Source organism: Rhipicephalus microplus, unplaced genomic scaffold (genome assembly GCF_043290135.1).
Source record: "Rhipicephalus microplus isolate Deutch F79 unplaced genomic scaffold, USDA_Rmic scaffold_13, whole genome shotgun sequence".
Lineage (NCBI taxonomy): Eukaryota > Metazoa > Arthropoda > Arachnida > Ixodida > Ixodidae > Rhipicephalus > Rhipicephalus microplus.
The window spans coordinates 24995373-25067461 of record NW_027464586.1 but is presented as its reverse complement, the minus strand read 5'-3'; the positions used below and the strand labels follow the sequence as shown (position 1 = coordinate 25067461).

Here is a 72089-nt window from a genome sequence, read left to right as displayed (position 1 = left end):
AAGTTTACAAGTCACCAGTACTAGCTTGTGGTCTGATATACCCTCTTCAATGGCTACGTCGTACGACGGAATATCTCTGTTAAGAAATACAAGATCTAATATCGAACCATGATTACCAATTACGCGCGTGTTTTCAAGCACCACTTGTTGCAAGTCGCAAGAAAGCATAATGTCATACAGAGGGCTATCAATTACATTGGCAGTCAGCTTTTGCGACCACTTAATGGAGGGCAAGTTGAAATCCCCAGCCATTGAAATACGAGGACACTTTAACGACGACATGTGATCGCGTAGCAGGGATAAGAATTCGGGAGGAGAAGACGGGGGCCGATAGAGAGCACATAGAGCAAACACGTGGCCCCAGCAGTTTACTTTTAGAAAAAGGCTTTCGTGGTCATCTATTTGCGCAAGTGCGCTGGCGGCAAAACTGATTTTCAATATTATCGCCACGCCTCCACCCCTACTTGTGCGATCACGTCGAAAGATCTGATACGACGGAGGAATTACATCCACATCACTGATATCACTATGTAACCATGTTTCAGACACCATCGTTATATGCGGATCATATCTGAAAATAAGTTGTTCAAGCTGTTCAGTCTTATTCGCTAAACTTCGAGCATTGAAACTAAGCAGTCTAAGTTCCTTTGAACGAGTGTGCGTGTCGGGTCATTGATTATCGCGTGGCCTACGAGCTTCTCGGAAAAGGACACGCTGGTTTCTAGTCTCGTCCCATACGTAAAGGCTACCATCAATGCCTAGCTTCTCGTTAGCAAGGAAAACACGTTTTCCTCGAGATTTTTCATCCTGGGCGGTTTCCCAGAGAAGGCGCCTTTTACGCAGGGTGTATTGACTGTAGTCGTTCTGCAAATAAATTTTAGTGCCTTTGAGCATTTTAGCTTTCCGCATGACTGCTTCTTTTTCTAGGAAGTCCTGGAAGTGAACGATTACAGGCCTTTTGCCAGATTTTTGCTCAAGACGGTGAATTCTGGCAACAGAACGGACGGTTTCCCTTAGCTTCTGTGAGAAGAGCTCGTCGACCACTTCACGTCGCAGCGATTTTTCATTTTCGCCTTCCTGTTCACTAATTCCATGAATAATGATGTTGCAACGCCGACGGCGATCCTCAAGATCCGCCAGCTTAGTGTTTTGTTGTTGAATTACTTCTTTTAAGCTTTGAACTTCAGTCTGAAGTGATTCCATTTCTGAAGTTTTTTCACGAATTTCTATTAACCGTTCATTAACTTCTACTCATTTTGCATTTAGGGATGACACGGTTTTTTCTGTTGTTAAAAGACGTTCTCGAATGTCGACTAGTTCAGACAAGATTGTGGCCTGGCCAGTTTGAAGTGACGCGAAAATTTCATCGACAGACGAACCGGGGTTAAGTTCAATGTCACCACAAACAAGCAGTTCACAGACACGAATACAGTCGTACGCTATTAACAAGCATGTCCGTGGGCACGGCACAGCTAACAAAATCAGGTCATCACTTTTAAATGATGAGTAACTAACCTGTGTTGCAAACAGGAAACGGTTCATGAGTGACATGATGCCTCCGGTCTCGCCAAATGCTCTTCGTGCGTTCGTGGTACCTATACCAAATTTGGTGTTCCGTTATGTCTGTGAGTGGGGAAACTATATGGCTGGTATAGTATAAAAAGACTTTATTTAGGTCCATTAAGGTGTGCGCTGGCACGTAGCGGGCCCCTCCCACGTTGAGACAGATAGGCTTAACCTGTCCGCCATGTCGTGAGTCTGTTAGACACTTCAAAGCTGCGTCCCTAAATTTGTACATGTAGCGCAGCATCGCACTGTGACGATGTAACGTTTTCAATCTGTAACGCCGGGCAACACCAGAGCATATGATTTAAGCTGGCAAAGTCTGACAAGTGTTTCAGATCTGAATTACAGGGTAGCTTTTGTGCAAGAGTGGGGGACTGGGATAAGTCCCGACCTGCAGGAGTCTGAGCCTCAATGCCTGAGGCCGGTTAAGTTTACTGTACCGTGTCGGATACTTTTGCCTACACAGATAAAAGTTTTTGCAAAGTTTATGGTACGTCATCAGGGGACAATCATTGTCCTGAACTTCACCCCCCCGCCGTTCAGTTGCTACGCAGTTGATTATTCCTCTTGCAGCTTTGTAGGCCTTCTTGTTGAGGTTGAACGGAGCACCGGTCGTACGTGAGCTCGGAACCAAAGGAGACGTCTCTTCTGGTCATTCTGCCATTCTGCTCCCGTGGGGGGGCGGGGTGTTGGTGTACCTCCTTCTTTCGCACGATCTGAAAGGCTCACTCCAAAATTGTTTCCTACTGAATGCCCGGACTGCTGATCTCAAGTCAAAGCATATTGTTGTTTTCTCGTCGTCTAGCAGGGCCAAGGCTATTGTCACAGAACGAGCGCTAAAAAAAGAGCGCGCCGCCAAATCCTTGCGACAACGGGCGGCAGAAACGCCGCGAGGTAAAAAGAAAAAAAAAAGAAAGCAAACATCCAGGGCTCCCGGGTGCGCGCTCTCCCCGCAGAAGCACGGCTTCGCAGACGATCCTCCTCACCCCACATCCGCGGCCCAGCAAGGCCGCGATTTTTCTAGAACGAAGGAGGCGGGGTCAGACCGAGTGAATCATCCTCCGGAGAGGGCAGTCGAACCGTCTCGCACCTCTCCCCAGCTTTCGCTGCGTATCGCGCCGACGAAATGACGAGAAGCGTCTGGAATGTCGCGCGCAAGGTATTTAATCGAGCGGCCGAGACGAGAAAGCAGGAGGAGACGGAAGTTAGCGCCAGAGCGCGTAGGGATTCCGCCGTGTAGTCGGCGAAGTTTTTGGTCCGTAGGGACGAGGCCGGAGGTGAAGAGGATTTCCACCTGAGGGGTGACGACTCGAGCTACCGGCAAGAGTGTGTGTTTACCGCTATCGAGCGAATACGCGGGGCAACAGCTGCGTGTGTGAAGCCGACGTGTTCCGGCGAAGAAGTTGAAGTTTGAAGAGTGGCCAATTGAAGACGGGAGGTTTCCTGGAAGAGAAACTTCGAGGGCTGCGGAACGACAACAACGCTGGACTTTGAGTGAGTGATTCTCGGAAGAGTATCATCTCGACTTTGGTTGCAAGAACTTTGGACTGAATAGGTCTTCTATCTCTTTAGTCTTTAAGTGTCTTGGTTGTTCAATGCATGCGACTGCATTATAGCTCGTATTGTTGTCTGTGTCCGTTGTTTCAAGGGTGGCTGATTGTATTGTGTAGTACGTTGATTGATTGGTTTGATTGGTGACATATTGTAGGCAACTATTGTGGAGTGTGCATTTTTGTGTATTATTTTCGATCTGCCATTATTGAGAATATAGTTTGTTTGTTTTTCAACTCTCGGCTCTGACTTGTTCTTTGGGCCACAGCCGGCGTCCGCTGGCGCGCCAAAAGGGACCACTTCTAAATTGTCCACGCTTTCGTGGTGCGGTTCGGGGGGCCGATACTTCGGCTCTTGGAATTAGCCCGGCGATCGCCTCCCTAATTAACGGGACCGGTGTGACAATTAATCTGGCGTCCGCGACAGGACCTTTTGGTGCACAGTGTGTCCAAAGTAGTGAGAAAGAGCCTCGAGTTGTTGATAGTGCAATCAGAACGATTTTGTGTGTTGTTCAGTGTTCTCGTTAACGAGTGCAGGGGAGTGTTCCGATAGACTGATTTAGGCAGATACTTTTTGCACGCGGCAAGGTTTTATTTGCGAGTTGCGAGACACCATGGATCTCGAAAAGTTAGTATCTCTTGGTGAGAAGATGGGTCTTTCTGGCGCCGAACTACGGAAGTGGGTAAGCCAGAAGGAGAAAGAGGCGGTGGAGAGAGATAGGTTGGCAGCTGAGAGGGCCAAGGAAGAAAAAGCAGCTGAGTTGGAACGAGAGAGGTTGGCAGCTGAGAGAGCGAAGGAAGAAAGAAAGCTATAATTGAAGTTGGAGCTGGAGAAAGAAAGACTGGCAGCTGAGAGGGCGAAAGAAGAAAGAGAGGAAAGGGAACGGCAGCGTCAGCACGAGATGGAACTCGAGCGGCTCCGTTTGCAACAGCGAAGCGAAACTCCCGTCCAAGCTAGAGTTGAAAGCAGCGAACGGGAAGATCACGGCTTCCGCTTGAACCCAAGCAAGCTGCTCGTAGCGTTTGATGAAAGGAAGGACGACCTAGACGCGTACCTCCACAGATTTGAGACGATTGCGAGGAGCCAGAATTGGCCGGAACAGCAATGGGCAACTGCTTTGAGTACCTGCTTGAGTGGTGAAGCGCTCAGTGTGTACAATAGGCTGACGCCGACCGATGCAGCCAACTATGCAAAGGTGAAAGCGGCTTTGCTGAAGCGATTTAGATTTACCGTGGAAGGATTCCGGGACAGATTTAGGACAGGAAAGCCAGCTGATGGGGAGACGGCTACGCAGTATGCCGCCCGACTTTGTCATTATTTCGACAGATGGATTGAACTTTCAGGGACAGCACAGGAGTACGATGAGCTTAGAGAGCTCCTAATTAGAGAACAATTTCTTACTAGTTGCCACCCAAGCCTGTCGCTGTATTTGAAAGAGAGGAAGGCTGAGTCTCTTGAAGGAATGCTTGAATTGGCTGATCAATTCTTGGAAGCGCAAGGTGGCACTAATTTGGCCAAAGTCAAGAAGGAGTGTCCCGACGATTCGAAGAAATTGGCTCCTGAAGAAAAGAAGCGTGCACCAGAGAGCATGCAGCGATGTTTTCTGTGTAACCGAGTGGGTCATCTAGCGAAAAATTGTCGAACAATCTTTACGAGCCCTACGGTAGTGAAATGTTTTAAGTGTGGTCAGACTGGGCACAAAGCAGATGCTTGTCGAAACGGAGCGAGTCAAACTCACCAGGTATCCTGTGTGCAAGTGGCACCGAAATCTGATAATAATGCCGTCACCGACGGATTCGTAGAGTTGAAGAATGGGGAGAAAATTCCTATTGTGGGTGCTGTAATGTCAAAACAGCCAACCTGTGTTACGAAGGGAATGCCAACGCTGCCTGGAAAGGTTGCGGGGAAGAAGATTACGGTGTTAAGAGATACCGGCAGTTCCACTGTTATCGTGCGGAGAAATTTGGTACGGGAAAGTGAGTTGACAGGCAGAACGAAACCGGTTTGCCTAATTGACCGTACGGTTCGGATGCTTCCCGAAGCAGAAATTGAGGTTGAAACCCCGTACTTCAGCGGGAAGGTTACTGCTTTATGCATGACGACCCCCCTGTATGACCTGGTCATCGGAAACATCGACGGGGCGCGAGGGCCAAGTGATCCAGAATGTTTGGGAGAAGACCCAAAGATAGAGCCCTCGCCAACACAGCGGCCGCGAGATACAGTGGAGGAACAGCCCGTGACGGAGCTCTCTAGAGCCCAAGGTGAAGCTGCGGCGCAAGAGACAGCGAAGGAGAAGACGATCGTGTCGAATAAGTTCACAGGCCGAGCAACTGGACGTACGTCGGCACGACCTCAACCGACTGACAGTGTAAAGGAGACGGAGTTGGCCAGCCGGGCAAAATGTAGAGGCATGATCAAGCGGGTAAATAAACAGACAGGACCCGTCGAATGTAATGACGCGTTAACGGTGTCGGAAGAGACAACGATGGCTGAGACGACGCCTCAGATATCGTCGTTGGAAAGGGCTCACCGAAAAGGAACGTGGAAACACAAGAAGAGATCGAGCGAGCACCGCAAGAAAGGACGCAAGCGCAGCTCGAAACACACAGGATAGGTGCTGAGGTGGAATCAGATTGTGTTTGGCAGGGCTGAGTGACATATGTTGTGTTAATGTTCTTGTTATCCTGTGTCTCAAGTGTATGTCGAGCGAGTCAGTGTTCTATGCGATGATGTGATGTATAGTGTTGTGTAATTGTTGTATAGACGGAACTTTGTACGTTTGTATTGTTTAGAATGTGTGATGAAGTGTTGTAGGCATGTACCTGTGGCTATATTTCATGTGTTGTGGAATTGAACTACAATGTACGATTGTATTGAGTGATATATTGTGAATGTGAAGTGTCATGAGCGACGGATTGTGTTACAGTCTGTGAGAATGTGTGGTGACTGTTCGCGCTCGTTTGTGTGGTTTTGAATATTATGAGATAATATTCTTAAAGTGGGGGGCAGTGTCACAGAACGAGCGCTAAAAAAAGAGCGCCCCGCCAAATCCTTGCGACAACGGGCGGCAGAAACGCCGCGAGGTAAAAAGAAAAAAAAAGAAAGCAAACATCCAGGGCTCCCGGGCGCGCGCTCTCCCCGCAGAAGCACGGCTTCGCAGACGATCCTCCTCACGCCACATCGGCGGCCCAGCAAGGCCGCGATTTTTCTAGAACGAAGGAGGCGGGGTCAGACCGAGTGAATCATCCTCCGGAGAGGGCAGTCGAACCGTCTCGCACCTCTCCCCAGCTTTCGCTGCGTATCGCGCCGACGAAATGACGAGAAGCGTCTGGAATGTCGCGCGCAAGGTATTTAATCGAGCGGCCGAGACGAGAAAGCAGGAGGAGACGGAAGTTAGCGCCAGAGCGCGTAGGGGTTCCGCCGTGTAGTCGGCGAAGTTTTTGGTCCGTAGGGACGAGGCCGGAGGTGAAGAGGATTTCCACCTGAGGGGTGACGACTCGAGCTACCGGCAAGAGTGTGTGTTTACCGCTATCGAGCGAATACGCGGGGCAACAGCTGCGTGTGTGAAGCCGACGTGTTCCGGCGAAGAAGTTGAAGTTTGAAGAGTGGCCAATTGAAGACGGGAGGTTTCCTGGAAGAGAAACTTCGAGGGCTGCGGAACGACAACAACGCTGGACTTTGAGTGAGTGATTCTCGGAAGAGTATCATCTCGACTTTGGTTGCAAGAACTTTGGACTGAATAGGTCTGCTATCTCTTTAGTCTTTAAGTGTCTTGGTTGTTCAATGCATGCGACTGCATTATAGCTCGTATTGTTGTCCGTGTCCGTTGTTTCAAGGGTGGCTGATTGTATTGTGTAGTACGTTGATTGATTGGTTTGATTGGTGACATATTGTAGGCTACTATTGTGGAGTGTGCATTTTTGTGTATTATTTTCGATCTGCCATTATTGAGAATATAATTTGTTTGTTTTTCAACTCTCGGCTCTGACTTGTTCTTTGGGCCACAGCCGGCGTCCGCTGGCGCGCCAAAAAAGACCACTTCTAAATTGTCCACGCTTTCGTGGTGCGGTTCGGGGGGCCGATACTTCGGCTCTTGGAATTAGCCCGGCGATCGCCTCCCTAATTAACGGGACCGGTGTGACAGCTATTGCGACCTGCTCGGCAACCTCGGCCGTTGTGGTCTTCACCGACGAGGAGTTCGTAACAAGCCCATCTTGATCTACAGTGACTGCAACGAATGCTTTTCCGTTTCAGTACTGCGCAGCTGCAATAAAGCGGCAGCTCTGGGCATGTGCATAGGCACTCTCCAGGAGGGCTTTAGCCCAATCCCGTCGGGCGCCTACATTGTATACAGGGTGAGCATGCCCAGGTATGATATTATGCAGGTAATACACTCTCTCTGTTCTCGAGGAACGCTGCAGTAGCTGGTATCGATTTCTGTCAGGTAAATTCAAAGCACCTTCACAATATTTTTCCCTGCCCTGGAGGTAGAAAGTCTCGCGAATGGCGCTCTCTCTTGAGACTCAGCTATCTCTCCCAGCGTAATGTGTACGACGAGCTGAAGCATCTTCTCCGAGCTCGTATACATGGGGAGCATGAGGGCTCCCTTTACACATTTCTTATCAGTGTGTTTATATTTGTCTTGCTCCGATCTCTTGCAGTTGTGCTTGCAGCTTTGTAGGTGACGTGACACATAACGAAAGCATGCGCCAACCTGGTGAGGTTGTCTTCGCATAGCCCTTGCTGCTGGCGTGTTCCCTTAGAGCATGGTTTGTTTCACTTGTAAGCTTCTGTACAGTCTGGTTATTGGAACCATTTGACCCAATCATCACACCCAAAACGCGTACAGTGTCCACCGTGGGAATGATACCACCCTCACTTCTCCTTAGAGTGATGTCGGTGTCCTCTACAGGCCTCTAACCTTTGGCTTTGGGGCCGCAGTGCTTGGTGTTCAGTAGCACTTGTGATTTTCATACTGAGCATTGGAGTACAGTAGGTCTGAGGTAGCTTTCTGTGACCTCAATGGCATCTTGAAGCGCAGCTTTCAAATTCCATTGAGGTTCCGTGCACCATAAGTTGACGTCGTCTGCATATAACCTCCTAGAGTTTTCTGACAGACCCATCATGACGAAGTTAGAGAGGGTCAGAGATATGACCAACCCCTGTTGCGTACCTTTAAAACCTAGTTTGCGCAGTCTAACACGAGGTCTCCTACTTTAAGGGTGGCTTCTCTGTCCACCAAAAAGGATCTCTTGTAGTCATAAAATTTAAGACCAAAGCTTGAGACCGTTCGCAAAATATATTAGTGTAAGATTTTGTCAAAAGCCTTCTCTAGGTCAAGGCCAAGAATGGCCCTCCTGTCTCTCGCGTTGCGATCAATGATCGGATTCTTCATTAGCTTCATGGCATGTTGAGTAAAAGATCCAGTTCTGAAGAGTACCAAGTTGTGGAAAGAGACAAGACGTCATTGTTTTCCAAGTATCGGGACAGCCCGTTCATTTTGCATGCTCGGCTACCTTGCCCACAAAAGAAATGAGCGAGATGGGCCTAAGGATGTCGAGCGTGGATGGCTTTCCAAGCTTGAGAAAAAAAATGATGGTGGCCTTCTTCGATAGTGCTGGAACATTTTCGTTGCTCTATGACTTGTTGAAGTCAGTGAGGTGCTCTACTGATTTGTTATCCAAGTTCCTTAGGGCCTTGTCAGTGATCTTGTCTGGACTGGTTGACAATTTGCAATTTAAGTTATGTAGGGCATGTCTGACTTCTTAAACTCTAAACTCCGCGTCAAACCCTGTCTTCTCGACGCCCTCGTAATCCTTCATGAACGATCACCCATCTGACTGTAATTCACCTGTAGGTACTTGTTCACAAACTTCCGTATAACTTCACCACCCGTTGAATCGTGTCTGGCTGCGTGCAAAACACGTCAGTAAAACTCAACCTTCTCCGCACTCCCTCTGTTTCCTTGAGCAGAGCTCTTCCAGCTGCGTAGCGGCTGTTGCTTCAGAAGGGAGTTGAAGGTTGGTTGCTTCTCGGTGTCCGTCTTAACCTGTCGACTGCTGCTGCTTGTTCGGGGATGGAGGCCAGCACATTTCGAACGTTACAACAACTCGACTTTATACACAGAAACCTATGTACATATTTGCAAGACTTCACCGTTGAAACCGTCGCATGTTGCCTCGGCAGGGCCGATAGTGCTTCTATCCACTCCCTCTGTACCCTTGACCAAAGCTCTCCCAGCTGCGTAGCGGCTCTTGCTACAGAAGGGAGTGGAAGGTTGGTTGCTTTTCGGTGTCCGTCTTGTCTTGTCGCGGCTGCTGCAGCTTGTTCGGGGATGGAGGCCTGCACACTTCGACCGTTACAAAAACTCGACTTATACAGAAACATATGTACATATTTACAAGACTTCATCGTCAGGACCATGGCATGTTGCTTCGGCAGAGCCGATAGTACAGAGCACTCTTTGCGGCGACCAGAACCACCACGAGGACTCGGGAGCCAGGTTTTAATTTCTTGGTTGCCCCTCGCGATTCTCCTCACGCCCAACATAAGCGATTCAGTCCGTTTATTGGACTCACTAACATTTGTTTCTGTCCTCTCCTCTCGCTCTCCTATTCAAGCACTCGACTGCTCTGTCCGAGAGCGAGAGAGAGAGACGAAAGGACTGGCCTGTACACTGTGCGAACTGTGCGAACGCACACAATGGTGGCGCCGTTCGGCTGCGGGTCTCCTGCATTACCGCGAGATGACTATGCTGTCCAGCACGACAGCCTTCCCGCGAACTCTAATCCTGACGGATGGGTGGATATGCACTATCCTCACGTCACCCGCTGGATATCCGCTGGCCTAAGACCATTTAGCTGGTTGCTAGAAGCGGTGACTGACCGCGGTATGCTTGCCAGAACGGGCGTGCTTACGCCGAGAATATCGTGTCCCGAGCGTTGGCTTTTCGGGAAGTGTGCCCTTTTGCGACCGAGAAGACTGGCTTCCCTGGCCTGCGATGCCAGACCTTACACGCTCTTTTTCCAAGAGTCGTGCAAGCGCTGAAATGCAGCTATGCGAATTACAATATAAAGGTATGTCGCCGCAGGTCCCCAACCCTGCGGCCACACTTCGCAGTTCCTTGAACGCCGGAGGCGTTTCTGCAACGCATGATATATTTTCTCAGCTTAACACTTGGGGCCCCACCAAACGGACGCCACCACATAGCAAAAAAAACCGACATGAGATCACTGTATACACAAGTACTATCGTACAACTCCTGCATGCTTCCAGTTATACACATACACAAAAAAACACTCCACTGAGGCACACATACCCTTCCGCACGTGGTGCAGTTCAAGTAAAAATACAAAGAACACCATAATTCCTGCATGGTTAAACACTCAAGAAGAAATACGCTTCACTGAGACACACATTTCAACGCATGGTGCTGTCCAAGTGTCTCCAGGTTCTCGCACGTCACTCTTAACTAAATGAGTGCCCACCACGTGCCAAATTCTTTAGTGTCTCAACGGCGCCTGAGGCCCCGCTGCCATTTCCCGAGCGACTATAAGGTGCCTTCGACCGTGTGCCTGCATTGGCAACAATAGTGGGTGGCAGCTACATATCATGGTCATCAGCGTACTGCGCAGAAGGGCAGAAATCGAACGCTCCCAAACTCCAGCTGACTGACAAGGAACCGCGGCATTGAGTTGGAGTAAACCAGTGCCGTGCAAACGCGATAGACGCCTGAGCATCGCTGTTCACCCGCCGCGATCGGTAGACCTCAGAGGTGGCCATGAACAAGTTCGCTACGAACTAACACGGCTTTTCGCGATCTACTCTCATCAATGTCGCTGCCTCACACAGTGTGGCTCCGTGCCGCCGAGACGCAACATCCGCCCACGCAATTTCGTCCGCAACCCACTCTCCCGCTAGCTGAGAAAACGGCAAAGCTACCTTCGCGTAATTTAGCTCGTAGCTCAGGCAGTGTCCACACAAAGCCTGAAATTCTATCAGCTTCACCCCCACGGTTGGCACACTCAACATCTTGACTACCGCAAGCTCCACAGCGACCGGCGCCCGACAAGGGGAACCTACAGCCCGCCCTAAGCAGCTCTCCGAATGAAACTTGCCGCAACACTGTTCCTACTCTAGAAGTCTTTCCACTTTCCCTTTTACGCTTCTATGTGGGTGCGAGTTCTTTCGGGTTAATCTCTCTTCTTCAGGAACGTCTAGTTGCTGCACCGAAGTCGCATCAGGTTGGCCGCCGAACAGCACTGTATGCTTACTGAAATTCTCGCGGACTCGGTCACGGTCTTCTTTTCCGGCATCGGCCGACCGATCGGAATCCGGGCAAGTGCCCGCTGCACACGCTGCTGCTGGCCGCTGTTCATACTCAGCATCACTTAATTCCTGGCATTGCTCGAATGATACGTCAGCCGATCCAATTTTTGGACAACAAAGGGACAATTCTTTCGCGTCCCCCAGCTCGGCCGGCCTCTGTTCCACGCACAAACACTCGCGTTCTCGCTCAACAATGCCTTCCGCTTCCGACCCCTTCTTGGCTATATGCGGCTTTACCTCGGCATGCTCCTTTTTGCGAAATTCCTCGGGCGCACTTGCATCTTTCTTGCCCACCGCTTCTGCACCATCGGGCGACACGCGGCTGCCCCGAAGGCTGTCGTCGTCCCCGCTCCTCACGACAAAATGGGTGATCATGCCCTCCATAGCCGCGACTTCCACTTGGCTTTCAGGGCTCTCGGCTTCTAACTGCTGCTCTTTGCACGTGCTCACTAGGTCACTTTTCGGCGTCAGCCGTGTGCCACCTGTTTCCTCCGTGTCTTTCGACATGCCATCGGAAGCGCATTCATTTATAAGTGATTTCCACGCCTTTTCAGACAGCAGGCAATCAGCTCGTGCTGTCAGCCGGTCCGTTAACGCTCAATGCACTGGCACTGGTTCCCTATCGTCAGAAAAAGCTCCACGCTCGCGTGACATAGTCAGCGGAATAACTGCGAGCTTGACCTGTACTTTTTCTCCGAACGCCGAAGTCAGGTTGATCGTTCCATGCGGTTGCACCAACTCTGGCACGACCGTGCTCTCACGGACTACTGCAATTTCCGCACCTCTGTCCAACACTTCTCCTATATGTTTGTCTTTACAGTCAAGCGATACTAGAATAAAATCACTGTGTGTGGTGGGGGCATTTCAATCGCAACACGCGCTGCTAAGCTGTCTCTTTTACTGTTCGGAAGCACTTCAGTCGCCTGTTTCTGACGCTGCCGGCATTTCCATTTCTGGTGCCCTGCGCTACCGCAACTGTAGCATGCCTTAACCTACGTTTTCCTTCTGCGCTTAGGCTTTCTGCGGCACCGCTACTCTTCGCTGTCTGATTCCGATCTCTAGCTTTGCTCTCGCCCTGCGATTCCGCTGGCTTTTGACTCGCCTGTCTCGCAGCGCTGTTCGCACCCTGCGCTTCCTCAAACGTTCGCAGCACCGCGGATACCTCTGGCGCGCTCATCCACTTTCTCCCTTCTTGGAGTGTGACATACTGCATGGCCTCCTCCGACAAATTTCTCTTTAATTGGTCGGCAACCAAAAGCCTTACCAAGCCCTCGAATGTCCACATCCCCCTCGCATCAATGTAAAAGTGGAGGTAGCTCTCTAAACGTGTCGAAAAGAGTCTCCACCCTTCGTTCACACGCTTTCCTGACCCTGAAAAGTTTCTAGATATTCCCATGACAAAAGTTTCAGCTCGTCTAGCAACTTTTGCTTGATTACTTGGTAATCTTTGTGTTCTGTTGGGCTTAGTCGCATGAAACAAATGGGACTCTCTCCACTACCAACGGGAAAACCAAATGTCCCCAAAGCTCCCCTGGTACCTCGTACACTTCTAGGGCACACTCCACGGACTCAAACCACACTGGTGCTTCAGCCTCTGTTGGAAATTTGGGTAATACCCCTGTGAGAGTTTTCGAGTAGCGTCTCAGTTCGCTACACAGATCCCGCTTGCCGAACTCAGGTCCACTCCACCGAGAGCTTCCACCCGTCATCTGTTACAGCCTCTCCATCTCCAACCGCAATTCCTGCAGTCTACGCTCCGGCGTGAGATTTCCGAAACGGTCATCTTTCTGGCTCTCCCGCGCACTACCCTCTCCCGGGTTTCCCACGTCACGCTCGTCTCCTGACTCACGACTCATGGTCAGCGCTCGCCTGTCCGGGTTTAAGTGGACAAACCTCGTGTCCATGGGACGCCTTAAAACTCAAAAAAGGCAGCGGCACCTCTGAGATGTAAAAACACCAGAGGACTCACCACTTTTGAAGTTGCTGCTCGCTGGTTTCCTGTCGTTCCCGCCGTCAGACGCTCGACATTGCTCGATGTCGCCGGGGTTGTCACCGGAATGATGAATTAGGATGACCGTAGCTGGACCGCTGGCTTCCTCAGCTCGGTGGCTTCGCTCTTCGTTGGAACAGCCGGTGTCTTGGCTTTTGGTCTTGCGTGTTCTCCGCAACACGACGATTTCCTTGTTGCGCAGAGCGCTCCTTGTCGGCGTCCTCTCGATCCTGACGACTGCGCCAGTAAAACTGAACCTTCCACCCACTCCCTCTGTTGCTTTGAGCAGAGCTCTCCTAGCTGCGTAGCGGCTGTTGCTACAGAAGGAAGTGGAAGGTTGGTTGCTTCTCGGTGTCCGTCTTATCCTGTCGACTGTGCCAGTAAAACTCGACCTTCTACCCACTCCCTCTGTTCCCTTGAGCAGAGCTCTCCCAGCTGCGTAGCGGCTGTTGCAACAGAAGGGAGTGGCAGGTTGGTTGCTTCTCGGTGTCCTTCTTGTCTCGTCGTGGCTGCTGCTGCTTGTTCGGGGATGAAGGGCAGCACATTTTGAACGTTACAACCACTCGACTTTATATACAGAAACTGATGCACGTATTTACAAGAACAAGACTCACTGTCGGAACCGTGGCATGTTGCCTCGGCAGAGCCGATAGTCCAGAGCACTCTTTGCTGCGACCAGAACAACTGTGAGGACTTGGGAGCTCCGTTTTAATTCTTGGTGGCACCTCCCAATTCTCCTCATGCCCAAACAAAGCAATTCAGTGCGTTTATTAGACTCACTAACATTTGTTGCCGTCCTCTCCTCTCGCTCTCCTTTTCAAGCACTCGACCGCTCGGTCGGAGAGAGAGAGAGAGACGAAAGGACCGGCCCGCACACTGTGCGAACTGCACACTGTGCGAAAATAAAAAATAAACAAATATATTCATGTTCCTATATCACACTCAAGTCATGATTATCATGTTTGCACCAATAATTACCTCCATCGTTCGTTTTCGTTACGTATTATGAAATTTGGCATATGTGAAGCTAGCGAAACGGCCGCGAGCGTATTATGAGCATGCCATGTCACGTATTAGATGACACGCAATTCATGATTATCATGTTTACACCAGTGATATACCTTCGTCATCGATGCACGTCTTGTGATACCGCGTGTGTGAAGCTAGCAAAACGACCACGGGTGCATCATGAGCACAGCGCGCAGTCATGACTCATGTCTTACATAGTGAGTGCCCGCACGCAGGGTAGCGTAGCTCACTTAGCTGATCACTAGCGCCACTTGGGATGCCATTATGGCAGCTTAACAGCAGGCCCTAGCGAGAGCCGGGACTTTTGAAGCTCACTGCTGCCTTCGGCGTGGATGGCGTGTTTTTTAGTATGTTCAAATAAAGACGTTCTTCCTAATTTACCATGCTTCAGCATGCCTAGCACACCCAGCCCTCACAACTGGCGCAGACAACCCCGAACCATGCCTGAAACGTTGCCCCTTGCTGCCTCGTGCAATGAATCGCCGGACTGGCCGCACAGCACCCGTCCTTGGTGTAGCGTACGCCACCCGATACGCCTCTCGCCCGCTTCGTCCGAACCATTCCGCGGTTTTGCCGTTTGTTTTGGCCAACAGTCGTGCTGACGCCCAACCACCCGCCCGATAAAAAAAACTGCCTGCAGAACCGAAAAAGTTTGACATGCCCATCTTTTCACCTCTCGTGACACTTCTGCTACTTAGTTGTGAACGCCATGCCGTTCGTGTTTTGGAGCGAGGCTATGCCTGAGGACCTCACCGGCTTTAAAGCACACTTCCTCCGCGAAGGGTTGACTCGCCGAAACATGAACGTCCCTCAGGCAAAGGAAGAAGTTATCAATCGCCTTTATTATCAACAAAGCGATTGATAACGAATCGCCGTTATCAACAAATCGCCGTTGATAAGCACGCGAAGCGCCTGATTCTGCCAGCGGGGGAACTACGCCGAGTTTAACACAATCCACTTCTGGACTTATTCCTCTTCTCGTGGAACAACAGAGCATAGGCGCCTGATGGAAGGTCAGAAAGAATCGGGGTGCTATGAAACAAAAGGCCTGACCAAAAGGCGGAAACGGTAAAGCAGAGGTGTTTTTCCGCACGCCAGACAATGAAGCAAGCCATGGTTAGCTTGGTTCAGGTGCACCAGAAGAGAAAGAGGTGAACAGTAATTTGTTTATTTATTTATTTATTTATTTATTTATTTATTGCCCGCAGTGCGCATACAGGCATTGTAGTGGGGGGGGCAGGAAAAGAACATGAAAATATGCAGATTTGCATAAGTTTGTGTAAAAAAAGACAAGAAGAAAAGAAGTAGATTTGCAACACCCAAAACATACACAGCTGCACCAAGCACAGCAGCTTCAGAACATTTATTTGTATTAAAGAAAAAAATCTAGAAACCCTTGAAATTCATTGATAATTAACATCCCATGAAAATTAAAACAAGGTGCAGCATTTGGCTTACCCAAGGGTAAATAACCCCAAAACCAAACAACATTGTTTACAACTAATACACCGTACAGATCATGATGACTGGCAGGCGCACACGCGTAGACTATAGGGCTCATCAGTCGCAAAATTCAATCAATTTTCATGCAAAAAGAACGCGTCTGTTGAATAAATTTCAACAATTGTGGGAGGGAGTCCATTTCACTGACATATAGTTATAGAAACAAAAAAGAGTTGCTGAAGGGCGATGTATTGCACCTATATTCACTTATCTTGTGTTCATGATCATTGCGGGCTGAATTGTAGTGAAGCCGGCCTATGTATACGTCACGGAGAATTCAAGCATGAGAATAAAATATGCTGTGTAATAGCTTCCGTTGAAATGATGCCCTTCGGTGCTGCGGAGACTTCCTTTTTAACTCCAGCTTAGCTTCCGTCGCACTGAAGTGTCTGTCGTACATAGGTGCAACACATATATCGCCGCCATGGACTGAACTTTTTCTAATTTTTCTTTATTTGATGATGTTGCCGGGTCCCACACACAACATGCGTACTTCAGTACTGATTTCACGTATGGATTGTATAGTACCTCCTGTGTTTACTGTGGAAAAGCACGTGTGTTTTTTTAAGAATCCTAAGATCCGACAAGCTTTATTTAGAGTGTAATCCACATGCCGATTCCGTTATAGAGAGGAGCAAAAGAAAGCACGTACGTATTTTTATTCGCGCACCATTTAAACCGGAGAGCTGTTCATTGTGTATTTAAATTCACTTCTTTTTTTTTCAGGAAAACACGTCATGCATACAGTTTTCTTATGATTCATATCCATTTCACATCGCTGGCACCGCGCGTTTATTGTACATAAGGTGTTTTGGGCTACGGAACAGTCCGTTTGAGAGGTAATCTGGCGGTATAAAATGCAGTTATCTGCAGATAGCCTAATATGGAACTGTACAATTTCTTTAAAGTCATTTATATAAAATAAAAAGTATTGGTCCCAGAACTGATACCTGAGGTACCCCTTACGTAACACTAGTTATATCATACTGTTCGCCCTTTACAACTACATGTTAGCCTCTCATGTTCAGCAATGCATGCAATAACTTGGGAATTTAAAATAAACCGGTTAGTTTTTGCAGCAATAATAACTGCGAAACAGTGTCGAACGCTTTTTGAAAGTCGAAGAAAATGCCGTCAGCTGAAAATTCGTCATACAGTGCTGCTGCTAAAACATGGGTATGCAGTACCAATTGTGTGCCGCATGATAGCCTCTGCCTAAATCCATGCTGGTTAGAGTTGAATAAAGAATTAGTATTCATGTGCTTTGGAATCGTAGTATATAAAATGTGTTCAAGATTTTTATTGCACACAGGAGTGAGATAGGGTGGTAAATATTCACAGCAATGCGCTGGCCAAATTTATGTATAGCAACAAGAGACGGCATTTTACAATCAGTTAGATGATAACTCTGTTTAACAATTTTTTAAAGAAACTTTCAAGTACGTAGACCACATGGTAAGACGGCGTCAACATGAAATAGAGGCAAGAAATCAGGACCCACTGCTTTTGTACAATCTAGATCTCTAAGTAGTAATTCAATGTCACGAGCTTCAAGTACTAGATCAGGCATGGATGTGGATTCGTGTGTCAACAATTTCAAGTAGTTGGTCTGGGGGTCAGTGGAGGCTTAGTTAACCGATGTGAAATATAAATTGAACTACTCAGCCTTTTTTGTCGCATCGCTCATGGTATTATCACTGCTGGTCAAAAAGGGAATGGAAATGTTTTTTTTTTGTTTCTTTCGATATACCTCCTAAGTTCTTTGGGGTATCACGTTAGTTAAAGTTCAATTGTTTTAAAGCAGGCTACGTTTATTTCGACTGTAGCATTACTTACTTCACGCATTGCCAGTTTTAGTTTGCAACAGTTCTCTTCCGAGAAATTTCTTTTAAATTCAATTCAATTCAATTCAATTCAATTTTATTTTTCCCAAGGATGAGGGCAGGCTCGGGAGAAAAGTGACGTTTTGTCACTTGAGGAGAACCCGAGCCTCCCTAATACATGGCAAGCAACGTGGACATGGGTGAATAAACATAGGCCATGAACATATAGGCAACGAACATAAGCCATGAGATGTTTAGCGCAGTACAAGTCGGAAGATGCACGTACAGCAATGCTTTATACAGAGACTAATATGCGTAAGTTGTTCGGCACAAATTCCGAAGTACAATGCAAAATTGACGGAATACAGAATACTATATATATGACAACAATGCTATGCATAGAAATTGCGTGTACACACATTCACATAAATATACACACACATATGGAGATGCATATACAGACACATATATATACACATATATACACACATATACATATATATATATATATATATATATATACGCACATATATATACACACATATACACACACACACATATACATATATAGAGAGTTCCATGAATGCCTGGACCACCATTTTCTCAATTTTCACGATAAAAGCACTTGCCTAATGTCACGTGCACTGCATTTCTCAAGGATTATTTTCGCCTCCAGTAATTTATTTAATAACAAAGGAACACTAAAACATAACATTTGTCGCCCAAAATTTGTTCTACAGAATGGAAGGTTCCAACGTTGTTGGTGACGAGTAGGGTATGGATTAGCATGCGTTTCCAGTTCAAAAATATCTAGGAAGGCACGATTGTTATGAAAAAGAGATTGCTTATATCTTATTGCTAGGGAATACTCGTAAAGTTTGTGAATTGGGACAATATTATAGCGCTGAAACAGTTCATCTGTGTGTGCATAGTAGTCAACATTTGCTATAAACCTGATCGCTTTCTTTTGTAGTCTGTATATTTTATTTATGTTGGTTGCTGTCGTACTTGCCCATACCAAAAGACAATAATTTACATGCGACAAAAACAAGCTGTTATAAAGTATTAGTTTAACAGAAACTGGGAGAAAATAACGCATTCGTGCAAGTATGCCCACACATTTTGATAGGTTGGTAATTAGATTATTAATCTGAGGATCCCACGACATTGTGCAATTAAAAAGTACTCCTAATGTTTTAACGGTTTCTACGATTTCAACAGCCGCGCTACCTATACGTAATCTATTGTCTAAGGAAATCAGTCTCCGCGAATGAAAAACTACAGCTTTTGTCTTTGTTGCATTAATAAGTAATGAATTTCGTTCACTCCATGTGTTTAAGCTTTCCAGCGTAGTGTTTATAAGTGTGGTCATGGCAGTCATGTCATTACCTGTAAAGAAAATGCTGGTGTCATCCGCGTATATTATGTATTTAGCTTTGTCACTGACCTTGACAATGTCATTTATGTATAGGTTAAAAAGCAGCGGTCCTAGAATGCTACCTTGCGGAACCCCTGTGGTTATTGCCTGGAGAGAAGAAAATGAATCCTTAATTTTTACACATTGTGAGCGGTACTTGAAGTAAGATTTCAAGAGGGAAAGTGGAATGCCGCGAACACCATATACTTCTAATTTTTCAAATAAAGTATGATGACAGAGACGGTCGAAAGCCTTAGAAAAATCTATGAAAACACCAATGCAAAGTTCTTTACTCTCAAACGATTTAAGGATTATTTCTTTCTGAGCTAGTAAAGCAGTCTCCGTCGACCTGCCCTTCATAAAACCATGTTGAGATTGGGATATTATGTTAAACTTCATACGAAAATTCATAAGTCTTTTAAAAATAATTTTCTCCAAGCCTTTCGAGATTATGGGTAATATAGAAATTGGCCGATAGTTCGTAAGATCATTCTTGTCTCCTTTCTTATATAACACGCTGACAACGGACGTTTGCATTTGTTTTGGGAAACAGCCTGTTGATAGGGACAAGTTATAAATGTGAGAGAGCACGGGAGCTATGATATTGATTGCATGTTTGATCGGGGAAATCTGAATTCCATCTATGTCACGAGCGCTGCTCTGTTTTAGCGTGGAAAAAATTGAAACTATTTCTTGTTCATCAGTTGGTCGAAGAAAGATATTCTTTGTCTTTCTTGTCATTGCGTCAGTTATAGCTGTCTGCGCTGTTTGCGTCGGCTGTGCAACGTTTGTGAGAAAATGATTAAATCTTTCTGCGAGTTCTAAATCTGTAACCGCTCGACAATCTATATTTATTTCAGTAACCCCAGGAGAGATCGGTGTCCTGTGAAGCAAAGCGTTAAGTTTCCTCCACAGTTCTGCACTCCCTTTGCAGTTGTCTGCATGAAATTGTTGATTTAAGTAATTTCTTTTTTCTTTCTTGATAAAGGCGTTCACCTTATTGCGGTATTCTTTAAATGTGGTTAAGTCTGACGCATCCTTAGTTTTTAAAAACCTTCTGAATAACTTTGATTTCTTTTCGATCATTCTTAAACACTCACGATTGATCCATGGTTTGCGACTTCTACGGCATTTCTGTATAACTTTTTCTTTAAAGTGTCTAAAATAAACTTTTTTAAATATAATCAAGAATGTTTCATAGGCTAAATCTGCAGTTTCTGAGTGGTATACCGCACTCCAGTCTGTTTGGGAAAGGCTTGTGCTGAATGCTGTTAAAGTGTGAGGTGTGATATTTTGAACTGTTCTAGTGGGCAGTGTTTGGGACTTCTTCATTGCACTCTCCATAACAAAGTAGAGTGCAAAGTGGTCGCTGATGTCACAACATATTACACCATTCTCTACGCTATCTTTGTTCACGTTAGTGATAAATAGATCGATTAACGTTTCTGAGGTAGGTGTGATACGTGTGGGAGTTTCCGTTACTATATCGTAGCCACTCGACTCGACCGTAGACACAAATGTAATGGCGGCAGCAGACGACTCCAGTATGTTAATATTAAGGTCACCACCAAGAATAAGTTTTAAATTGTTGTCATTTACATAATTTAATAGTTCTTCAAGGCTAGTAATAAATCTATTCACGGATGAATCGGGTGGTCTGTACATGACAGCATATACGTAATTACGTGTAATCAAAGTTAAGCACTCAATGTCAGCACTGACATAAGAAAATTGTGGTATTATTTGAGCGTCTATACAATGAACGATGAATTCTCTACCTACGCTTGATCAAAACGTCAAGTGCTCTACAAAACCATGATTTGCTTTTATCACGTCTTCTGGTCAGCACCCATGACGGAAAAAATCAATTCCTCACCTCTAGAATCTTGTCTTAAAACGAATTCAACAGCTCTTATACTGATTACTCATCGGCAAGTGTTACTAAAAGAATGAAATATGCTTCAAATGAAGTGTTCATTTCTTGGTCATTACCCTTCGCATAATTGTACATGCGGACGAAGACGAAGATGTTTCAACACAGACATGGTTTCTTTCGCTCCGTTAGAAATTGCTCAACACTAATTAAACTCTCGACCGTATCCAGATAGCTTCTCAGGAGCGTATGGAAACCTGAGGACTTCGGTGAGGACATTCCTTTGCCCTGTTTTGCTGACCCTGTGCGACAATTCGACTTTGAATCTGCAAGGCTGTAGTTTAGGCCTAGTGTGGCCCAGCGCCCACACTCGCCTGAAGAAGAAGACGTGCTGGTGGCAGAGGGGGGCGTTTTATCTAAGCCATCTACTGGACTATCGCGCATGACCACTCCCGTGCCAACTATGCAGCAGCAAAGTGCAGCTGACAGTTCAATGATTCAAGGTGCAGTGACCAAGGACTATGCACTTCGTGATCAGAGTACGAACCAAGGGGAGGCCGTGATGGTGGAAAGTGGAGACCCCATGTACGTGCAGTCTTCGGGTGGTCCCATGATTCCAGCAAAGCGAGGTCTTCCAGTAATTGTGCATCAACAAGACGCTATCACATCAGAGCAACCACCTAAAAAGGTTAGGGTCACCCCTGATAATGGCTCCACGCTCTCCGTTTCTCAGTCTTACCCATTACTCGTCCCTTCCAAATCCTATCGAGTTCACAAACGCCCCTCCCATGCTACGACATAACTTCGGTGCTCACCAGACATGTTCAAAGGGTCATTTACCAGGCCCTTCAAACAAAGGGATACAAAGGGCTCGCAGCATACAGATCGACGAATACGATTACTGTGCACTTGGCATCTCTCAACGATGTGCAGAAACTATGTTCTTTAACATCCATACCGCTGTCAGAAGATCGAGAGCTGCCTGTGCAGTGTTACTTTGCACCGGGTCCTAACATAAAAAAGTGTGTTTATGGCATTTATCGTGAAAACTCTCCCGAGATAATATGTCGCGAATTGTAATCACCGACACACAAGGTTCTTGCAGCCAGATTCATGGGCAAAAGTCGTACTTGCTCAGTGACGGTGCAGAGCCCCCAATGCATTCCTGACAAGTTTTACTATTATGGGTGCTTGTTTCGCTCTTAACCCTACCTTCCTCGGGCAATTTTTTCTTACTGTTGCTTTCGAGAGGGCAGATGCAGGCATTTCGCTCGCAGCGTACTAGTGACCCAGAAAGGCTCACATCTGAGGCTCAACCACGATATCGATGTGGCCTATGTAAACGCCATGAGCACAACATGACAAGCATAAACTGTCTGACTAAACAGAGGGCCACAGCCAGAATATGAAAGGCTAAACCAAAACACAATATAGTAAGATCTAACAATCGCTTCGAACTTCTTACTGAAGAGCCGGAGGCACTCACAGCAGAAGAAACCCAGGGCTCTGAGACAGCTGCACTCTTCAGTGGTTGAACAAGGCAGACAGACCCACACAATGAAACCAATGTTAGCTGAACCACTGCTTGAATTGAATTATGGCCACGATGATATTTACGCTCAGCGAGAAGCATTAGCCAAAGAAATTGAGAGACTACGCAAACATAAGAAGTCGGTCAATCTGAAGCGCCAGAAAACAGGACCTACAAGCAATGAATCACTGAGTGTGCATTTCCCAGTTATGCCTGCTGCCCACAAGACACTACGGGTCAACCAACCAGTTTGGACAGCAGTTTTGGATCAGCTTGCTCAACTGACGGCATTCATACAGGATTGCTTGCATCATGGCTAACTCTCTGCAGCAGCTACCATGTGACGGAATTCTTCAATGGAATTGTCGGGGATTAAGCTCTAAGTTAAAATGAATTAAAACCAAGCTTGAGTACAAAAGCTACATGTATGGACAATACTTACTCAAGAGCATAATAAGCTGTGCTGTTTGTATAAATTTAATGGCTTTCATAACCCATCCATTACAGATAGGCCTGCGACGACAATGGCAACTACTCCGGGAAAAACCGCAGTGTATGTGAAATCGCGTATTCTTCATACAATGATTACTATGGCACTATAGTGCAGTGAAAATCAAGAAGTTGTCGCTGTTCTGACACGGCCATTGAAGACTCCTGTCATACTAGTATCTTTTAATGCCGGACCACAGGGTACACGTCTTAACTTGGAATGGATAGCACATCTGCGTTCTACGTATCCGGATAATCCTATCCTCGTAAGTGGGGATTTCAATGCACCACACACAGATTGGGATACAAGCACAATGCCCAAAGGGGATGCCAGGTTAAAAACACCATGACTGATGCCACATTTACTCTGTTGAATCATCACGCCGTGTCTATTTACTCTGTATGTGCAACATCGGAAACGCACGCTCCAGATCTCTCTTGGTGGTTTGGTCCTGGGACGCCGCAACGACGAGTGGAGCCGGATACCTGGGGTAGTGATCATATGCCAATATTTATTGGTTTACAAATAAGATGCATAAGGAAAGTTCGATGACGCGTAGCGATCACGCATTGGAATCAATTTCGGGAATCGTCAATTGATAAAGTTCCCACATTGTCCACAGGAATTCTTCCTGCTTTGCAAGAGCTGCTCCGCGGTAACACAGTCGTGACCACCGTTGGGGAAGAACAACATCGACCGGACCTCGCTCTATTGAGACACTGGGCAAAGTGACGTCAGGCGGAGCTGTATGTGTCGAGGAATCCAGATGCACCAGGTAGCCATGCACTTGCCAACCACATAGCAGCAAAGACGCGTTTGCACGAAAAGCAGCTTTTTCGACAGCGGTGGTATGAGTGGTGTGAAAAACTTGGATTTGGCTTGGAAAACAGAGCCCTTTGGCATACGTTCAGGTCGATAAAACACAGTTACAAGCAACCTGACTATGCCGCGAGCATTAGCTGATCGATGGAAAGTACGCCCCAAGAATTTGCAGAGCAGGCAAGAGCATTTTTTCCAAAGTATGAAAGCGCATCTTGTATTACCTGCCCTGAAATCGATGAGCTTGAGCCAAGTGCCAAATTCGACATATCCAGTCCTTTCGGCATGAATGAACTAATAGCGGCGATTGAAACTTCTCACAAAGAAACAACACCTGGTTTAGATGGTATTTCATACGAGATTTTCAGGAACATGAAAGGTGAAGCTCTGGATGCACTTCTGTAGGCTAATGTAGGCTAAGTGTAGTTGCCTAGAAAAGTCAGACAGAGTTCCACAAAAACGCTTCATCTGATTCACCGCATCGCATCGAAAGCAGCTGGAGCTCGTACACATGTAGCTATACAGGTCATCGGCACAGTTCTGCAGCAAATAATTTTATACCAGGCGCAATTTCAACGGTTAGCTTTAGCCCAGTTAGCACAGTTGGAGACTATTAACCGTGATGCTATGCGCAAATAACAGCGTTACCTCGCATCACCCCCATACCAACTTTACAGGAGCACGCCGAGCTTAACACAATTGTAGAGCTGGTTACGCAAAGAAAGCTTGTGAAATCAAAAGGTAACTTGTACTGGTTGTTACTGCGTTGCATGCTCACTTTCAATGTGACTCTCGCATTAACGACCAGCCTGAGTCTATGCCTCCCTGGGAATTCACCATCATCACATTTATTAAAACAACAAAGTTACGGCACTCCGATGCATCATCTACAATTGGCGAACGCTCCATCATCGAGGCCCCATGCGCTAATACCTGCAAACTTTATACAGATGCTTCTTTCCTACAAGACGGAGAAAAGACATCATTGTTGAATACTACGCATACTTTTGTCAGAGGTCACCAGCGTTATCTTTCTACGGAAGCCACTCCTCTTGAGATGGAGCTTCAAGCCATCCACGATCCAATCCAGGATGCTACCTCTAAGCTGCCCACAATGAAGCAAATTGACGTATACACTGATTCCTTAGGAGCTATTAAGGAGCTCAAGAAATCACACAAGGCGATGGAGATATGTGAGACCATTAATAACTTGAACCATAATACAGCTATTTGCGTAAAAGTACATTGGATTCAAGGCCATGCGGTGAACCCACACAACGTTGCTGCTGACCAGCAGGCACACTGCCCTCCAGACTTAGACCTTCAGCCATTCCCCTTCCACCTCAGCCCCTAAGCTTACTCCATGCCCGTAAAAATGTTCTCCGGAAGGATACACGTGCTCTCATTCCACCATGTGTCTGCTTTCTCCCCCTCACCTTACTAGGGCGGGGAACTTGTGCTTAGGAGGCTTCCGGCAGGAGTGGCCCTTACACCGGCCGTTATATCGTCATGAAACTGGTCACATTTATGACTTGGTGATGCGTGTCCGTATTGTCCCATCTCCTGCAATGCAGGCAGACACATACCACCTTTTATGGACATGTAAAGGGCTGCAGCCAGAATGCTCTGGTCACCTCGCTCAAGCCGGCCTTCGCTACAGCGACACAGCCAGTTACAACCGCTGGATACATGAAAAGAGATTCCACAAGACACTACTTCATTTCATACACAACACCGGCCTAACAGCAAACATTTAACACAAAAATATTATGCCTTGAAGGAAAGTATTTGTCGCAATAAAAAAATTGTACATGCACCGACTCTTTTTACTGTAAGCACTCGTATGTTTCATATTTATCTTACTTAGCACAACCTCGCGGTCACTTATCCCTGGTAATATTTCAGCGTTTCCTACAATTTCTGGCATATTTGTGAAAAATTGATCAAGGATATGACCTCCTCGAATCGATTTTAAGACAAGAGGTTCATGAAAGCAGCAATTGCACATTTAAAACTCAGAGAACTTCGAGAAGCTATTGGTTGCTCATTCCAGCCGAGATCAGACAGGTTAAAATATCCGCCTACAATGACGTAGTCGGCGGCGATTTTTGTGGCTGTAGCAGTTAATTCACTAAGTTCGTTAGTTGAACCAGTTGGCGATTGATAAAAAGAGCAGACTGATAATGATTTGGCATAAGAGATCTTAAGTTGACACCACACAGCTTCACTCATATTGCCTGTATTGATTATGCCTATAGAGAAAATGCGCTGATCTACCAAAATAAATACACCATCTCTATGATTGTTCCAGTCTTTCTTGTAACAAGTAAAGGTATCTGGAAATACCTCGGTGTTTTCCATGTCTTCATTAAGCCATGATTCAGTACCAATAACTACACTTTGTTTGATCATGCGCACTAAGTCATCGAATAGGTCAACTTTGTTTTTAATGCTCCTACATTTTACTAACAAAAATGAAAGCGAAGAGCATAAGAAATTAGTAGGTCACTTTCAATGCACAACCTTGCCTGAGGTATCATCGTAAGCGTCCATGATGCTGTCTATGTGAAGGGTGTCGTGTTTCAGTTGTACTCTTGCATCCCCGCTTCCATTTTTTTCTAGCAAACTGCCACAAAATTCGCCTTTTTTCTGCACTGGCTGAGAAAAGTCTTCTGACATACCGATACCTGCATCTTTCGAATTCCTGGCCTTTCTTAAAATCAGGTGCTTTTCATTAATTGATCCAAACCTTGTGATCACGGGTCGCGTTCTTTCCTCTTAAAATTTCCCGAGCCGATGTGGTATTTTTATTGTTTTATGGTTAACTTGTAATTTTGTCGAGCATACTTCTTTCAGAAGCGATTCAGACTGTGACCAACATTCGTGGACACTTGTATCAGGTATGCCGTAGAATACCAACTTATGCGGTTTACTATGATTTTGAAGATCATCAATCTTATTTTGAAACAACTGTATCGCCCCGTGCTGAGAATCACCGTGCACAGTACACTCAATGAGAGCGGCTTCTAATTTTTACAGCACTGACATTTTCCCTTCCATTGACGACACTCATTCACTCAAGTCAATTATAACAGCCTTATGTTTTGCTTGGTTCACGTCAATGATTTTAGGCTTTTGAACAATCCCGTTTTGCTCATTGAAAATTTTCTGTAGCGTCGCATCAACGACAGGGCCAGAATTAATTTCGATATCCCCACAGAGGTAATAACAAAAAATGAAAGCAAAAACGATGCAGCCACAAAATCCGACGCTTTGAGCGGCTTCTAGGATCGGAGTGAACAAGCACACAGTTATTTATACAACATATGGGGTGAAACCGGCAGAATAACAAGAGCAAATTGTTCACAAAGCAAACACTTATATATATATATATATATATATATATATATATATATATATATATATATATATAAAGATAAAACTCACCCAAGTTCGCTAAGAAATATTTCGCATTTTAATTTTGGTGCATCCCAAGTATCTTAGGCATTGACGTTATGCGAAACACGCACAGGTGACGGTTTTTTAGTTTGTTTATTAGAGGACACGCTACGAAATGATGCTAAATAAATGTACAAATATTGCACGCACAGACATATCTTGAATTATTGTAGATGTGGACCTAAACAGTTCTTTGCATGAGCACATCGATGCTAACGAGAACATGAGTATTAGAAAGAAGAGAAGAGATAAGCTGATATAAAGCGCTAGGGCTTGCGTGAATGGTAAGTCTGGACACTGCTACATAAACTCAGCGAATGACCTCTTACTACAATTGACGATAACACGACGTGACGGCTCTATAATAGGAACTAATGTTTTCAAAATTTCATACCCAGCACTGCAACCGCAATTAACCTTTCACAAACATAAATTGTATCATGTCTATTTATTGCTATGATATCTATTTGATAAGTAGTTCCGAAACCTGCTGTGGCTGTGTGGTTGAAAGCTTGATTTCCACGCAGAACTTTGGGTTTTAATTTCTGCTGAAACCCTGACATTTATTCTTTGCATTCGTCACGTAGACCTTCAGCCCTTCCCCTTCCACCTCACCCCTAAGCTTACTCCATACCCGTAAAAATGTTCTCCGGAAGAATACACATGCTCTCATTCCACCGTGTGTCTGCTTTCTCCCCCTCACCTTACTAGGGCGGGGAACTTGTGCTTAGGAGGCTTCGGGCAGGAGTGGCCCTTACACCGGCCGTGGACACTTGTATGCGAGTTTCAGAATGCGCGTTTCAGACACTCAGTATTTTCCAAATCAAATCATTGGACAGCGAACAGTAATCGAGACAAGTGCTTGGACCTTTATATCACCGCAGTACAGAAAGATATAGTACACGAATACCACAGACAGAAAGGAAACCGAGAAAACTTGACAAAATCTGAAAAAATAAGTATGAAAAATTTGGCATCTAGGAGAGACAGAACAATAAAACCCGCTGACAAAGGAGGAGCCATTGTAGTCCTTGATACAACCAACTACTTACAAGAAGCATACCGCCAACTAGACGACTCAAGATTTTACGAACGCCTCCCAGGTGATCCGACAGACGAATACAAACGTATCGTATCAACAGAACTAAAGAAACTGTTGGATGCAGAAAAGATAACCAACACCGACCACAAACTGATGCGAGCAGCATACCCTCGTCCAGGTCGCTTCTACATCCTCCCAAAAATTCATAAACCCGGTAACCAGGTCGACCAATCGTATCAGGCATCGGTACAATAACTAAACCCATATCAGGGTACGTGGACAAACTAATAAGCCACATTCCATGCACCCTCGCGTCGTACATAAAAGACACCACACATTTTCTTCGAGACATTGCAGGTATCTGTGTGCCGAAAAACTCGTACTTGGTTACTCTTGATGTCTCTTCATTATATACAAATATTCCTCACGATGACGGCATAGCTGCATTACAAAGCATGTACACAAACCATAGACAATTTAACCCCCCAGATTTCTCTGCCATTGCAACTTTGACGAGGATGGTCCTCGAATTAAATTCATTCGATTTTAAGCAAGAGTATTTTCGACAAATCAGCGGGACCGCTATGGGCACCAAAATGGCACCTAATTATGCCAACATATTTATGGGAAAGCTAGAATCTGAATTTCTTGCACAAAGTTCATTGAAACCAATGTTCTACAGAAGATACATAGACGACATCATTCTTATTTGGACCCACAGCGAAGACGAACTTCTCAGCTTTATCGACACTTACAATGCTGCACCTCCGAACATACACTTCACACACACATACTCGCAAGTTACCGTAAGTTTTCTTGACGTTACCATAATGATAGAAGAAGAGAAGCTCTCTACAACCCTATATCGCAAACCAACGAATCGACAACAATACCTCCATTACCAAAGCGATCACCCACGCTACTGTAAAAACAGTATTCCATACAGCCAGGCTCACCGGTTTAAGCGAGTCTGCTCTAGAGACGCTGACTTTGACACGAGCTCACAGAGGCTAAAACTTATGCTCGAGAAACAAAAATACCCCCCACATGTAATTAATGGCGCTGTTCAAAAAGCGAGAAAACTAAAACGTGAAGACTTACTTATGAAACGACCACCACGAGAAGACCCACAACGAACAAACCTCTGCTTGACTTACAGCACAAACTTCCCCAATGTAAACAAAATCCTTAAACGACATTACAACAATCTGGAACAAAGTGAACGTCTGAAACGCGCATTCTCATCCGCTCCAGGCGTCGTTTACAGACGACCACGTAACCTCAAAGACACCCTTGTCCACTCCCAAATTAATACATCACCCCCCAATTATTCATGCCGCCCTTGTTTAAAGCCACGATGTCTTGTATGTAAGGCGATGCGAGAAACAGACAAAGCAACCAGCACGCAATCCAAGTTTTTGATTAACATACGAGGAAACCTAACATGCGATTCCTCTAATGTGGTATACCTACTCGAATGCAACGTGTGTGGTATGCAGTACATCGAACAAACAGAAACACCATTTGGGATTCGCTTCAATAATCACAGAGTCCATGCGAAATCAGCCCCAAGTCTACCTCTATCGAAACATCTCAATCTTCCCGACCATGCATTCGACAAACTATCAGTAACGCTCTTAGAGACGGGATTTAAATCAAATCGAGAACGTGAACAACGAGATTCATACCTTATCCACCGATTTAACACACTCGATAGAGGAATAAATGAGAATACTGGTACACTTGCAGCAATTAGAGCATTAGAAAACAACAACGGCAACAATGAAAATAGTAGCTGAGTTCACGGCACTGCAGCTGCGAAGTTCACTGGACAACCCAAAACAATTCCAAGTGTAACTACTCTTCCTAAGTGCAGCTGTCGTCTGTTTTCTGTTTCATTTTACTACCCAATCAATTGTGACATACTTGACATGCCCAACAGCAACCCTGTGCACAGCCGGGAGGCCCCCACTACACGTGTAATACAGGAGTGAGCAAAGAATTCGCATTGCACCCGCTTGCACAGCCTACCGCAATACGGAGCACCCCTCTTTTTACGACGAAATGTTGACAGGGCGCGGAGTAGTTAAAGGCTTAGAACTTCCTAAAATGCCCGCTTACCAGCCTCTGCCACAATATGCGGCACCCCTCCTTCTACGACGAATTGTTTACGGGCCCCCGAGTAGTTAAAGGCTTAGGGCTTCCTGAAAAGCTCTTTTTTTGCCCCACACTGAACCGCCAGTGCCAGGGGGGGCCGTCTGATTGGGATGGGAGGAATGCGTTAGTGAACGGAAACATTCACAGCCCGCTGACATCAGAAAGGTGAAGGGGAGAGGGGGGAGAGAGATGAGGGGAGAAGTGGAGGGAAGAGTGGAAGGAGGCACCCGAGGGGCGTCCACCGTATATTATTTTTCTCTTCTTTTCTTCTTTCTTCTTTTTCTTTCCTTTTTCTTTTTTTTTCTTTTTTTCCTTTTTTCTTTAATGTCTTCCTTCTTTTTTTCCTCTTTCCTTGCCCTCCGATTTGAGATTGTATAAAGCTGAGCACCAACAAACTGTATCCTTAATCATGATGAAGGCCAGACTCTAGGCCGAAACGCCGAAATAAACCACGTTGTGCCCGCTCACGGAGGATCTACTGGACTATATATATATATATATATATATATATATATATATAGTGTGTGTTTGTGACGCTATGATGAATGGGCGAGGTGGCCTGGCTCATACCCCTTGTTTATTCCATCTGCACTTCTTCGTTCTCTACTTCTCCTAACCATCCCTGCCTTCTTATGCCACAGGACTCCTCCTCCCTCCGAAAGATTGCACCGGTTACGAGCTACAACAAATTGCAGAGATTAAACAAAATAATGGCCAAATTCACAGTTTCACGTCCCGACAGAGTTTCACAATCTCACTAAATTTTCAAGGCCGAGGAGCTGTCTGGTGATTTTTATGACGACTCTGGTGGACGAGCTTGACTGTTGCGTCCTGGATGGCATAACCACACCCAGGAAATCTGACCTGGTGATGACATCGGTTGATTTTCTGTGAGGAACGGACAAGGTTGGGAGTGCCTGTAGCATTTGAAGTTCAGATGTCGTTGGGGTTGTATTTTTCGTCGTGAATGGTGCCATCCCAGTGCCTCTTGCTTTCGTGCTTTTCGACAGACTGTGACGAAGTGCCTGAGTGCTTGCGGTGTGCAAGCAGTGCTTCCGCGTCTTTCTCGGCGTTTTCTGTGGTGGTGCAGTTGGTGTAATGGCTGAGGCAGGGAGTGTTTCTGGTGACGTTTCTTTGTGCGCAAGTGTCTGACGTCTTGAATTGGTCTTTGGTTTCGAGATCTTATTTTCCGATGTTCTTCTCTTGGTAAGTGAACTTCCGTTGAATTTTGTTTTCGTCGATGCCATCGTTGCAGTCTCTTTTGTTGTAGCATGAGTTAATGAACTTCGCTTTGCTTGCTTTCCTGAGGCTGCTCAAGAGACGGCTGTAGTGGCACCCCTTCCGGAATGGGGCATTCATTTCTTTCGGTGTTTGACGTGTCCTGTCGACAGCTGATGCTTGCTGAATTGGTGTCTTGCTTGTCGGGCATAGTTGGTAATGCGTCATCATTGCTAGAAGGCTCTTCAGAGGCTTCGGTGACGTGGTTCATTACGCACGCTTCCGAAAGACAACTGTGTACGAGGTTTGATGTATCATGTACTTCTGAATTTGTTCGATTCATGAATTGGTGAGCTCTGCATGTGGGCACCAAAGGTGTTAAGGCATTACTAGCTTTGTACTGCAGATTTTGGCAAGTCTTCAGTAGCGTAGAAATGAAAGGAAGCTCTTCAGGGGTTTGTTTTTCGCTGTTCACTGCGAGTGGTTATTGCGCCTGGTAGCGTGCGATGTTCGATGCGTCGATGCGTCTGAGCGTTCGGTTTTGTTTGGACTGTCCAGGGTGTGTGCACCGGACGGGGATGCATGAAATCGTACGGAAGAATAATGGCTTGACAGGGTATTTTTCCAATGCGTCAACTCGCCAATCGTGAACATGTTGTCCTTATGAAATAAACGGTCAGCGTCAGGAACGACTGAAGAGCCGCGTGATGGAAATCCGGGTGGTGGACCACGTATTCGAGACAAAAAATGAAGTGCGTGAGGTGGGTAAGCAATGTCTCGTGTCGTGTGCTGGAGCGACGACTTTGAAAATACCGGCTTTCGTGAAGAAAAACCTGGTGGAAAGCTACGTTCCTTGAGAAATAAGCGTGAACTGTGACTTCCGCGTGTGGTTTTATGCAGATGGCCGGTAATGAGGAAGTCCTTGTCGTAGTCATTCAAGCAGGCAATCATTTCTTCTTTGATCTTTTGCCATGATTCGTTGTTTTCGCATATGTGTATCAGGTAAAACATAAATGCCTCACCAGAGATGTAGTCAGTGAAGTTGGTGATCATTTCCCGTTCCGACCATGATGCAGTGGCGGCATGGAGCTCGAACAGGTTGAACCAGTCCTGTGCGGCTCCGTCGTCCACTTATCCGGTGTACTTGGGGATGTCAAGGTCGTCTGATGCTGCTGTCATGATGCTTGGTGGTCTTGGTGGTCCGCGTTCTTCTGTGGTCCACGTTCGGTCACTGCGTCTCGCTGAGGTCTTCCATGATGATGGCCGGGCGATGAAGTGGTTGCGAGGTCTTCATACTGTCGACTCGTGTGACGCTATGATGAATGGCGACGTGGCCTGGCTCATACCCCTTGTTTATTCCATCTGCACTTCTTCCTTCTCTACTCCTAACCATCCCTGCCTTCTTACGTCACATATATATATATATATATATATATATATATATATATATATATATATATATATATATATATATATATATATATATTGAAGGGAAGTCACAACAGTTCCTGGTATTTTCTCTAATGAATGAACTTGCAGATAGCACATTTGAAAAGGAAATTGCCTTTACTAACGTTTTGGCCCTGGCACGGCCTTCGCCAGTCTGACGAAGGCCCTGCCATGGCCTAAACGTAAGTAAAGGCAATTTCCTTTTCAAATGTGTTATGTGCAAGTTCATTCAATATATATATATATATATATATATATATATATATATATATATATATATTGCGGGCATTTAGTATACCCACCCTTTTCACGTGTGCATTATCATCATTTTCATGTGTGGCTCATGCATGCTCATCGTTGTCGCGTAGCATCATCATCTTGGTTCATTCATCGTAGCTGTTGGTTACTGGTTCATCGGGCCTAATAAATGTAATCCAAACCAAGACTTCATACGTGGTGGAGCGTGCTGTTAGATCGCCCGCCGTCGTCTCGACCACTCTACCCCCTGTAGCTACGTTTAGGTCGCCGCTTGGGCCAGGTGTCCGGAAATATGTCATATCAAGATGAGGTCAGTGCTCTTCAGTAAGAACTTCCAAGCGATTGTTATTTCTTACACTTATTGTGTTTTGGTGTAGCCTTTCGTAATTTCGCTGTGGCCCTCTGTTTAGTCGGACAATTAATGCTTGTCATGTCACGCTCATCGCATTTACATAGGCCACATCAATATCGTGGTTGACCCTCAGGCGTGAGCCTCTCTGGGTCAATAGTATGCTATGGGCAAAATGCCTGCATGTGTTCCCGTTGAACGCAACGGTAACAGAAAATTGCCCTAGGAAGGTAGGGTTAGAGGAGCAACAAACACCCATAGTAGTAAAATTTGTCCGGAATACACTGGGGGCCCTGCACCGTTACTGAGAAAATATGAGTTTTGCCCATGAATCTTCCCGCAAGAACCTTGTGTGTCAGGGAGCACAATTCGTGATATATCACCTCAGGACATACTTCACGGTCAATGCCATAGACAACACACTTTTGCATGTTAGGGCCCGGTGCAAAGTACCACTGCACAAGCAGCTCTAGATCATCTGACAATGGTATAGATGTCGAAGAGCATGGTTTCTGCATATCTTGAGAGATGCCAAGTGCACGGTAATTGTGTTTCTCAATCTGTATGCTGCGAACACTTTGTATCCCTTTGTTTCAAGGGCATGGCCGATGACCCTTTGAACATATTTGGTGGGCACTGAAGTTATGTCGTAGCATAAAAGGGGCGTATGTGAACTCAATAGGATTGGGAAGGGGCGGGCGTTGGGTAAGACTGAGAAGCGGCGCGCGTGGAAGGATTAAGAGGGACGGCCCTTACCTTTTTAGGTGGTTCCTCCGATGCGATGGCATCTTGTTGATGCACAGTGACAGGAGGACATCGCTTTGCTAGAATCACGGGACCGCCATAAGACTACACGTCTATGGGGTCCCCACTGTCCACCAAAATGGCCTCTTGTTGGTTCGTACTCACGAAGTGCACAGTTCTTGATCATTGCACATTAATTCATTGAACTGTCAGCTGCACGTTGCTGCTGCATAGTTGGCACGGAAGTACTCATGCGCAATAGTCCAGTAGATGGCTTAGATGAAACGACCACATCTGCCACCAGCACGTCTTCTTCTTCAGGCGAGTGTGGCCGCTGGGCCACGCTAGACCTAAACGACAGCCTTGCAGATTCAAAGTCGACTATAGTCGCGCAGAATCAGCAAGGCAGGGAAAAGGAATGTCCTCAGCAAAGTCCTCAGGTCCCCATACGCTTCTGAGAAGCTTCCTCTCGATATACGGCCAATATTTTTGTTGGTGTCCAGTGATTTTTAACGGAGTGAAAGAAACCACGTCTGCATTGAAACGTCTTCGTCTTCGTCCGCATGTACAATTACGCGAAGGCTAATGACCAAAAAATCAAAACTGCATTTGAAGCATATTTCATTGTTTTCAAAACACATGCGAGGAATATTCAGTGGAGGACCTGTGAAATTTGTTTAAAAACGAGGTTCTAGATCTGAGAAACCGATTTGTTCCGTCATAGTTACATTTTGTGTGCACGTGACAAACTGGATTTTGTGCACTTTAGAAAAAAACTTCTTTTGCATCTGAAATAATCTCGATGCACAAGTACGAGGACTTTTTCGGGGCATATACTACAGCCTTTAGACCGGCCTCCTTCCCAACCTTTTTCATGTTGATGGAGATTCCACGTGGATGAGTAACTGTGGCAAGTGTCTCAGGCTTTATTGGCTCAACCTGGGGGGGGGGGGAGTTGTTTTGGGATCAGAAGGTTCTGGACAAAAGTTTTCATGGTAGAAACTTCTGTTTGGGATTGTCTTCTACGTTCTACGTGGTTAGTTATGTTTTACCAACACGCCCATTTTTATACACTTGTCAAGAAATAGATGTGTCATTTCATTGTGAAACTTTCTGCTCATAGAATAACACGCTAGGAAGGTCAATGATTGCTTATTCTGATACGAACATGCACCAGGTCAATACCAGAGAGTAAATATTATTCGTTTGATTTATTTCAGCCATTAGTGCCAACTACCCCTGTTTTCTTGAGTGCGAAGCATTTTTGCGTACTGCAAGCACATTTGCCGCATACCTGCATATCTATCTAATCGCTTACACCTGCGTGCTCTCGTGATCACCCTTTTAACCTGGAGTGAACAAAAATTAGTATAAGTGGGTAAAATGGCTTGACGAATGTGACGCGCTGGTCAAGACATAATGCCACGCGCTCGTCATGTACGTCGTCAATCGCTTTCGGTCAGGCATACCCATGAGCGGCTTTATTCTATAAGTGACTGACACTCAGTATTTTCCAAAGATTCTGAAACGCGCATTCCCATCCGCTCCAGGCGTCGTTTACCGACGACCACGTAACCTCAAAGACACCCTTGTCCACTCCCAAATTAATACATCACCCCCAATAATTCATGCCGCCCTTGTTTAAAGCCACGATGTCTTGTATGTAAGGCGATGCGAGAAGCAGACAAAGCAACCAGCACGCAATCCAAGTTTTCGATGAACATACGAGGAAACCTAACATGCGATTCCTCTAATGTGGTATACCTACTCGAATGCAACGTGTGTGGTATGCAGTACATCGAACAAACAGAAACACCATTTAGGATTCGCTTCAATAATCACAGAGCCCATGCGAAATCAGCCTCAAGTCTACCTCTATCAAAACATCTCAATCTTCCCGACCATGCATTTGACAAACTATCAGTAACGCTCTTAGAGACGGGATTTAAATCAAACGGAGAACGTGAACAACGACAGTCATACCTTACCCACCGATTTAACACCCTCGATAGAGGAATAAATGAGAATCCTGGTACACTTGCAGCAATTAGAGCATTAGAAAACAATAACGGCAACAATGAAAATAGTAGCTGAGTTCACGGCACTGCAGCTGCGAAGTTCACTGGACAACCCAAAACAATTCCAAGTGTAACTACTCTTCCTAAGTGCAGCTGTCGTCTGTTTTCTGTTTTATTTTACTACCCAATCAATTGTGCCATGCATGACATGCCCAACAGCAACCCTGTGCACAGCCGGGAGGCCCCCACTACACGCGTAATACAGGAGCGAGCAAAGAATTCGCATTGCACCCGCTTGCACAGCCTACCGCAATACGGAGCACCCCTCTTTTTACGACGAAATGTTGACAGGGCGCGGAGTAGTTAAAGGCTTAGAACTTCCTAAAATGCCCGCTCACCAGCCTCTGCCACAATACGCGGCACCCCTCCTTCTACGACGAATTGTTTACGGGACCCCGAGTAGTTAAAGGCTTAGGACTTCCTGAAAAGCCCTTTTTTGCCCCACACCGAACCGCCAGTGCCAGGAGGAGCCGTCTGATCGGGAGGAATGCGTTAGTGAACGGAAACATACACAGACCGCTGACATCAGAAAGGTGAAGAGGAGAGGGGGGAGAGAAATGAGGGGGGAAGTGGAGGGAAGAGTGGAAGGGGGGCACCCGAGGGGCGTCCACCCTATATTCTTTTTCTCTTCTTCTTCTCTTCTTTCTTCTTTTCTTTCCCTTTCCTTTTTTTCTTTTTTTCCTTTTTTTGTTTAATGTCTTTCTTCTTTTTTTCCTGTTTCCTTGCCCTCCGATTTGAGATTGTATAAAGCTGAGCACCAACAAACTGTATCTTTAATCCTGATGAAGGCCAGACTCTAGGCCGAAACGTCGAAATAAACCACGTTGTGACCGCTCACGGAGGATCGACTGGACTATATGCAACGGTACGGCCACTCAACCATCATGCCTGCCTATATATATATATATATATATATATATATATATATATATATATATATATATATATATATATATATATTGAGACCACGTCTGGTACGGCAGTAACCAGGTTATATGTTTAACCCAGGTGCACGAGCCAAAGAGAAACCACCCCCGTGACATACGATGATGATCACTACAATGGTTTTTCATACAGACGAAGATCAAGTACACAGTCAGCGCTTACACAATTTCTCCCCCTTCGCGAAAGGGTGCCCCGCCGCGGTGGTCTAGTGGTTAAGGTACTCGGCTGCTGACCCGCAGGTCGCGGGTTCAAATCCCGGCTGCGGCGGCTGCATTTCCGATGGAGGCGGAAATGTTGTAGGCCCGTGTGCTCAGATTTGGGTGCACGTTAAAGAACCCCAGGTGGTCGAAATTTCCGTAGCCCTCCACTACGGCGTCTCTCATAATCATATGGTGGTTTTGGGACGTTAAACCCCACATATCAATCAATCAATCAAGTTAGAAAGGGTTGGAATATAGTTTGAGTCGAGAGACGTGGACGATCTCGGTGTGGCGGTGATGACGATCAGGAGCCACGTGGACAGGAGCAACGTGATAGTTGACATCAGTTGTTCGTTCCAGAACGATGTATGGGCCAAGATGTCGGTGCAGGAATTTCTCGCAGATGCCAGGTGCACGAACAGGTGTCCACAAAAGGACTTCGTCGCCTGGGCGGAACAAAACATTTGGACGCTTTGCATCAATGTCGATGTTTCTGTTGTCCTCAATGTTAGCAGTGTTGGCGCGGGCGATTTCACGGCAGCGGGCGACAACTCTTGCGGAAGAGTTGAAGATGGATTTGAAGATGTGGACAAAAAGGTGTTGTCCAGAACAAAAGTCAGTCAGTACACGGTCATACACGAGAAAAAAAGGGCTGTAATTCGTTCGTACGCTGTATGGCAGTATTATAGGTGAACGGGACGAAAAGAAGTATAGTGTCCATTTTTTTGTGATCCGGTTGCACGTACATGGAGATCATGTCGGACAAAGTTCGGTGAAAACGCTCAGTCAGACCATGAGTTTCTGGGTGATACGCTGATATGGCCTTGCGGATGGTGTTAGAGGCCTGGAGGACATCTGCAAGGACGTGTGAAAGAAATGTCTTGCCATGGTCACTAAGAAGCACACGCGGTGCGCCATGTCGTAAAACAATGGCGCGAAGAAAAAAATTGGCTACTTCAGAGGTAGCACCAAATGGAAGAGCTGCTGTCTCCGCATAGCGAGTAAGGTGGTCCATGGCAGTAACAATCCAACAGTGACCGGCTAGTGTAAGCGGAAGAGGTCCGTATAAGTGTATGCCCACAAATTCAAAGAGAATCGACGGGCATGGAAGTGATTGCAATGGTCCCGCGGGAAGACACGTGGTACGTTGTGGTGCTGGCATGACGCACAAGAAGCGACATACTTGGCGACAGAAGTGGAGAGGCCAGGCCAAAAGCAGCGAGTCTTGAGGCGTCGTAAGTCTTGTGGAACCATAAGAGGCCAGTTGTCGCGTCGTCATGAAACGCCTGTAAGACTTCTAGACGAAGTGAGCGAGTAATGACGGGAATCCATTGGTTACCGAGAGGATGGTAAATTTTCCGACATAATATTCAATCTTGAAGCTTGAAACGGCCAAGTTGTCGTCTTAGGCGGCTGTTTGGAGCACGTGATAAGCTAGAGCCGATTGATCGTTGTGTGGCAGTAGGTATCGACATGTTGGAGCGAGGTGAGATCTGTGGACGAAAGAAGGTTCGCCGAAGCAATGAACGCTTTCGAACTAGCAGCTGTCTGCTTGCTCACTTTGGTGGGCGGTGACGAACAGATGGAAGGCGACACTTCGGCGCTTTGCGAGAGCGGGCAACGTGACAAAGCGTCGGCATCGTGGTGCTGTCGACCCGATCTATATATGACACTGTAGTCGTACTCTTGCAATCGTAGTACCCAATGGCCAAGGCGTCCCGACAAATTTTTGAGAGACGATAACCAACACAGAGCATGATGGTCAGTCACTATTTTGAAATGCCGGCCGTATAAATGAGGGCGAAACTTTTGTACGCACCACGCAATGGCGAGACATTCTTGCTCAGTAATGATGTAATTTCGCTCGGCTGCCCCGCCGCGGTGGTCTAGTGGCTAAGGTACTCGGCTGCTGACCCGCAGGTCGCGGGTTCAAATCCCGGCTGTGGCGGCTGCATTTCCGATGGAGGCGGAAATGTCGTAGGCCCGTTTGCTCAGATTTGGGTGCACGTTAAAGAACCCCAGGTGGTCAAAATTTCCGGAGCCCTCCACTACGGCGTCTCTCATAATCATATGGTGGTTTTGGGACGTTAAACCCCACAAATCAATCAATCAATTTCGGTCGGCAGGTGAAAGAGTACGGCTCAATAGGCCAAGACTTGTTCTTCGAAAGCGTGCTTCCACTGAAGAAGGACAGCACCATTGCCAAGTCCACTTTCGTCAGTGTGTAGCAGAGTAGGTGCTGCAGGGTCGAAATGGCGAAGCACTGGCCGTGATGTCAGGCATCGCTTGAGGGTGTGAAAAGCGGCTTCGCAGTCATCCGACCAGACAAAGGGTGCGCTCGTGGTCAGAAGTTCATTCAGGGGAGCCGCAATAGTAGCGAAGTCACGCACAAAGCGGCGGAAATATGACGCCAAGCGAAGAAAGTTGTGGAGGTCTTTGGGTGTGGTTGGTGTAAGAGAGTGCAGTACCGCGGCAACCTTGTCGAGATCGGACTCAACGCTGTGTTTACTGACGACGTCACCGAACACCTTGATGCTGTGACTGGCAAACCGACACTTAATAGTGTTGAGCTGGTTAGCTAAACACGTGAGGACTTCGTGTAGACGTTCTAGGTGCTGTGAAATGCTGGACGAAAAGATGACAAAGTCGTCCAGGTAGCAAAGGCAAGTCTTTCATTTTAATTCCGGCAGTACCGTGTCTATCACTCTTTCAAATGTGGCTGGGGCGTGACATAGCCCAAAAGGCATCCCGTTGAATTCAGAGAGCCCATCTGACGTAGCAAACGCAATCTTCTCTTTATCAGACACGTGCATCGGAATCTGCCAATAACCAGAGCACATGTCGAGACTTGAAAAGTACTCGGCACCTTATAAAGATCAAGAGCGTCGTCAATGCGAGGCATTGGGTAGACGTCCTTACAAGTAATTTTGTTGAGTGACCTTTATTCAATGCAGGACCGTACCGAGCCATTCTTTTTTTACTAGTATGACAGGAGAAGACCATGCGCTTGTCGAATACCTGATGACGTTGCGCGCGAGCATGTCGTTGACTTGTTCTTCTATAAGCTTGCGTTCAGAAGCCGACACAAGGTAAGGCTGGCGGCGAATGACAATGGATCCGTCGGTGTCGATACTATGAGCGGCCACTGTTGTTTGACCCAGACATTCGGAACAAACATTAAAGCAAGTTTTGTGCTTCATTAATAACGCTAGTAAGGCATCAGGTTGCGTTGGGTTGAGATGTTCACACAAAGTGGCCTTGAGAGCGGGAGGTGGATCTTCAGCTGGCATACACTTTGAAAATGACGAAGCAGATTAACCAGCGATGACGCAAACCGGGGATTCTTCGGTAATGCTGGCAACAGTGGTTCCCCTGGCAGAATTAGTGGTTCTGGCGTCGTGTTGCAGGTGGTGATACTTGGGTGACCACGTGAGAATCGCACTAAACAAGATGCGATGGTGATCCCTCGAGAAATACAGCACTGGCAAGAAACGACCACCGCGTCACCATCTAGAATGTCTCCTGACTTGATCGTAACGACACGTTCTTGTCCGGGAGGCCGGAGGAAATCCGCAGCTGTGACAAGGTTGGGCGACGAAAGGTCGGCAGCACAAGAAAGGTCAGTGTCCGTAATACGAATGAGGGTACGACTACACAAAATTGCAGCAGACGCAGCTGACAAGAAGTCCCAGCCTAAGAGTATCTGATGAGCGCACGAAGTCAGCACAGCCAAATTTACGTGATGACGGATTCCATTGATGAGGACACGAGCGGTACACAATCCGGTCGGGCTAATCAGACTGTCATTAGCGCCGCATAACATGGGACCGAAATAAGATGTTTGCACTTTACGCAGGCGAAAACACAATTCACGATCAATTACCGAAAAGGTGGCTCCGGTGACTATAAGGGCAACAACAAAAACACCTTCCATACAAACAGGCAGTAAATCAGCTGGGCGAGACCGAGGAGTTGTAACGTTTCGATAACAAGGAGTTTCCCATTCAGAAACTGCACCTTCTAGTTTTCCGAGTCCTGAGAGATCGGCGCGAGACGCAGGGGTGAGGAAGTGTGCCGAAACGGTGATAGAGAACGGCGGCGAGATGAACAAGAAGGATGAGGTCCAGCTTGAGACCGTGGAGGGGAGGGTGACCGATGGGATGTGGACGGATACTGTGCGGGATCGTATTCATCAGGTCTCGGGGCAAAGTCTCTTTCGCAAGCTAGATAACCACGACGTTCATTCTGCTGATCGCGGTGGCAGAAACGGGATATGTGACCGCTTATGCCAAAGTAGAAGCAGACGGGACGCGGAAGACGCCATGTAGAATAGTGGGGTGACCTTGGCACTTGCGTTGCCATCGCAGCCAAATGGTTGCATCCCATGTCCGCAGGCACGGTTATAAGTGGTGCCGGGGCCTGTGATGCAACTTCTGCGTACGAAGGCGCCGGAAAACGCACAGGAGACGGGGCATGTGCAGCGCTTGTCATTGATGCCAGTTCGTCCTTCATTATCTCTCGCAGGTTCGGAGGAGGTTGGTGGACAGACGAAATGGTTGGGTTGCCTGGAATAAGGCCTTGAAGTTACTCTATGACAATTTGCGGATAAGGGCTCGCAATTCGTGCTGTCCGGTAAAGCGAGTGTCGAAGGAGGTGTGTGGAAGGCGCATGGAATAATGCGTGTCCAGGCGTTGGCATATGGTGGTGACGTCCCGAACGGTAGTTGGGTTCTGGATAACGAGAGCATTGAAGGCCCCAGAGTTGATAACTTTCAGTAGGTGTCGGATGCGCTCCGCCTCCTTTATGTCATTTTGTGCTCGGCGACAGAGAGCCAGAACATCTTCAGTGTAGGACGTATATGATTCGTCGTCCCCCTGGATGCGGGTTGCGAGCTTCTGTTTCGCTACCGCTGAGCATCCTGCTGACGTGCCAAATACCTGACGGAGATGCCCCGTGAAGGCCGACCAATTGGAGAAGTCGCTCTCGTGGTTGTAATACCAGGTTTTAGCGACGCCATAAAGGCTGAGTTGAGTTGAGTTGAGTTTAGTTTGTTTACCACGTACAGTGTTTCAGTGAGCGACTGGGACAGAGGAAAAAAGCTGTATAAAACAGCTTGACAAAGCCCCATATCCCCATGGCAACTGTGGCAACAAAAACGGCCAAATCAAATTAAACACAGGACAGTTTAAACCAACAAAGCATACGATTTGCATCAGAACAAAAAATTTAAACAAACTATACTAACCAAAAAACGCACATATGCTATACATCAAAAGAAGTAATCAAACAAAAAATAATACTACACACAAATAATGAAGCATACTTAAAATATAAATATTAGAGAGCATACGAATATTTTCATAATTAATTCCTAATTTATTTAGTATATTCGGCAAGCAATACCTCAATGTCTGAAAGCCTTAATTTGTGCGCGGTCACGGTACATGCCAATATTCAGAATGTCGGTTTAGGCGCGTTGAAGGATTGAATTGCAAGTTAGCTAAACTGCGTATATAGCCGTGACCTTTTATGGTATCAGATATAAAAGAGACTGCTAAAGAATATTTCTGCAGCAGGTTTAATTTGATTATTTTGTATTTAGCAAATATTTGTGAAGTATGGGCATTAAAAGGAAGGTTAGTAACAGATCGTAGCGCCTTTTTTGTAAGATAATAGGATTACTAATAGATTGCTTTGTTCAATTACCCCAAATTAGGTTGCAGTAACTCAGATGTGATGTAAAGAGCGCATTAAATATCAGAAGTATTTGAGGAACTGGCAATAAACCCTGACATTTTCTCAAGACATCCAAAACTTTGCAAAACCTAATATATAAAAATTCCGCGTGATAATCTCAATTCATATGCTCATGAAAAACAACACCCAAAGACTTCGCGGTGGAAGAAAATTCGACTATGCTTTTATTTAACGTGAGACTGTAGGGTTCAGTGGTTTTATTGAGGGAAGATTTGGCACGAAAAAGAACAGTTTTTGTTTGGAGACAATATATAAGTAAAGAATTTTCAAGGGTCCAGCTGTATATCTTTTGTAATGTTGAGTTAGCAGTATTTACTAGCTGACTAACATTTGTACCTGAAAAAAAAGTAAGCTTGTATTGTCTGCGTTAATTACGTATTAGTTTGAAGGGTCATCATGCACAAAATCGTTTATGAATGTAATGACCAAAAGGGGACCCAATATGCTGCTGTGGAAAACACCATATTTAACAGTTTGCACGGACGAAATTTCCCAGTTTATAGACACACACTGGTGTCTGTCTGTTAGGTAGCTTTCGATCACATTTAAGTCTACACCATGAATTCCATAACACTGCAGTTTCCCTAATAATGTCTTGTGATTTATTTTGTCGAATGCTTTCGACATATCTGAAAATATGCCGTGTGAACTTTTTGGCTTCAATATTTTCGAGAATCAATTCCTTTTGAAACAATAGGGCTCTTTCGGTTGAGTAGCCTGAACTAAAACCAAATTGTGATTGAGTTATAACGCAATGTTTATAAAAAAATCAACAGTGTAGTAGGAGTAATTTTTTCAAGTCCTTTGAAAAAAGCGGAAGAATTGAAATCGGCGTGTACTTTGTTGAAATAATTTTGTCTCCACCTTTGTGGATCATCGTCACCTTAGCATCCTTCATATTCTGTGGGCAAATGCCGCTTTTTAAAGAAACGTTTTAAATGTGTGTAAGAAATGGACTAAGCATGCCAATAACATGTTTTATCGCTTCAATTTTTAGGCCAAATAAATCCTCACTTTTAAACATCTTAAAGCGCTTAAACACTCGTATTACCTCATCTTCATTTGTCGGACAAAAAAATATTGATTCCTTGAGTGGTGCTGGTTAGTACTCAAAAGCATTTCTTTGGTGCGAGCTTTTAGTTATGGATGTGAAGTATTCATTAAATTTATCCGCTAACTCTTTGCCTTTAATAACCTCATTGTGGCTTACAAGTTCAAAATAATTTGTAGCTCTACCTCTAGATGTGATGGGGTTTAACTTATTCCAGATTTCTTTGCTCTCAGAGACGCCTTCAAACATATAATGGTAATAATTTCGTTTTGCTTGCCGCTGGAGTTTAGTAACTGAACTTCTGTATTTTTTACACGTCTTCAAATCATCTGAATTTCGGGTAACTAGAAATACGTTAAATATTTTATCTTTTTCCTGCATCATTTTTAGTATCTCAGAAATCATTCAAGGTTTGAGAGCACGCTTTGGCTTTTTTAAAGCCCTTAGAGGAAAACATTTATTATAGAGTGAAATGAACGTTTGCATGAAATAGTCAGAAGATAAATCAGCAGTGGATAAGAAAAACAAGTTGTCCCATTTTGTTCGCTCAATTTGAACCCGAAAGATCGAAACAGATTTTAAATTCACTGGTCGATATAATATACCAGAAACGGACTGTCTGGGCTGATAACGGAATTGGGGCGCAATGAAATATACAGGAAGGTGGTCACTAATCGCGGTAGATATACTACCTGAAAGTATAGATACTGAGGAAAAGTTTGTTACGAAGAGGTCTAATAACGTTGCACTCGACTGAGTAGTACGAGTAGGAGTGACAATGACATTTGATAAAAAATGAGAATCAAGAAGTGTGGAAAGATCCTTTTGTTTTTGTGTGTTTGCTAACATATCAACATTCTGGTCACTTCCCAATACAATGCTGTAATTATGCTCATTTATGAAAGCGAACACCAGATCCAAGAACTGCATTATGTTGTCATATTACAATCGGGAGGTCTGTACACTGTAACAAATACACAGTTGTCCACTTTAACAGATACAATTTCACAATCATCCAAGCATTGACACCATTCATTTAACCGTTCGTATCTCATTTCATGCTTAAGGTACATACATACATTACCTCCTGGTCTTGTTTTTCTATTTAAGTACACTGTATTGTAACCGTCGATAGTGATAACAACCAAGTCATCACGATACCACGTTTATGTAAGCATTATTACGGAGAAATTAAATTTACATTGATCAAGAAGAGCAAAGAGGTCGTCATCTTTACAACGTGCGCACTGCATTCTATTATGAAGTACAGCTAGGGGTGACCCGCCCAGATTTTCAAAAAGTGCGTTTGCTTGACAGGGAGTAGAAGACTTTATATTAGTGTTCATTTGCAGGTGATAGAGATAAATACATATAAACAGGCAGTACTGTTACTGAGTATAACAAAGTAGCAGCTCTTGAATAGGATGCAGAAGTGAAAGTAAATAAAATACGCAGTAATGATGGTTTGTCAATTTTTGCTGTACCACACTGGTTGCACAACTTTTGATAACCAAACATAGTTAACAAACAAGTGGTGCATAGTATTTAGAGCAATAGCAATATTCGAGTTTACAACAGTATTACCGGTATAAAACAAATAAGCAGTTGTGTAGTACCAAGTAAAAATAGAGGCAGTGATTACACAAGAGGCCGTGTAACATGCAAAACTGTATGAAAAGGCATTAGGATTACATTTTCCTGTTTTGGAAAAAAAAATAAAGGATCGAAAGAAATATAGCATACAGAATCACAACTAAGAAGGCCATTATAACGATTTGTTACACTACCCGCACCAAGCCGTGCTAGCAGGTTATGTAGAGAACTGCTGTGTTCTCTGACTTCTGCATCAGAATCTTTCCCTGTGACACCCAGATGAATTTCCATTTTTTTTCTTTCCTGACTTGCCTCGCTTTAGCTACCAGAATTTTGTTTTCACGACAGAGGTGCTCATTGACGTATATTAAGCCATCTATGTCGAACCCAAGTCTTTTGCATTCAGTTTTCTTTTCTTTGCCGCCGAAAGCATTCTGTTTTTGGCGGCTCTCGAGTGAAACCTCCCGATCACATGTGACTTACTCTTAACTTTAGATGGCACACGATGTGCAACGTCTATGTCTTTGTTAGTTATGTCGGCCTTTAGACATCCCGCATGTTTTTGAACTTCTCTCAGAAGATTCTCCTCTGGCATAACTGGAAGCCCCTGAATTTCCACATTCATATTTCTTGAGTATTGTTCAAGCTCAGTTATCTCACTCATAACCTGCTTCATTTCTTTTTTTTGGAAGTTCGTTCTCATCGCGGCACTGGTTGATTTCGGCCCTAGTCATAGCGAGCTCATTCCTGACAGCCTGATTATCAAGCTCGAATTTTTGAAAACCACCACTCAAGAATCGTACAGATTTGTGAAGACGAGCGATTTCCGACTGAACTTCTTTATTCGAGGTAGTGATGCAAGCAACGTCAGATTTAATGCCTGACGTGAATGAATCTAACTTAGTGACCAACTCAGTCAATACTTTAACAACCTCTTTTATGCTTCCTGGTTGCTTTTCAGCCATGGCCATTGCAACGTCGTGTATGCCCCATAGATTCATTTCAGTGGTCATCTCAAGCTTAGCGAAATAGGGCAACAGTGCAACAAGAGACAGAAAAACACTGTCACAAGATAAAACTTGGTGCAAGTGATTTTCAAATCCCTACATTAGCTTCTCGAAAAAAATGTAACGCTCAAAACACTCGTGGCAGCAACAGCGACGGGATGGCATGATACGCGAAGGCACGCAATAATAAAAAAAATACACCAACCTGCAAGTTATAGATGAGAAGCTTAGTATGCGTCCACCCACCGTCGGCGTCGCTGCCACAGTGAAAAAAGATGCGCGCCCGAGAAAAACACCGCCCACAGATGAGCGCGATAATCCAAGTTGCGGCACTCTTAACCAGATGGCAGTTCCTGTGACGAAGCCTGGCCCTGCTGCAAAGCAGCAAAATAGATAGCGATGAAATAGCTGGTGTTTCAGCAACCTTGTGGGCCACTGCACCGGGTTCCTTACGGTCAGATTTGGGCAGTCGCAGGCAGCTGCAAGTTATAGAAGAGAAGCTTAGTATGCGTCCACCCACCGTCGCCGCCGCTGCCACAATGCAAAAAGTCGCGCTTCCAGGAAAAACACTGCCCCCAAGATGAGAGCGATAATCCAAGTTGTGGCAGTCTTAACCAGATGGAAGTTCCTGTGACGAAGTATGGCTGGTCAGATTTGGGTAGCCGCAGGCAGCTGCAAGTGATAGAAGAGAAGCTTAGTATGCGTTCACCCACCGTCAACGTCGCTGCCACAGTGCAAAAAGGTAAAAAGAAACGTAGCGTAGTTTGTGCGCCTCATCCCAATAATTACACACGCTGATTTGATCATACTGTCCAGCCATTCTTCGACGTCTTTACCGCGAAGGCCGGAAAATACCGAAGGGTCTCAGTGAGAGGTGCTCACGAGCCCCATGTACATGAACGCGACGGGGGCGGGCTGAGTTGAGTGGCGGGTTCAGCTTACCTCGACGCGCCCGAGTTTATATGAACTCGCACGGACGAGGTTAGGTGAGCGGTGATCGCAGCGACGCTTTGCGTCGAGGCCAGCCGAAAACCCGTCTTCCGGTACCGGTTTCCGCTCCTCCAAGCCTGCGCTCTCGCCTCTCGCCGCTGTGGCCTGCGGTTGTTTACGCAGTTGTCGCTCCGCCACTGCGATGGCTATCTCAACTCCCGTCTTGGCATTTTTTCTCAGTTTGCACCAGCTGTGCTTTATGGTTGTGTTGGTGTCTTGGCTAACACTGCACAACGCGATGACAGCAGTGGTTCTGTTGCGGCACAGCGCTCGCCGCAATCGTATCCGCAGCCTGACGCACCGTCCCGTGTTCACCCCTGGCTGGTCTCTCCAGGAATTCGCCGTGATTCATGGTTTGTAACGCCTTTCATTTGTGTACCTGATGCTGTGGAAAATCCTTTGAAGCCCTACACGCGAGTCATTTTTTGCAATAGTTGTGGCTTGTCGCTAATACGAATTAAGCGGCGCCCTGAACCTTGTTGAAAATTTTAAATTGAAAACAATAAGCAGTTTTTAAATCAAAATGACTAAACACCCTCATCAATTGTTGGAACAAAGTGTACAGTTCCACCACAATTAAGTGCACCGTGTTCCTCTTGCCTCATACGCTCACCCTGTTTGGCTAATGTGATTTCTGTGGCTTTTGGACTGAACAGTGAGATCCTTACACGATGAACTTTTAATCTGAGGGCTTGTAATTTCAATTGGAATGTAATGTACATTTTTGAATAAAATTCCTATCGGCTTAGGTAAAAATTCATACGGCCGCATACCATTTTGCCGTAATTTTACACCTCTATTTCTATTGTGCCTCGTTTATGCTTAAAAATGAAAGTAATTTGCTATTTTTATATTTCCTTGCAGGATTGGAGTGTACAGCACCACCGACCAAGCGGGCCGTGTGGATGCGAGAACGGTGCCAAGATTGGTGGGACCGAATTGTGGCTACCAACTTTAATGACAATGACTGGCGGGAGAATTTTAGAATGTCGAGGCACAATTTCTGCCACCTCGTTGCTGCCGTGGCGCCATTCATGTCTCCTTGTGAAAACTACGTGTGGACCCCTGTTCCTCTCGACAAGAGGGTGGCTAAGGCTCTCTACAAATTAGCAAGTTGTGGAGAATATCGCATTGTGGCCAACCAATTTGGCGTGCACAAGCCAACCGTAAAGAAGTTTTTTATATGTTTTGCCAATCGGTGACAACCAACCTGGCAAAGGAATATGTGAAGTTGCCGTCAGCAAATGAAGCGAAAAAAATTGCTGAACGGTTTGAGGCAAAGTGCCACCTACCTCAAATTTTTGGAGCGATTGACGGTACTCACATACCAATCACCGCACCAAAGACCGGCTACCGAGACTTCGTGAACCGGAAGTTCTGGGCGTCATACAACGTGCAAGCAGTTGTGGATGACGGAGGACTGTGAGTGCATGTTCATTCTAAAATGGGGTACGCGCGCGGGGGCTAGCACATCACTACGTGAGGCACAAAACATATTCTGTTCTGGAATAATTCTAGGCTACATTAACTCTACTCGGTTACTTCTCTGGTCTGTTTGGGGGGGGGGGGGTGAAAAGTTCGAGCCCAGTTTCTGTTATTGGCCATGTTTTGCACTAAATTGATCCTTATTTCATATGTGCCTTGCTACTGCCTGTTCAAATGTTTTTTTTTACTTGCAGCAGCAGCTACGAGTACCCCACTTTGTATTGTCTCACGTTAGAATTTTTGCTGTGCAGGTTTATGAACGTGTCATGCCAAGCCCCGGGCAGCGCTCATGATTCCACAGCCTTGAAGATGTCAGCGCTGTACAAGCGCAGCGACAACTTGGTGCCGCATGGGTTCCGCATGCTCCCAGGCACAGCCATTCCTTTCATGCTGGTTGGAGACCCGGCCTACCCTCTTCTGCCATGGATAATGAAGGGACACACAGGTAGACTCAGACTCTCAAGAGAAGAAGAATCCTTTAATGTTTATTTAAGCAGCGCACGGAATGTTGTGGAACAGGCATTCGGTAGGCTGAAAGGACGCTGGCGCATCCTGCTGAAGCGTGCTGACATATATTATAAGTTTATGCCAACTGTTGTTATAGCAACGTGCGCGCTTCACAACTTCTGCGAAACACATTCAGAAGGCTATGGCGCTTCGTGGGATCAGGCTGTCGCGGAAAGTGAATCAGTGCTCTTCCCACAACCCTCAAGCAGACCTCGCAGCTGGGTGCGGTCAGATATCAGGGACCTTCTCAAAGACCACCTTGCTGCTAATTTTCCACTACACAGAAGCACACAGGTATGATTTCTGCTCCAAAAATTGTTTATGCCATGAGACGTAGGTAAAAAGTTCTCACCATAGTTCCATTAAAATGCCCCATTTTCATCTGAGTTCAACATTTTATTCATCCACCTAAAATTCAGTGTTGCAAACAAAGTTTTTTTGTTCAGCTTTCACAAGATATATTCATTTCATTTCAAGACCAAGTCTTCTTGTGTATGCTAATTGGAACACCTGAGCTACTTAACAACCAAAAACGTGCAACAGATGTAAACAAATCAGGCACTGAAACGTACCATTGTCGTGATATGTAATAAGCTTTATGAAGTAACTATGCTCTGGCATGTTCACTGCCAATCTCTTGGTATTGCTTGATTGCACTCTCTAGGTCAACTGTCTGTTATCATTCATTGAGACGACTCCATTCATAAAGGGAAGTGAAACTTGTTCGTGAACTGGAGACACTATGACGATACAGTACCAATGCTCGCAAAGCTATGTAAGAAGCCAGTTTAGGTTTGTGAGAAATGGCATTTTGACTGCTCAAGTGCAGGGTATTGGTCGCTGGGGATTTTCGTTAAGCTTCGTCCATCACTGTCCCAGAATTTTTTTTCCATGAAAAATTTCGGTGCCTCAGCAATGGCTGTGCTCACAAAGGCAACATGGCAGTTGTAGACAAGCAATTTGTTTGTTTCAGCACTGTTATAGTGTCAACTGTTTAAAGTGGATAATGCCTGCGTACAGCTGGCGTATGCTTGTTTCGAGCTACATGGTTTTTGATTACTTTATATTGCCAATACTCTTACTTTCAACATTTATGAAGTTTTTTGCTATGTAAATGTGCTTTCATTGTAGCCATCTTTTCCTTTGTGAATTTTAAACCGCAGTCCCTGAGTGTGTCTAATTGTATTTAGTGCTCAAACTTGTAATGTCAATTTTTTTCCCTGTGGTGCTGTATATTCCCTGGTTCCTTCAAGCTGAGGCTATATTTCTATGGCTCCTGTTGTTAGCACTAAAAGTTGACGTTTTATTTTTTTCCAATGTTGGGCGCACGTTAAAGAACCCCAGGTGGTCAAAATTTCCGGAGTCCTCCACTACGGCGTCTCTCATAATCATATGGTGGTTTTGGGACGTTAAACCCCACATATCTATCTATCTTTTCAATGTTGTCTTCCAGTGTGTCAAAGTTGTGATTTCAATTTTGTATGCAAATAAAAATGTTCAGATATAGTTTCATCTGAATGGTGCATATTTACGCTTTAGGCTATTTCAAGCAAAAAAAAACTTTGAAGCAATTTTTGTCTTCTACGGTTGAGGCTTCATTTTGTGAAACCTTATTTGAATTTCTCAATTTAAGTTTTTTTTGGCTCTTCCCCACTGTTGCCTTTAGGCTTATATAAACGTTTCTTGATTTTGGGAAGTTTCTGATTTAAATCATTTAATTCATGGGTCCCGGGCGACTTTTCAATCGCGGTTTTGCGGTAGTCGTGTCCCACTGCCGTTGTGTGTACGCATCGTACTTGTGTTAAGCAGTAGAAACCAAGTGGAATTCCAGACAACGGAAAGGGTGTGATGTGACCATCTTCCACTCAGGTCCTAGAGTTTCCTAAGATGCACAGCACTAGTCTCTCACTACTGTGCCTTGTTTGTTATCCAAAGAGGCAGCGAGGCGAGACATTGCACTGTGGCATATCTGAAAATTCAGAAGAAAGGGCAAACGCGTAATCCTGGAGGTGAAATACTGGGCTGAACTCAGTGGCAGTAGGCGACAAATGGGTAGATGTTTAGGGGTTTCTATTTTGTTAACTACACACAACTGCACACACATAGAAAAGTTGGCCTATTGCCTCGGAGCGCGACTGTGCCCTGGCAGGTAGGACATGAACGGTGGCATTTGGGCAGGAGGAGGGGTGTGCATGCCTTGCAGACCGCTTAGAAGGTTGGCCTGATAAGCAAGAAACTGTCCCATAAGGGCTTGTGTTCCCTGCAAGAAGGAGTTTGTGACTCCTGCCAGGAGCTCCTTCATATTTTCAAGCTCTCTTTGGAGAAGCTGATTTTTCATTTCGAAGCGAATGGTATTTTGCTTCTCTTGCTGCTCAATGTTCTTTTCATACATCTTATCCAAAACCTTTTCAAACGTGGTTGTCTTGCGGCGCTTTGGGGGGGGGGGGGGGGGCTGTTGCATCAGGGGTCAGGTTTCCACGTTGTGTTCCTGATGTGTTTGGTTCTCCTTGCGATGGCGTAGATGTTGCAGCTGAAAATAGAATTCCCATGAGAGAGCCTTTTTCACGTTTATCACAGCCTCTTTAGCTTTTTTCTTCTTCAGTCTTATGTAGTTTTGTCTCATCCATTTCAGAGGGGGATGTAATTGACCTTGATGTTTTATGTATGATTATTTTTATGACATGTGTAGGAATACGTGGTCTGTCTGCATGTTGGCTATAAGGCGAGTATGTGAAAAAGGCTTAACCTTTTCAATTTGCAAGTGCTACAAGTGTTATTTAATACTTTGTATTTTCCCACATATATTATGGTCTGAGGCTTTACTGTGTATGGAGGGAGTCTAAGAATCGAGAAAAGTAATTATTATCTCGAAGATTCTTGTACATAGAAAAACTGAGAAACTGCGGAGTAAGTCTTTTAAAAAGTGGCTTGTGCCTTAGGGAAAACATGAGCCGCATATGTCTTGGAACACCTGACCACACTTGTTTTGCTGGCAATTTTGTTCCAAGAGTGGACATGACCTACTATGAACTCATGTATATGCAGTAAATAAAGCTTGCATGCATGTTCTCTGCATCGTTTTTTTTTCAGTCATATTGAACACTGAAGTAGGAAACATGACTGCTGTGGCATTACAGCGCAGAAAAAAAGAACTTACAGGTTTCTAGATCGTCGCACGCATCTCCTTCCTCTTCGCTGCCATCTGCAATGAAAAGTATTGGGTTAGTGCATTTGCCATAGGTCTTCATTGTAATCAGGGACGGGAATATTGACAGTACAACCATGTGCATGGTCAATTCATGATCTACATTTATCCTGCGTACCATTCCTTGCCGAGTACCCCAGCACCTTAGACTGTGGAATGCCCTGCCTTCAAACAAAAATGCGGGATGGGCGGAGTAACACATTTAATTGTTATAACCGAAATGGGGATAATTGGTCAAACAGAATTTCGTCGCCATAAGAGCGCAAATTCGCTTAATTGGTCATACGTCATTATCAATAAAAAACAAGAATAACCAAAAGTTAAAAATATCACAAGAACGAAGTTACGAAATAAATACATGGCTCATTCCACGCTAAACGTTCCAGGCAGTACGCTCGACCATCTCCGATAAGATTATAAAAATTCATGGTCAATCGTTTGACTACACTAATCGCTTCCATTTTTGTTTTGAGACCAGTTTTCGGAGGAATCTTTTTCTAACTCTCAGAGCAATTTAAATATCGTGGCAGCGCCCAATAACTAGGTTGTGAAAAAAACTCGTGGGTATGAAGAACACAGCGTTTCCTTGGCACAACGCGTTCACAGCTACTAGGTTGTCTCAAGATGTTCTTTAAAAAAGCAATGCGTTGTTCTTGGGCGATATTTAAACATTTTTTACAGCTCTTACAACTTTTTATGAGATAATGCAGCTGCATAATTTGTTTCTGTTGCTAGCGGTAAGCGCAGGAAACTGGAGCACGAATCAACAAGCCGGCTGCATCAAGAACACTGCATTGCTGCATTGAGCACGAAGAACAAGCCGGCTGCAACAAGAACACTGCATTGCTTCCCCGCAAAGCACATTAACATACACTAGTGGTGAATGCGTTTTAACAAGGAAGTGCGGTTCTTTTTCTACCGACTGAAATCGTTTTACCGTGCTGCGTATAATATTTCACTTTTTCGAAGTTTCGTCGCAACCTAACTGCCACTATATTTACGAAAGTAAAATTTTCTTCAGAAAATTGGTTCCAAAAATGAATAGTGTAGTAAAGTGACCAACCATTACTTTTTATAGTGTCATCAATGATGGTCTAGCGTACTGTCTGGGATATTTGGCGTGGAACGACCCTCATCTCCTCCAAAACCCGAACACTAAACCCGAAAAAACGTTCGAAATGCCTAAGTTCATTCAGGGATTCATGAAACACGAATTAAATAGAGCGAAACCAACCCTGGAGTACGCTTTTCCTCTGGGGAAAATTACATGTATTGGTAAAGGCACTTAATTTTTGTGATAAAGTCAATTTACACCACTTGCAAAAAAACCCAAAACAAAACTTACAAAGAATAAAATACCCGAAAGTATTTGCCTTTTCATAGTCGCACCGGGCTGTGAAGAACGCATAATAAATGCAAGCGGAGTTGGAATGCTGCGCATTAGTAGACAATCCTGTGAATTTACGCAAATGTATTCTGATGGCGAGGTGACCAGAAACTTTATTAAAGCGTTCATGTGCACGTATTTGATATTTCTGGCGCACAAGCCAATTTCCTGCTACGGGCAGAGCAAGATAGCCGGTCGTGAGAACAATAACCAACAAGCTCTCGTAGGACGTGCCAAGCAAGATTTAAACGTAAAACTGATCTGCATTTACCGCATAACAGAACGATGTTCTCGTCTTCGGCGGCGGTGTCAACGCCGTAATCTCTTGCTTGCACCATCGGGCGGTCGCCAAGCAGAAGGCTCATTTTGTCAAACCACTTCCACTTTGATGGCTCCCCGCCAGTTTTGCATAGGAGCAGGCGTTCCTGCGAATGCCAAAAAAGTCATTAGAAATTAAAGTGCCCGAAAACTTTTCGAATCAAAGCGAACAGGGAGGTACTTACAGCCGTGAAGCGTTTCTTGAAATTCTTCCAACAGGTCCTTATTTGCTCCCACGTCCACGTCACGCCCCGTTCCTTCAAACATCTTTCCAGGTCCATGAATATGTCCTTATTTTTTTGCCGCTTGCTATCGAGCAAATCACTCAATTTTTTCTCGTTGACTAAAGCTAGCAACGTCGTTATTTCATCATCTGTCCACATGGTGCGTGGAGCCCGCGAGGATGTCATCGTGCCTAGCACGCGCGTACCGGCCGACAGAGAAAGAGCAACGTCGGAGTGATGGCGACAGGGGAAGCGGAGACCACGACGGGATCACGAGCCGTCAACTCAGCGCGACCGGTTATACATGCCCTTTCTGAGCGCGGCGAGTTCGGTGAACCTACCCCCTGTCTCCGGGTCGACGGGACTCGCCGTGACGACTCTCCGCCACGACGCGTCCGCTTATACATGGGGAGGGCGAGTCCAGAAAACCTGTTTATTTCGGCTCAACGCGCCCTCGTCGCGTCAATGTAAACGGGCCTTAAAGAGTCAACTTCGTTGACATAACAATGAACCTGCATGAGCTAATTTCTGCGTCTGCTGCTTTTCGCGCTGTTCTAGTCCCACTCACGTGTCGATTTTTTAAGTTCGAGAGAGTAACATGCCGGGCGCATAAGTAATATATTTTTTGTCAATAAATCATGCACACCTAGTTGATATGCATTGTTGTTGATTGAATTTGCGCAAGCCAGACTATTTTACTGATAAACAATTATCAAGTTTGTCGCCTGTCAGACGTCCGATGTGGTGCTTTCCTAGATGAAAATCGTGCTGATCTGTGCGATGAAGCAACCGCGGGTGCCACTGCATTACGGGACCCACTTCGACGTGACCAGGCGCGCGCGTGCGCAGGCGTTCGTTTCGTTGCATCATGCCGGCGATGCCACGCCAAGCGCTTTCAATTTCGTAGATAGCGGACGCAAAGCGTAGATTATCGTGTGTCCTGCTATGCTATCGCCTTGACCGATTTGTTTTTTCGCGTTCACAGCGCTGTACCAGTTAACGGCACAAAAGTGCTTGACGTGTGGGAACTGAAGTTATCAGTTGCGTTACGGTGAATAAAGTGTACAACACACGCACCGACGCTCACATCCTGTATTGCAATGACCACACGAATTACCAACAACAATGCAGTGAGCGTTTGGTGGGCGACGGGCACCTTGTCTCCGTGGGTCGTCGCGAGTTACAATTTTGTTGTGGAACGTTTTTTTGTTGATTATTTTGATAAATGTATATACATTGCCCTACTGTAGCCAATACATCTGCTAGGTTACGCAGTACGTAGACTTATTTGAACCCGCAGTACGATGTGCAAAAAAAAAAACGTTTCCATAAGTTCATATGTGCTTATGCATAGAACACATAACACGTAGGCTAAATCGTTTATAAACAAAAAACACGCACGCTTATGGCGTCGTGTTGTTTTCTCAAATACAGAACCACAGAACCCTCTCACCACCCCTCCCTCCTGCTTTCTTTAAGTCTGTGGAAAGAAGGAAGTGGTGTGCAGAGATCTGGCAAGCTTGTTCCTGTAAAATATAGTTTTATTCCACACTGGCTGTCCTTTATTATTTTCAGCTTAGTGGGGTGGCTAGGCGCAGCTGGCTGTCTTTCGAGAAATCAATGGACGTACACGTTACAAACCGGAAAATATGTCAAAAATTTCTGCAATCTCCAGAACATAAGGAGGATCATTTGGCAGCTGGTGTCAGGACTGGTCCTCACAACTGAAAGGCAATGTCTATGAATAAATTTTAAGCTACGAGTGAGTGAATGTTTAAAGTAATGAAGACTGTTGCCTGTGTTGTCAGCAGCTGTGCATTTTTTTCGTATATTTTTCATGTAAGATTTTGCAATTTCTTCCTCACAGTGTTTCGCAGTCTAGCTCAGTCATATTTTTATAGTTTCCTTTCTCCAGAATCAGTGCAGAAGAGCAAACAGGATTGTTGTGATCAGCGAGTAACTAGTTCATTTGTCTTAATTATCACATACTCTGTGTACAATCTTGTGGTGTATGTGTCTTCAGAACGTCCTATAAACAGTGGGAGAGTCAAACAGAACTAAAAGCAAGGAATGGCTCAGTTGGCTAGAGTAGATGGTGCATATCACTCTTCCAATATTTTGTATCTTTGTGTCTTATACTGCTTTACACACATGAAGTTCACATTGGTTTTCATATTCATGTGGTACATGAACATGTTTCCTCAAGGCTTTTCAAACGGAAACGACCCTTTTCACTTTTAGTTTGACATGCAGATCAAGATATTTAGCTTATCTGTATTAACAACGGCTGAAATGGTCTCGTCCACCAGAGAGGCAGTTTAATTGATGAGCCACCGAAGGCGCTATTGTGATAGATGTGTGCTTCATAGTTAAGTGCAGTTGTTAAGTGCAAGATAGTTAAGTGCAAGATGTGTGCTTCATAGTTATAGTGCAGTTGTGTAGCCAAGAAATGAGACACTGGGCAAATGACGCACCCTTGAAAATTTCAGCAATGAAATACTGAGAACCAAATAACACTGAAGACCAAAGACGTCATCCCCCTATCCCTCTACCACACAGAGTTCCACCTATATCACAGGTGAAAGTCCATGGCCAATGTTCAAGCATTTTGTAAAGGTTTATGCAACCTCTTATTTTCAAATGAAAATATTTTTTCTAAAAGAAACAAATATAACCCTTTAGCATCAGTGGCGACATTTGTGTATGCAATTTTTTTACGCTAGCTGTGTAAATTTGAGGCCAGAATAGAGTAAAATACAAAGTTCGTTAGATGCACTGAACCCTCTTTCTAGTCAGTGTGTCGCGGCTAGACCTCAGTCTGCTGCGCACAACCGTAGCAGATCACTCTAGTGAAAGAACTTTTATCTCTGAGGGGTAGTTCTAATCGTGTTCCAAAACCAACGTCAAGTGTTGCTTTTCTTCTCCCAAAATTAACGCAATAAAAACTAAATGCACACACATCAAGAGCTTATGAATTCGTTCTTTCTATATCAAAACTAAATATAACTTACAGCAGAATGATGAAGTATTTAGTTTGATAGAAATTGTAATGGCTTGCTGAAGGTCACACAAAAGAACACATAAGTTTCTTCCTTAGATTGTAATATTGAGTGCCTTGTGATTGTGCTTTCTGATTTTGGAACATTTGCTTACAGTGCATCATAATTCACACCTGAAGGGGCTATAATCTTACCAAGTGTTAATAGTACTCTTCGCACGTGATTTGCAGCTAACTAAAAGAAGAGATTTTGCCCGTCAAGGTAGTAATACATGCTCAGGACATCACCAATGCAAAGATACACCAGCCGCAATCAAGAAAGTTCACAACTGCAGTAATTACACTAAGAAAAGATATGGAGGATACGCCATCAGGAAATGACAAAAAAAGAACCGACGGAGGTTCGTCTTCATAACAAGAACAGCCTTCAACTGATAAGGCGAATAAGTAACTGAGAAACAATGAGTGCACGAGAAAGAGCTGTCACACGAGGTCATCATCAGTCAAATGACACAGGCTGGTATCGGGGGTGGTGCTAGAAAAGGCACCGGAAGTCTAGACTGGAGGCCCCTCTCCCCCAATTTTTGCATGGCCCCAGTGCTGTGTTATGATTATGTGTTACGACTATATTCCCAAGAGGAAACATAGTCGTAACACAATGGCCAAGTTCCCCGCCTCTCTGCTCCTCCTGAAGAACCTCGCTTATCGTGGCTGCACCCCCGGTGTAAACCAATCCTAGCACCTACCCTGGCTGAAATACAATAAGAACAACAGAAAACTCACAGCAAATGTGACCACCATACTTTGACTTCTTGCTTTCTGTGCAAATGATTTTATCGAGAAGTATATGGAACACAAATCAAAGCACCACAGTCCACACAAGCTAGTACCTGCTTTCATAATAGTACAAAGTGCTGAAGAAGCATGGAAAGAGAAATCCGGCCTACGAAGCAAAATATTATAAAGCAACAGGAGGCTGTGTGGCCCTGACTGAGACAACACCAAAACAAAAAAAAAAACCTTTCAGGCATGCCAGCAGTTCTTGCCCAGCGCTGAATAGTCATGAAAACCTACCTTCAATGCCTTTCTTGCACAAGAACATTAAAAGAATACACACTGATGGAGAAGAAAGCCATTACTCAAATCCGGCTCTTATGCACCTATGGAATTCTTAATACTTGGACCTGCATTCCTAACAACGGCTTCAGTACAACTCTTGAACATACCCTCAAAAGTGCTGACTGCAAGTGCATGAGACATGTAGGCAGACTACAAGCCGACGCAATGAACACGTCAACCACCAACCATGAACTTATGTTAAAGTGGATGCCGCAAGAATTCTTGAACACTGGGAACACTCAACGTTCCCAACCGTAATCTTGACCTCACAAACACGATAAGAATGTTCCCAATGACCTGCTACCCATCGCCATCATGTTTAACAGGGGCATATACACACACAACTTATCTTTACGCGTTTAAAATACTCTTGCTTCCAAGTTTATAGAAACCATCTCACCAAATTTCTCTCTAATAAGCTCACCACTTTCATCGTTGCCGGGAGTTTGTTCAAATTAAAGGAGACAGAGAGAACTGGGGGGGGGGCTGCATGCAGATGATGTTCTCAAATAAATGAGCAATGGCCTGCATGGTCATCTTTGACCTCCTTTCACGTCTGAGCCATTTGTTATATTCACGTTGACATGTTAGTGTAGTAATTATGCCTAATGTAAGGGATGAAAGACATAATTATCAGGAAGAGAGGCATGCAAACTTTGAGACGTCTTTTAATTATTGCAAAGTGAAGCTGTGTTAGAAATAAAAACCTAATTGTTGCTGTAATGACACTGTGTATATTATGGAGAAATATTTGTACTGTGTTTTTACTATTCTTCTACATGCATTGAGTGGATAAAGCCAAACTTCCTTAACCTTAGGTGAGGCTTGGAAGATGATCAGAGAATGACAGTCAACGTGCTTTCTCGTATAGCCCCTGTCAGACTCGGCTCTCAAGTTCATTATTATTATTATTATTATTATTAAATGTCTATAAATAGTCGCAAGTTCCTCAATTTATATGGCCCTTCCTAAACTCTAATGCTGTGCCTTGCTTCAAACAACTTTACAATATGAAAAACACATCACTAGCTGTCCTTTTACTTGATTTGCCTTGATTGTTGGTTGATTCAGTGAACTGCAGGAAAATTTGCTGCATTGACTTACTGTCAGCGACAAATTCAGTTCATCGCACTAAAGGTGCCGGGACTCTGAATAGTAGCATTATTTCAGTGTGCTAGAGTTGACTCAAAAATAACTAGTCAGGCGGAAGATACACAACGATTATGGCAACAGTAGAGTCGAAAAGAGCTCATACTAGTGGATTTTCACAAGTAGGGGAAGAACTACTATAACAAATCTTGAGATCCAGTAAGCTTTCTGGTTTCAGATTGGCACGTCAAAGAAGGAAAAAATACTTTTTAGTAACGTTTGCGGGCAGAGGCTTCCTTCGTGGTCTTGTGATGATGTTTTGAAAAAAAAGAACCAATTGAGAAGGTACAGTCAAAATGAAAAAACAATCATGCATCAGCTTTCTTTCAAATATACTGCAGGGTAAACAAATCCTTCACTCTTGTGTACAACTTGTTTTTTTTTCTTTTTTGGTATTGCTGGTCAATTTTGCGTATTGTCATGTGGATGTATTATATATCTGTTTTGTAATTTTGAATAAACTTCAGTCGCGAATCGGCACTTGTGTTCCTGTGGCTCATTTGTTTTTATTCTTTTTTGTTGTACTGTTCTAATATCATGAATTCATACCAAATTAATCTGTCAGTCCTATTCAAGCATTCTGGCTCCCATAGTTGTATTAGTAAACCATGTCAGAGTTATGACCATGCATGCCTCTTGAAATATTTGGAGGACTGTTTGATGTACGACAGGGTTCACAGCATTCATCACATTGGTTACGTGAATATTGATTTTTGCTGTTGAGGGGCACATGCATGGTCTTAATCTTTAGTTTTTGCAATGTGGCTTTACAGGCCTCAGTGCTTTGATGATGTGAATGAGTTAGTAAAGACAGTTAAGCATGACTTACGACCACGAGCTTGTTGACCTACAAATAAAACAAAGCTCGATATGCAAAACCACCCCGTCTTTTATTCCAACTGATTGAAAATTCAGTTATTTTGGAATGGTGCCTCAACCTTTTTTAGGTGAGGTTTTGTCGCAGCGGTCAAGGTCACAGCAAACATGAAGTTACACTTTATTTTTCACCGCACTTAAGCGTAAGTACCAGGCAATAAAAATTGAAATTATATTCTCCCTTTTTATTTGTGGCACTCGAGAACTAGCACAATTGTAAACCCATACTAAACATAGGTTTACTGAATCATAGGAGTACATTACAGCTGTTATTCAATAATCATCGTAGTCATCATAACGGAGGTGTCACCATATCAATGGGTATTTTTTTCACACATAAATTATTATTTCTGATATAACAAATGCACAAAACACAGAAAAAATATTTTCACTTAGCCTGAAGAAATGATGCTGGTAAAGGCTTTATTAGCTAGATTGCCTTGACAACCAGTTAACATGAAATTTTAATCATAGCATTGTGGGGAATGTTTATTGATATTATGTAGGTGGAATATTTTTGCTGTTTCAGGCCATTTGTGCACAGATGATGACTTCTACATAGGAAATGAATTATCTGTCTTGTTTTCATAAAACTTCAGTAAATGTTACTTGAGAGAAAGGTTTTCCTAAAGTTCTCAGCATGACACTATTGAGGGGAGGTTAGCCCATATCATTTTGTTATGCATGCGTGTACGAGAGTCTAGTTCACTGCTACCATATGTGCCTTCCAATGTGCTGTCACACAGCTATAGGTAGAAGGTTCTTTATGATGTAACATAGACGAGTAGTGTGGTCACTGGCAGGAAAGTAGGCTTAGTGTCAATCAGAGTAGAAGAACATGGTCACTGGGTAGACCTACAGTCACGCCTAAAGCGAGTTTTACAGCTTTCAACCAATGTCTGCCTTGAATGTCATGCATATCCGTTTCATTAATTTCATTGCTCATTGGGAGGTAGGGCTTCGTGGAATACTGTCGGTCTATATTGGCTTTTTCTATTTGTTGGGACCAAGGATAACATGAGTGATGCAGCCAGCAGCTACAAAAGCAGGAGCAACAGTGTGCGACCTAGAAATGTCTGGAGTAAGAATATATTCCACCCAAGGCTGAACCATACAATCAATACAAGCCTAGAAGTTTGTCTTTTGCAAGGCAGAAGTATAGTCAATGGCAAGATAAGATCCTCAGAAACGTCGCTGAATCAAGTGGTTGGGCGTGCAAACATATCCAGCAATGTCACGATGTGATTGAATCTTGAAGTGCTGCAAAGCATTCGACAAAGGCGGTACGTAAACCCACGCGATGCCATACACCTTACGTTATCTGCCAGGGTAAGCCTTTAAATTTCCCGCGTGTTTGGTCATGAAAGACATTCTAGTATTATGCCCAATTGTGCTTGCAAGTGGGAATAAATGGTCAGTTCTTGGGTCACAGCATACGTTGAAGCTAATATGTCTCCTGTTACTGGCATACGACCCTGCACCACTGAAAGTCTAGCAGCGTCGAAGCTTATATTTCTTGCAGATGGCACAATTTGTTGTCATGTCAACCAAACACCACCTTTTTATGGTGTTTATTTCTTTAGGAAAGGTGAACATGTTGTTTGGGCTATGTGACGGGGCATCAATGACAGTGTTGACAGCTCCTGTGATATGTTTCGGATATGTTAGACATCTGCTGCAGTTCATGGGAACATGAATGCAACGATTTCAACTGAGGGAGTGTAACATGTACCGATGAGAGATGTACTCACATATTCTATGACGAAGAAATCACGGGATTTCTTTCATGTAATAATGTACCGCCGTAAGCGCATACCATTTACGCCCACTTGTAAGCACAATTAGGTATATCACAATTAGACAGTCTTTCACATACATCCATGCACACGGGAAATCCAAAGACTTTCCCAGGCAAACAACATAAGGTGTAATATGGCATCAGGTGGGTGTACGTACCACCTGAGTAGATTGCTTTGCGGCACTTCAAGATTCAGTCGCATTGTCACATAGCTGGATATGTTTTCAGCGCCAACCACATGATACAGTGACATTTTTGAGGATCAATTGGCTTTACTTTCCACAAAAAATGCTGTGATGCTGCTCAGATAGTGGGCGTAAACTTTCAGGACATGTCAGGGAACTGATTGGCCGCCTCCTTTGATGAGTCGGTGATCTAGCACAAATTGCGTTCAAGATGTCGTACCATTAGGTAAAGTAGAACTCTCATTTGATATTCAGGGAGTAGCATATACTGTCGTGCAAACATCTGTTGATTCCCAAATGTTTTTATGGGAGTTCTTAATCTAAGGAAGCTCAATATAGTAGTATTTCTGTGTACCAATAGCACGAAGTAGAGGGAATATGTATAATGGCCTGGCACCATGATACAAAATGTCAGTATAGAACGCAGTTCAGAAAAATGAAACAAATGAGCTTGTAGAGCTTATCAGCATTAAAGATGGGAAGCTCTCAATACCTATAAATCTGCCTGTGTAGGGCTAAATACTGGATGCGGAGAACACGAGGATAGGACAGGTGAGCTTTTGGACATGAAATCTACACCTGTTTATGTTGATAAATGTGCCTTCTTCATATGTTGGATAACAGAAATCAGATGTGAACTATGCGCATCTGATGAACTCACGATGAGTAGGTTTTCGAGGCAAGCATGACAGAATTAAAGGCTTGGATGTGTATGTTTGGAATTTGTCATGCCGCATGGCATATGTAGAAGATCAGACACGATGAACGGCGTCATTATCAGTATGTTATTTGAAATACACGTATCTTTTTAAACGATTTGATGGTTGAACCACATGAGGCCAAATTGGGAGGAAATCTGCAGCATATATCTCACATCATATACAAATGTGAGGCGCAGGGTTGAAACAGCTAGGCTCAGTTGACTGTTGGTGCTATGCCGTCAGCATCTTGATTTACATTTCAGTACCATTCGCAGAACACAGTATTACCAACACACAGCACACATTCGGCTGAGTGAAGTCAGCAAAATCTGTAATTTGGCATGGCTGCCTCGAAAATTCTTTTGAATTGCAGCCCCAATGAGATAGTGCTTCTAATATAATTTATGTATTACATCAATTTTATGGTTGAGTTGCCATATGCAAATTTATTCCTTCTTTGTTTCTCTGTCATCAGAGCCCTGAGACTAGAGCTCTTTCTCAAAAAAAAAAAACATCCCATACTGTTGTGGTGGCTCCGTGGTTAAATATATGAAACAGTGATAATGTAGTGTCCTATAATATCGTTGCAACTAAAAGAAGCAGGTACAATTCCTGTGCGTTAAAACACAAGTAATAATTTAATCGATCCCTTTGCACCGATGCAGAGCTTTTCTTGGCGGTTAAGCTGGCAAAAATGTTGAAAATTAGCGCTCGTGTTGTGCACACTCTACCATAGTCCTCGTTATTTTTGCGATGTTTTGCTTATACGCTCGCTGGTACCATAATCAGGTACTTTTCCAGAGTGTATACATGTAATGTTGTTAGGACTAAGTTTATAGCGGACAGGCCTAGCTCCACTGTTATGGTTTTGCACATTTATTAATTACTAATAAAGCATGCACGTGTATACGCTTAGTTATTGTATTTTACGAGCTGTGGTATTGTGTTCACGCGGTTTGAAGTATGTCGCAATCAGAGCGATCTGTGATTAAAAGTAGACACACATGTGACCATGCTGGGTCATATTTCAAGGGCGTAGCCAGTGTTTATTTCTAGGTGAAGCATCAAACCCAGGGTGTGGCTGAACCAGTATTATTGTATTCAATTGTATATATTGAATCTAACCTTGTGGCAACGCCTAGCACCTTATACTACCACCTAATTTAATTCGGATGAAAATTGTGCGCTTCTTCGCCTCTTTACAGCCGTCATTCTCGCTTCGTATTAACACGTCATTTTCACCCGTACAACCATGCCTTTTCACGCATGTCGAGTTCAAGACTACTGCAGCTGCATAGCATCCGGAACTCCAGCATGATGAAATGAAATATATGCGGCAATCGAATCAGCTGATGTTGGTTTTCGCGATTTTGCGAGGATCGCCTGATTTTTTTGCTGATTCTTCATAACGGTGTCTTTTGATCGTAATCAGACCCCTCATGTTGTGTTTGGCACAGAATCACGCTAACGTTTGGCGAAGACGTTTGCTAAATCACGGCCTGAGAGTCGGAAATGGCGATGCGCAGATTACGACCGTCTTAATCTTTCCGCTATGTTAGGTGTCCTTGTGACATGCAACGCAAAGTTAGCATAGTCGTAAGAAGTAGTACGCTTGTTTTCTTAGTTATACAGACAGCTCGTGCTGTATGAAAGCTATAAATTGCATGCTACTTCATTAAAAAAATTTCTTTCGCACTCTTTTGCGCCAACCACGACCTCGGTTGTGATACCAGCTCGCCAAGCTGAGCGACAGTAGATTTTGACATTTGCTGGTTGACTACATCATCGCTGCCTTTCTGGATGCTAAATATCACTTTTGTTAAGGAAGCTTGAAATCATCTTAAGTTTCGTTGTGCATAAAACTTCCCTGGCCACATTTCGGGCGATTTTGTCCGATTTCGTCGACGCTACCTTACAAAGACCTGGCAACACTGATTTTGTCATCCGGGTTCAGGGCAGAAAAAAGAAACTTTCAGCTGCCTCAGCAACACCAGCGACGTGCCAGATTACGTTTGTGAGTATAAGTTATTGTTCTTCTGTACGAGTGCCTACTTGTTCACACCTTTCACGTGCACCTTAATCGACCGCTCGCCGTAGTGTGCGAGTATTCGGCGAGTAAATAGGACGAACAATTGCGGCTAGTCGCGTAAGTGCGACCCGAGTGATCGATATTTTTTCTTTCGATTTGAAAGTACATAGTGGAGTACAGGTCTTATTTTCATTTGCAGTTTGCCTAAGCTTACCGCAACATGATGGGAGCCGCTGTCGTCTGCCTATGTCTCGGGTAAAATTTAGAAAAGTGCCTGTCTCTCACCAATGCTAATTTTATGTGCCTGGGTGTCAAATTTGTGCAGTGTATCGGCAGTGTGACCTTGGTGCAAACACGTAGCACATGTCACACCGTTTTGCATGACCGCGTCTTTACGATGCACCTAAGACAAGGTCAACTACTGCAGTCTGCCGTGGGTTCAGCGTGGCCAATACGTGGAGCCGGGCCCTGTGCAACTAGAGGAACTTCTCTGTATGAAGGGTTAGTACGCTAGACAAGGCTTGTGTAACTTGCTAGCTTCGTGACATCAATACGAGTAATTAAAAAGGCATCAAAACTAAGGTCAGTTACTTCGAAGCAAAGAAAATTGTCGTGGTGATTATGTTGCTACTAGCGGGGTTAGCTTGGCAGACAACAAAAGGAGGTCTGAGTTACTTTTTCGTTTTTTCTTGCTTTTCAATCCCAACAATACCTTTCAGTTCGATTTGAAAATTCACTCTTGGCGAGTCAGAAACAAAATATAAAATTTCAAGTAATAATTCATCTGAATTGCTATGTTTGCCTTGTCTGTTAGTTTCGTGTGGTTTTTAATTTAAACGCCCCCCATTGCTCATCTAGTGATGCTGATTCTGCGCACAAATGTACCAAACTAAGTTTCCTGCCCCATCGTAATAAAATCAACGTAGATTATGCAATGCTGCACCGGAGTCCCACATCGGACAGTGTGTATCAGTGGAAATAGCGTTGCTGGTCTAAACATTTGCCGCTTTATTTCGAGGCCACCACTCTCATAGCCTTACACCAAGGATTATTCTAATACCTGAACAATGCTGACACGCAATATGTGCTATACTGCATGCAGCCAGAAACCAGATGCAATATTTACCACCCAGAGGTGAACATTCAGTTGTGGTGAAGAAGTTGTGCGCAAGTGCACAACCATAAAGCTGTTAAAAATTTTGAATTAGTGCTGTAATAGCGGAGTTAAATGCGTTTGATTATCTAAGCACAGTAATCACTCCTTTCATTCTTATTTTCACTACCATCCGTTGGTACCTCTCCCGAAACCGCTTTGCCCTCATGCCGAGCACCTCTTCCAATCTTGCGCAGCATATACCATCGATGAGCTCCAAACACTCTCTTGTTACGGTTGCCGCGACTCCACCCTCTGTCAACTGTGTGCTTGTTGGCGAATCGCTGTTGGTGAGCCAGCCGGTGCTTATACGGATAGTGTCGGTATGAACCCTCTCCTACGGACCACAGTACCTGATTTACAAGCACGTGCAAGCGCGGGCATCACGACAAACGACGAGTGGCATGGATAGCTTCGTGCAGGCTAACAGGAAGTCATAGGTGGTCGCTTGACCAATTGCAGCATATTTATTCTGCACGACAGATTCAACTTCTCTACGTCACGTGCCAGCCCGAAGGGCATGGGGGATTGTTTCTTGGAATTTGTGGAGCACTGGCGGCTTGTTGCGCTGCCACGTGGAGAATCATTGATCATGCAGCATTTTGCATATGATGCATGTGTTTACTTAAAACGTTTGAAAAAAAATGAAGGAGGTAGTTTAGGGGCCCTTTAAATGGACCGCCGCGGTCGCCGGATGTAAACATATGGATTGCTTTAGTTATTTGCTATTTTTGAGGAATAATGCAAGCAGGCTGAGAAGTGGCTATAGCGAGACACAGCTGGGGACTAAGGAAGCTCTGTTACACCATTGCAAAGCGTATATTACTAGAAACGGCTTATGTCGATGTGGGAGTTCATTTGTAAGCGTTTTAGTTGGAATGAGAGGAGATAGAAAGAAAGAACTAGAGGGATCAAAAAGCTTGAAGGCAAGCTAAGAAAATTCGGAAATGCTTTCAACACATGTAAAAATATAAAATGAATACAGCACATCATCAGTTGAGGCACATGTTTTTTAAAATTTCAGATTGCAGAGTGGAATGACTTCAGTCTTTTATTTGTGTCCTTAGTAGATGCTAAGTGGTGTTGCAATTTGGAGGAGTCTTTTTGTTGTGATTTTCGCAACAGAATTATGGTAAGTGAGGTTCAAAATAGGCTAATTCAATGTTTTGGGCTCAAGCGCTTCAGTTCAATTGAACCCATGCTGTTGCCATTTTGTCTCCATTTTATTGACGCAATGCGGCCTTCACTAGTTCTTTGCACCTTCAAAGGCTATTCTCATGTCTTGACCATGAGAATAGCCATGACCAATTTAGTGTGGCTTCATTTCATTCTTTTGTTTCGTGTATGCCCTGTTCCAGATTGAATACTTACAAAATAGCCCCTACGATTAATTGCACATCTAACTTGAAATGAAACTTTTTACTTTTTCTTTATATTTCAAATAAGTAATGCTTTGCTGCTATAGTCATCAACGTAGGCTATATATAGCATTAACACACAAGTAAAATTTTGTAAACGTTTAGTCTTCTGTGCGTGAAAAAGAAAAATGAGAAGCATATCCATGAAGTAGGTGCTGATTAGCTGGTATTTCATTGATTACCCTTTTGCGGGGGCATGTGCTCGTAAACAGCACAGTAGTTGTAAAATATTTGGGTTCACGTCATTACTTTCGGGGCTTATTTGCACCTTGCAATCACGCCGCTTGCTGCAGGGCAGTTGTGTATTGCCTACTGGGCATTGGCGAAACCACCTTTGTGCGTAAACAGTGGGAGCGCACCCACAGTTAGGGGTAACTAATTTGCCAGAACAGCAGTTTTTTCAGTTTTGAACAGTGTTGACACATTTGAGACAACAATTAACATTTTACGGCATACAAAGGTGGATAAAAGATTTTTTATGAAGGATGATCACCATTTGGAATAACATATTTGGTCTTCTTGGAGTATAAAAAAACGGGAGTGCCACTGAATTCGGTTTGCAATTATGAAATTGGCCGCCCCCTCTGAAAGAGCACATGGAATGCTTGAAAAGTACACATAGTGAAGCAATACGTGTGCAAACCACACCTTCAAATGTTACCTTATCAATCTCCACAATAAACAAGTAACTATAAGTAACATGTTCGAGCACAACCGGTCCATTAGATGAGAATCGTTGCCATGAAAAAACTACGTGGCTAATATGAAGTGGTTATCGCAATTTAATCGACAAGTAATGCTGTAAACAGCAGCAAAGACAAGCAGGAGTAGCCGTGATGCAGCTTTGAAGCTCGTGCTCAAGGCCTGTTGTATGTGCCTGCATTCACACGGTGAAAAAAACTGTTTCATTCTGGCATGGCATAAAAGAACGTGCTGCGATGAGTGCCTATACTGTCCCGCATCTGGATAGAATGGAGAATATAAACAGGCATTTATTGGGAAGGAGCAAAATGAGAAAGCGATCTGGCCCTTCGCGTAAGCCACGAGGAAGTCAAATAACATAGAGGCTGATTTCCTGCAAATATTTTTTAGCATCCCAGTTTCTTCAGTCTGAGCAACATGGCACGGAAGTTTGTTGGCACTGCCGCCCCTATCTGCCACCACACGTTAATAAGGACATTCCATGCCTGCAAAGGTGGAGAGCGCCCAGCCTTAAGCATTGCAGTAATGCGCTCGGTATATGCTATATGGCAGCAGATTCTACACAAGGTCTGTACAATGCTGTTGGATGTTTCAAAAACACATCAGTTTTCCAATAATTTCTCTTTTTAGCCTAGCAAGTATTGTTCTCCTGCCAAGTAATTCCTTTTTCTCGTGCTGTTGACCTGTGGTTTGCATTCCGAGGCTTGTTTAGGGCAGTGTGTCGGCTATCGCTTGGACACCAGGGCTAGTACAGAGTGGCAAGTTTCAAAATATCTCCTGTTTTCTATTCATAGAAACCAGAAAAGCTGAAGTCTCAAAGTGACGCTTCTCTTAAGGGCTGAGCTTCTGGTAGTCACCTGCTCTTTAAAGCAGAGCATATTTAGCGAACTAAAAGCACCTTAACCATATCTGTCTGTCAGACGGTCTGTGTAGTATCTATCTGATCGATCGATTTAATCTAGCCTATTAAGTTTGGCTGCTCTGTGATCATCTTCCTAACTTGACACCTTGGGTCAGCAACTCACTTATGAGTTGACTTAGTAGACTCGCTCATACTCAAATTAAGCCATGTGCTTGATTGAGTAAAAGTGAGTAATATTTTAGTGAGCTTGAGGCTGAGCGGGTTCGGTTTAAGAAAATTTTGGTGGGCCGGAATGAGCCTTAGGCGCGAAGTATGTATAAGTGAGTTTGAGTTAGCTCTAATTTTTTGCCAACTAATGTTCGACATGAACCAAAACATGCATGACAGGACAGAATATGTTATAAAAAGGTTTCATTCAGCAATTTACTGACATTTGGTTTTCATATTATACAAGATGTTTATTTACACTACTTACATATGGTTTAAAGAGCCAAGAATCTATGGTTGACTGTTTTCGAAAAGTTCCTTGTCACTGTCTTTTCGACCACTGATTCACCCTGCACCGACCACTCCTCTTTTCTTCTATTGCTTGCTGCGCCGTCCAGTATACGAAGGGTTGGTCATGCAACTTCCCTAACCTATTGGGCGTGAGGCCCACCACCGGAGGCGTCAGTGCTGCAATCGCTGTGACGTGCAGCGTTGGGTCACGTGATCTCGCCTCGCACTGGCAAAGGAAAGCTGGCAGTTGCATGTGTGATTTTACCGTGACTTTGCAGTGTCTTCATTTTCGAACAGCGTTGTTTAGCTCTGGCTTCATGTGCGCGGACTTTTTCAGACTACAAAATTCGGAAAGACGGTAAAAGTTACCGGCGGCATGCCACACTGCGCTACATACGTGAGGGTACTCTCACGGTGGCTTGCAGTGCCACTGTCACCTCTCTGTTTTTGTGCTGTGGTTGTTATTCAACTATGGCGTTAACATGAGCACCGACCATGAATGCTTGCATAAAAGCGAAACATTTAGGTTTCCGCATAGGAGTCACGCTCACAACTAAAAATGAATGTGCGAACAGTCCAATTAAGTATATTTCATACGATTGATTGATTGATTTGTGGGGTTTAACGTCCCAAAACCACCATTTGATTATGAGAGACGCCGTAGCGGAGGGCTCCGGAAATTTTGACCACCTGGGGTTCTTTAACGTGCACCCAAATCTGAGTACACGGGCCTACAACATTTCCACCTCCATCGGAAATGCATATTTCATACGAGGATGTAGGTGTGTATATCTGGGGGAAGTTGCTGTCATTGTCATTACACTCAAGAATGTGCCCCGTTGTCTGAATTGTCAGAAAGTCTAGATATAGCCCGGAAGTCAAAATCTTTTCTCTTTATTTTGGTAATTTCACCTTGTTTCCGTCTATTTCGTTGTCAGTTGCTTCTTTGTGTTCGGTCAGCAAGTTAGACGAAGCTTTCTTTCTTACATCATACATGTGCCGCTCCAGTTAGAGCTACTTCTCTCGCCAAGGTAACCTAACAGTAGCCTGTTCCACTCCCACCATCCTCCCCGGCTCTCCTTCTCTATGTGTATACTCGGCCACACTGGTTTCCAACCACCAGTAGTGCAGCCATGGGGTGGCACACCAGGCCCGTGATTCTGCCCTCCTAATATTTTCCTATGGTATATAGGGGCGCAGAAAATAATGGTATACCAGATCTACTTGCCCAGTTGTGACCCATTCTAATGAAGGTGGC

The 72089-nt window shown here is 44.7% G+C and overlaps 2 protein-coding genes across 2 annotated transcripts; one reads left to right on the top strand and one right to left on the bottom strand.

Moving 5' to 3' along the window:
* Nucleotides 1–48410: 48410 nt before the first annotated feature.
* On the top strand, nucleotides 48411–49521 carry LOC119165929 (uncharacterized). The gene is made up of 2 exons (XM_037417917.2): nucleotides 48411–48570; nucleotides 49082–49521. The coding sequence occupies exons 1-2, from the start codon at nucleotides 48417–48419 to the stop codon at nucleotides 49417–49419; spliced, it is 492 nt and encodes a 163-aa protein (XP_037273814.2). The 5' UTR covers nucleotides 48411–48416; the 3' UTR covers nucleotides 49420–49521.
* A 2758-nt stretch (nucleotides 49522–52279) lies between these two features.
* On the bottom strand, nucleotides 52280–55177 carry LOC142784008 (uncharacterized). Its single transcript, XM_075882623.1, has 4 exons — nucleotides 55073–55177; nucleotides 53367–53411; nucleotides 52669–52739; nucleotides 52280–52577 (listed from the first exon to the last, which is right to left on the bottom strand). The coding sequence occupies exons 1-4, from the start codon at nucleotides 55164–55166 to the stop codon at nucleotides 52326–52328; spliced, it is 462 nt and encodes a 153-aa protein (XP_075738738.1). The 5' UTR covers nucleotides 55167–55177; the 3' UTR covers nucleotides 52280–52325.
* Nucleotides 55178–72089: the final 16912 nt, after the last annotated feature.

What these genes read in the sequence shown, in the direction of transcription:
- LOC119165929 (XM_037417917.2), top strand. Translation starts at nt 48,417, where the DNA reads ATGGTTGTGTTGGTGTCTTGGCTAACACTGCACAACGCGATGACAGCA. An exon ending in GGAATTCGCCGTGATTCATG is followed by an intron (nt 48,571 to 49,081) that starts GTTTGTAACGCC and finishes ATTTCCTTGCAG; the next exon opens with GATTGGAGTGTACAGCACCA.
- LOC142784008 (XM_075882623.1), bottom strand. Translation starts at nt 55,166, where the DNA reads ATGAGCCTTCTGCTTGGCGACCGCCCGATGGTGCAAGCAAGAGATTAC. An exon ending in GAACATCGTTCTGTTATGCG is followed by an intron (nt 53,412 to 55,072) that starts GTAAATGCAGAT and finishes TTTTCATTGCAG; the next exon opens with ATGGCAGCGAAGAGGAAGGA. An exon ending in GTGCGACGATCTAGAAACCT is followed by an intron (nt 52,740 to 53,366) that starts GTAAGTTCTTTT and finishes TTCTATTTTCAG; the next exon opens with CTGCAACATCTACGCCATCG.